The following is a 72,089-nucleotide window of genomic DNA, read 5'->3' on the forward strand; positions in this document are numbered from 1 at the left end:
TTGATTCGACAAAATCTGACCTGTGCTTTTGAATCTCCTTTTTTTATACAAATTAGACCGTTGGTTTTCCTGTTTGAATGGTTTAACACTAGTAATGTGTTTGTTCCTATATAGCGAGGTGTTCGTTGTGAGCCAAGGCTTAACGGATTGTTATTTTGTACCAGGAAATAATAATAAATACATTTTCTGTTTGACTTTCGTTGTATCTGAAGTTGTCCAATTTATAGTCTGAGGCTACCACAGTTGGTATCTTCAAAGTTCGGGACATCAGCATTTGTACATTTTAATTTGTTTGGATTATTTATTTTACCATTTGAATATTCATTGTAATTTGGAGCTATACTGGATTGGATTGTTTGAATGAATATTTCTTTTAAGTAATGATTTTTTTTTGTCTATTTCGATATTACCAAGGTGGATATGCTATAGCAGTGTGACCAGTATATTAGAATTTAATAGGTCGGTAGACTATTTGCAACCGCATTTAAATTCCGCCATTGCATAATCACTTCAAATAGAATTAGTCGATTAAACCATGTGATTGAAAACAATAGACTGAACAGGTTGTTAACACTATCAACTATCAATAGGGTCAAGCAACATTTTCGAAATGATAAGTTCATGTAAGCGTTATAATTTTGTTACAGTTACGAAATTTTAGTGATATTGATCCTAAAGCATTCAAACTGTCAAGATCTAAGTTTTTAAATTATGTTTGCAGTTTTCTTGACATGCATTGTGACGTGTCACCATTATTCATTTTATATTAGAAAACTATAGCAGTTATATTAGAAAAGTATCGCATTCATAAATTTTTGATATTAAAAAAATCAACGCTATGATATAAGACAATATCGCTCGTTGATATAAGAAAAGTTTTTATCGAATCGCTTCTTCCATAGACTGAAGTCTGAGTCATAGTTGAAAGCTCTTGAATACCGAATAAGTTGGGAAATGCATATCACATATACAGGTTGAATTTGTATCTTGCTACTTAAGTGGGGGAGATAGTTGATTTTAAAAATCAAAATCGTCTCGTTTGTCATAGGTTCTATTACTGAGATGACGGCTGACGTCAAGTTCAATGTGAAGTATAAAAGTAAAAGAGAATGAAACCATGTCTGTTTTTGTTGTTGTTTTTTTTTCTAGTTCTGGTGGATATATTAATGGATCTAAAATCTCATCCCTGTCATGCAAATGATTTTTTTTTTATGTGGAATTACATAAGATATAGGAAGGTGAGGTATGACATTGACTTAATATTATATTTATCGATTAACAAAAAAGAACTGGCAATATGTTATTTTCTTGTATAAGTCAGACACGTGGATTTGATTACAAACTATTCATCAAACTATTTTTGGACAGAAAGTAACAAATATATTCTCCACATTTATATTTATTTCGAAGAAAACACTTAATAGATAAAGACAAAATACAATTTGAAGATTTTCAGAACGTAATTCAGTATTTTCAGATGAATTCATACAGGAATCTGATGTTCATGCAGTAGTTGTCGTTTGTTAATGTAGATTAACAGTGTTTCCCGTTTCTTGTTTTTTATTAACAGAACATTATACCGTTGGTTTTCCCGCTTGCATGGTTTTTAGTGAGAGATATTAGCAAGCAAAATCGATGGAATTGTGCAAATGATGATACAAGCATGAAAATTACCACAAAGCATCATTATTATATACTTTTTAAGAATTAACTGCTGGCCATTAAAAAAAATGATTTTTTCAAGACGGCCACGGCCATTTTTTAAAATGGCTGTTTTCTTTAGTTTGAAAATACTGATTTTTTCTGGAAAAATTTTCTTTGAACTTCTTTTTAGTGAAAACCAATTACCCCAATTACCAGGTTTGGTGGATACATTCCTTACATCACATATTTATTAAAAATGAATATTTGACATATCCAGTATTTGCGCATGCGCTGAAATGTAACAAAATTCTTTCAAAAACATTTGAACTATTTACCATATATTTAGTGTTTTTGGATTTCTAATAATATTATGAATTAGTTTAATAACATTTTTCAAGGTTATGATACACATGTGTTTAACACTTTTGCGCATGTGCAAACTATTTATAGACATCAAGAGCGATTTGTGTGCACTACCAGGCAATTCTCAGTTATTCGATGGTTAAGGCGAAAATGTGGTTAATCCCGGAAAAACATCAATTGTAACAGCAGATCAGCCACTTTTTGAAATTCAGTGGGAATGGCCTGCTTTGTACGGAAAAGATAAGTGTATCGTCATGTTTGGTGAATTGCACATTGCAATGACTTGTTCTAAAACTCTGGGTGATATATTTCGTGATAGGGGATGGACATGTTGTCTTACTGAAGCCAATATTGCAACACCAAGAACGGCAGATTCTTTTTATGAATGTTCAAATGTATCTAGAACTAGACAGGCCCATCAGACAACCGCATGTAGTTTGCTTGAATTGGTGATTTCAGATTATGAAAGCTAAACTCAGAATATATAATTATGTCATGACTCTGTGGCGTTCAGTGATTTAAAAGACTGGTGTAAGGAAACAGAGTCATCTCGACCACAGTTTTATTCCTTGCGTTCAATTATAAATTAAGAACTTCTTTTGATTTTGGTATTATGTTCATTATGAGTGAAATTTCGTACTTTCAAACAGTCCATATAAAGCATGATAGCATATTGTTTTAGGTCTTGATCGTGTGAATTATGCTCGAGCGTTACCGACCCGTCTCCGAGATATGACTTCCATTCCCGAACATCACCCACAGGTGGCGATGGAAATTGAAAATGATAATTTCACTGTACGTAAGACCAGCAAATTTCTTTCTTATTATACAATTGATCAGCAACAAAAACAGAATAATGCAATTGTGAAGGGCGATGTTGGTGCCATAGGATTAACCAAAGACCACTTTTAGACAAGTGGATGGTAGCTGGACCAGGAGTCAGTATACTAGAATATGAATTTAAAAGAACTAGTGGTTTGGGTCATTCTACAACAGTCTAACGACATAATGAAGACTCTATGAAAACTCAAAAAGATTATTTTAAACAACTTTAAAGGATTTGTAAAGTGATGAATTCGAACGAGTCTGGAAATTCACTTCTAGAAGAGTCGGCAGATTTGAAAAAAAAATACTCCATTTAGGAAATTGTTGATTCGGAAACAGGTAAGATATGTAAATAAACCCCAAGATATTGGTCCAAACAATACGAAGATCTTTTGAAATAAATGCAAAACGTCTTTGTCAAAAACAAAGCTAAAGAACCTTTAAAGTGATTGCGATATCTTTTCTAGACTTTTCATTTCTTGTCAAAGTAGACAGTTTTACTTGGAATATTTCTTTATCCATAAAAACTAAACTGCTCCTCCGTCTTTATCTCAGGATGTCACTTGAAATAGTGGTAAATCGCTGCAAATGGGTTTACTTGAAACATTCTGCGATTTGCTGATCCAAATTCGGACTCATTTATCGTTAGTGGGGTAGCAATGGTTAATTCCAGGTCACAAAGTTGGGCAAAAATATTTGATGATTATACTAATGATGTCATACTGCCTTATATAAATATTCAAAAGTAGACATTGTATTTGATGTTTACTAAAGGTTCTTGTGGCAAATGGAAAGGTGTTGGTTCTGCTAGAACACCAAGGGTTTTTAGTAGTTTTCTCTGTGAAGATGACAACGAAACGAAATTGTTCAAGTTTCTTGCTGACAAAATTGCTTCTTGAGAGACTAATACAAATGTGTATGTTACTCATGGTGAAAATATTCTTTGCAGTTTCAATAAGGATACTTCCTATTTATCCCCTTGTAATCATGAAGAAGCAGATACACGAATGTTTGTCCATATTCGCATGATTGTGAAAAGTGTTGTAAAATGTAATTTTAAGTAGTACTGACACAGATGTAATAGTATCAATAATTGCAGCAATCGGATAATTGGGTAGAACAAATTGTGGATAGGTTACGGAAGGAATAATGACTTTTGATGGCTTCCTGTACGTGACATATTATATGCGTTTAGTCCTTGTGTAGCTGCTCTTACTTTCGTCCATGCATTCAGTGGATGTTGCACTTTGTCGAATTGTCGTATGAAAGGGAAGAGGTCAGCTTGGCTAACAATGGAAGTTTTTCCAGATGTAAAGGACGTTTTATTTTGCCTTAAGTATGAAGCGAGACACGATGTGAATTGTTTGCCAGGAGGCAGAGGCATTGTGATGCAATTCCGCCTACAAGAGGTTCTTTTCCAGAGCACATCTAAAGAGAAGTATATCAATGAGGAGTTGTTTGGTCTCAGCCTGATTCATGTATTCGACAGGTACATGTACCAAGTCATAAACATTGTGATTGGATGAAAGACAGAATCAATGACATTTGGAAACAAAAATGGACTTCTTTGACTGCCGTTGCATCCTCGTGTCAGGAAATTTTGAAATGCGGAGGCGAAAATCCAGCTGTGTTGGTAACTGTAGATGCTACCGTTCTGGCCTTCCTTGTACGGGTTGTTGTATAGGCAACTATCAGATAATTATAAGATAAGCAACCTGTCTTTCTAACCAAACTAGGCATTTAAAATTAACAAAGAGTGTTATCACTTGTGAAGTTGATGGAAATTATAAAAATATTTCTACGTATTTGTCGCCATTATTTAACCGGAAGTCACTATTTTTTTCATGTGTTGTTTTGACGTACTTAGGAACTGTTTTTAACGTTTTATAATAACTTACATTGGATTATACCTATAAAACATCTATCAAAGATTTACATCCCTTGTGAAGTTGCTTGAAAGTATAAAAATTTATTTTATTACTTTTTGCCGACATTTTGAAACCGGGAGTCACCTTTAGTTTCATTAAAGTGTTTCCAGTCGTAATTTAGAAACTGTCATTTACTTTTTTATCAAATCTAACATTGGATTTTACATATAACACACCTTTCAAAGGATTAACGAATTATTGCCAATTTGTAATGACGCCATTTCCCAAATGTGTGGTGACCATTTTGAAAAAATGATTTTTTTTTCTGGCCAGCAGCGGATTTTTCATTAGTATCATTTAGTCAACCTTTATACCAAATTTCATGCTTGTATCACGATTTGCACAATTATGTCCATAATATCTCCCACTATTTACACTAGTCATTGTTGGGGTCCTTCATAGCTTGCAGGGGCGGATCCAGCCATTTTAAAAGGGGGTTCCTAACCCAGGACAAAGGGGGGTTCCAATTACATGTCCCCATTCAAATGCATTGATCGTCCAAAACAAAGGGGGGTTCCAACCCCCGGAGCCCCCCCCCCCCCCCCCCCCTCTTGATCCGCGCCTGGCTTGCTGTTCGGTGAGAGCAAGGGCACCGTGTTGAAGACCGTACTTTAAACAATGATGGTTTACTTTTAAAAATTGTGACTTGAAAGGTGAGTTGTCTCATTGGCACTCATACCAAACCTTCTTATATACTCATTTATTATAAGTTTATGTTAAAGAAATTTTAATGTTAACATTTGTCTGCAACAATGGGAAATTGGATATGTGTGATAGTATACCTTGATGATTTTTGTGATATGTCATGTATGTGTTTCTTTCTTATTTACAACTAACATATACGCAATTTATGGTACAACATGTGAAAAACACTATAAATTCCCATACTTCGAAAAGTCAACCAAGACAATATATGAAAAGGGGACTTCATTTCCTGTTCTTTGTTTATGCACCAATTGACACATAATTGGCGGCAAAATAACATTTCGTTGGCGCCACAGATCATATTTCATTTGCAACAAAATAAAACATTCCAATTAAACCGATGATGCAGGTAAACACTTATATACAGGTAGAAAGTATAAAAATAGCTTTATTCAAAAGATAAGGGAGCTACCATTTGATTTTTATAAGTCTAGGATGAAAAATGTTGTCCTGCATTTTTTTACATGTAGCTGTATACTCTGTCCTGCTTTTTATTTTTCACTCTGTTCGATCCTGCCTTTTTTTTTTTAGTTTATCCTGACTTTTTTTTACCTAAATTGTCGTCCTGACTTTTTTTTTGTAAGTGTCTCATCCTGCCTTTTTTTTACTCAAACTCCTGTCCTGCCTATTTTTTTCAAATTTCATCCTAGCTGTTACTGTTTGATAAAAGCATTAAATTAACGTAAATTCCATATTTTTCGAATTGGTGCTTAGCGGGCTGATAAGAAAAGTTAATCACATGCTTCGACTATTATCACATGCCTTTCCGTAACGTTATTACATATGGCATTTCGGTGATACTCGACAAATTCCAGAAAATACACCACAATACTACGTTTTCAGTGAAAAAAAATTACAGAGTAGTGTACAAACAAATTGTTTGGATACTAGAAAGTATATTGTGTAAAATAATAATTAAAAAAATATTAAATAAATAGATATAGGAAGATGAGGTGTGCCAATGGGACAACTCTCCATCCAAATAACAATTTATAAAAGTAAACCATTATAGGTCAATGTACGACCTTCAACACGGAGCCATGGGTCACACCGAACAACAAGCTATAAAAGACCCAAAAATAACTATAGTGTAAAACCATTCAACCGGGAAAACCAACGGTCTAATCTATATAAAGAATACATTATTTAAAAGTTTCAAACATAATTTAGAAAGTTACTTTAAAAAAGTTGACTTTTCCAAACAGTGTTTATTATGTGATCTTATGTATATTGTTGAATTATTTTTTGTCGATTCGTCCCTATTAAAATGTTTTCTTCTCTGTTGAGGGATATAATAGAAAGATTTCATATCGAATGTACTAAATTTGGGTCCGACGTTCGTGAACTTTTCACTCTTTGAACTTCTATTTGGGAACCAAGTAAAAGGATCTATATACGAATCTGTTATTTTTCTCCATTGTTGAAGCATATGATAAAAAGATCATAACATGTCTTTTTTCATATCGCATGCAATGTATTATCAGTCCTCGGTCAATATCAGCCCTCGAGCCATGCGGCTCTTGGGCTGATATTGAACTAGGGCTGATAATACATGCGATATGAAAAATGCCATGTAATAATCTGATAATATCTTAAACTTATCTGTTATATCAAAGTAGCCTAAATGTAATGGGTTTTTTCGGGCGATAATATAACCTTGTGGCGCAAATGACATATTGAATTATGTCAAAATTGGAGCAAATGCAATGCGCCCCTTCAATTCATCATTTTGTACATAACTGCAATTAGAACTTCAAAGCTAAGACGATACAAGCCATTTTCAGAAACTTATTTCCGGAATTACCAATATATTACTAAGGAATTCAATTATAAATTAAAGCAGATTATTTTGCTTAGAAGTGAGGCTCCCACAGGGTACCCTCTCAGGTCGCAAGGTCGCTTTCAAATTCGTCGAGAGGTCGTTTTTAAAGGAAATGTATAGGTCACAGGTCGTTTTTTTCCTAAATTTTACAGGTCGCAGGTCGTTTTTAGAAGGCCCTCAGGTCGGAAGTCACCTCTAAAAGTCCCAGAGGTCGCAGGTCGTTTTTTACCCTGCGGGAGCCTCTGAAGTGGCTTTCTGAGTGTACATTAGTTTATGTCTCAGCGACAATGAATCCATACACAGTCGGAAATATTTGTTATATGACGTATAAATGTAATGTTTTTTTACTTCCTAAATTTTTCTTTGAAACAATCTTTTATCCATAGATAACGCTTATTTTTTAGAAAACATCCACAATTCAGAGATATTATTACCCTTTTCGGAGAATGGGAATGTTCTTAATATATGCTTTCGCGCATGCTCAGTCGACGTACTGCTAGCGAAATCCAAGTAAAAGTAAGATGAAAGGATAGAAATTCTGATTCCCTCTATAACTCCATATGATTTTTTTTCTACTGACAGCTCCAATAATGAATATAGATAATTCAGTCTTATACCCCAGTCCCACTAGGCCACGATCGCAATACGATCTGTGAAAAAAATGCAAATTTTGATGAACGTAGTACGATCGTGTAGATCGCAGTAAGGTCATATCATGGTCGTGGTGAACGTACGTGGCAAACTTTTAACATGTTCAAAACAATCGTGGTGCGGTCGTGGCGAAATCAGGTCGTAGTAGAAGCGTAAGTAGAGCGCACTAAGATCGTAGTAAGATCGCAAAGGTCGCTGTACCATCGTAGTGAGAGCGTAGCGAAAGCGGGATTATATTCGGAGAAACTGCGCTACGATCTCATTGCGACATTATTACGACCTCACTACGATCATCACGTTCTGACCGCGACCAAACTACGCTTCCACTACGGCTATACCACGCTGTTCACGACCATAGTACGATTCTAGCACGCCCTTGCCGTCCTCATCACGCTCTTCTTACGACCTGGCTACGTTCATACTACGACCATTATTCTCATTGTCATTTTCCCATAAAATATATTAATTCTCTCCAGGTTTTGTTTGTCTGTATGAAATTGGGACTTCTTGTCCATTTTCTCTAACGGCTCAACCATGCTTCTTGTTTTTATATAGATTAGACCGTTGGTTTCCAGTTTGAATGGTTTTACACTAGTAATTTGTTGGGCCTTTTATATCTTGCTGTTCGGTGTAAGCCAAGGCTCCTCGTTGAAGGCCGTATCTTGGCCTATAATTGTTACTTTTAAAAATTGTTACTTGGATTGAGAGGTGTCTCATTGGCACTCATACTTCATCTTCCTATATCTATTGACACATCTGTTTCATATCTGCTATCGTTCACTAAAATATCGTCATTTCAGCTTAATGGACCAGCAATAGGTTGTAATTTAGGTCGGATTGGTCGGTCCGACATCTCTACTTGATCAAGATTGGTTACTATCAAAGCTCCATCTGACTCTACATCAACCCTAACACCATGCCCACGTGTTCTAGTAGATTTTGGTGGCATGACTGTATTTTTTTCGAGACATCTACGTATTAATCAGAAATAGAACTGAAGGAATGATACTGTATTGATATGGAACACGATGTTGACGTTATTGCTGAGAGCGTAGTAAGATCGCGGTTTGAACGTAGTGTAATCGTGGTAAGAACGTGCTATAATTGCAGTAGAAGCGTTGCAATCGGATAACTCGTGGTATGGTCGTAGTGAGAACGTGATGAGCGTAGAAAGATCTTGATAAGCGTAGTAAGGTCGCAGAATAAGCGCGGTGAGAACGTGTTATAATCGTAGCGGGATCGTTGTAGAAGCGTAATGAGGACGTAGTAGCATCGTGAAAGCAACGAAAGCTCATACCGCGACCTCACCACGATCTGAATTTAATTTAGATCTCGGTGAGCGTGGTGCGATCGTGGTCTAGTGGGACTTAAAACCCCAGTCCCACTAGACCACGATCGCACTACGCTCACCGCGATCTAAAATAAATTTAGATCGTGGTGAGGTCGCGGTATGAGCGGCATGAAAATGTAAATTTTCGTTGCTTTCACGATGCTACTACGTCCTCTCTACGCTTCTACAAAGATCCCGCTACGATTATACCACGTTCTCACCGCGCTTATTCTGCGACCTCACTACGCTTATCAAGATCTTTCTACGCTGTTCACGTTCTCACTACGACCATACCACGAGTTATCCGATTGCAACACGATCTTGCTGCGATTATAACACGTTCTTACCACGATTATACTACGTTCATAGCGTACAGTTCAATTCCTTCTGTCTCTGATTAAATCGTAGATTTCTCGGAAACAATACAGTCATGCCACCAAAATCTACCAGTACACGTGGGCATGGTGGTATGAGTTGATGTAGAGGCAGAGGGAGCAAAGTAACGAATCCTGATCAAGCAGAGATGTCGGACCGACCAATCCAACCTTAATTACAACATATAGGAAGATGCGGTATGAGTTCCAATGAGACAACTCTCCATCCAAGTAACAATTTATGAAAGTAAACCATTATAGGCCAAGGTACGGCCTTCAACACGGAGCCTTGGCTCACATCAATCAGCACGTTATAAAGGACCCAAAATATTACCTGTGTTAAACCATTTAAACGGGAAAACCAACGGTCTAATCTATATAAAAACGAGAAGCATGGTTGAGCCGTTAGAGCAAATGGATAATTACATTCAAACAAACAAAATCTAGGGAGCTTTTTTTATATATTTTATGTGAAAATGACAATGAGAATGATGGTCGTAGTGTGAACGTAGTCAGGTCGTAAGAAGAGCGTGATGAGGACGGCAAGGGCGTGCTAGAATCGTACTATGGTCGTGAACAGCGTGGTATAGTCGTAGTGGAAGCGTAGTTGGGTCGCAGTGAGAACGTAATGGTCGTAGTGAGGTCGTGATAACGTCGCTGTGCGATCGTAGCGCAGTCTCTCCGAATAAAACCACGCTTTCGCTACGCTCTCGCTGCGACTGTACAGCGACCGTTGCGATCTTACTACGATCTTAGTGCGCTCTCACTACGCTTCTACTACGACCTGATTTCGCCACGACCGCACCACGATTGTTTTGAACATGTTCAAAGTTGGCCACGCTCTTCACGATCTTGAAGACCTCACCACGACCGTGATACGACCTTACTGCGATCTACACGATCGCACTACGATCATCAAAATTTGCATTTTTTTCACAGATCGTAGTGCGATCGTGGCCTAGTGGGACTAGGGTATTAGATGCATGATTTTTTATTAGTTGTTAGAGGCTTTGAACTAGCTGTCAGTTAACTGCAAGTACTCTCAGATCTGTACCTAGTGTCTTTTTGTTGTTGGGATGTACAAGAACCCGTCCACGTCCACTTGTATTGTAATCCATCTGATGATTTAAGCCTAGGCCTTTTCCAACTGATTTTTATAGTTCGTTCTTATGTTGTACTGTTATATACCACTGTCCCAGGTTATCGGAGGATTTGGGATCCCGTTAGCCCCGCCACATTCTCACGTTGAGAATAGAAATGGGGTTTGTGTCAAAGAGACAACAACCCGTTCATAGAGCAGACAACAGGCGAGGACTACCAATGGGTCCTCAATGTAGCGAGAAACTTCCGCACTTGGAGGTGTCCTTCAGCTGACCCTAAACAAATGTGTATACTAGTTCAGTGATAATGGACGTCATACTAAACTCCGAATTATACACAAGAAACTAAAATAAAAACTCGTACAAGACTAATAAGGCCAGACGCTCCTGAATTGGGACAGGCACAAAATTGCGGCGGAGTTATATGTGTTTCTCCCACGTCAGATGCCTGAAATTTAAGTGGTTGTCGTCTGTTTATGTGTTATATATTTGTTTTCGTTCATTTTTTATGCATCAATTACGCCGTTAGTTTTCTCGTTTCAATTGTTTTACATTGTTATTTCGGGACCTTTTACAACTGATTATGCGGTATAGGCTTTGTTCATTATTAAAGTCCGTACGGTGACCTATAGTTGTTAATTACAGTGTCATTTTGGTCTATTGTGGAGAGTGGTCTCATTGGCAATCATACCACAGAACGACTCATGAGCTGATCAGTTTTCTAGTTTTGGATTTTGATATGTTGGTTCTGTTTTTCTGGAACATTGATACTCTACAAGTTGACATTCTTATAACACAGACTCTAGAATAAAAGTATGGTTCACTATAAGTGTGTCTGAAAACCGATGTTGTCTTAATCAGATATCAGAAGTCTGGACTTGGAGGATAGATATTTTTACAAGAAACATAATCTATTTATACTTACGCAAATAAGATTTGAAATGCTATAAATCAAGTTTATCATGTATATGGTTCTCCTCTTGCTAAGTGATATTAATGACCGTGAATGTCATAATCGAAACGTATTAATTAATACTGTTAGAGGAAAAGTCGAAATTTCTAGTTTAAAAATGTATATTTATTCAAAATAAATTTTGAGTTTTGCCATGTTTACAATTATCAAAATTTCGATTTAAAAAAAAAAAAGATGTTGGATAGTCAAAATTACAATTATTAAAAGTCAAAATTTCAAGATTAAGAAATGAGGCTTGTTTAGGGGGGTATCAATATCCCATATCCCATTAAGTTTTTATCCCAATATCCCGTATCCCTATAATGTTTACCCCTAATATCCCAAAAAATATTTTTTACAAATATCCCATATCCTTAATACTATTTTGAAATATCCCAAAAAATCATTATAAATTCATTCCCATGCCCATTTTTTTCCTCATCATCACAACGTCAACAATTTTGACTGGGAAAACAAACTGTGTTAAAGGAAATTAACAGTGCATACTTCCATGTTAAATAAGAATATATGTGTCCAAAAGATGAAGTGTTCCATTATAGATCCTTGTATAACAATCTCTTTTTATGTGATCTTATACGATAAATTTAGTGTAAGGGGTCTAATTTCAGACTTGTTTTTTAATTGTTCAAACCGTGATGCATATGACTAAAATTTCAATTTGATAGCATTCTTCTTTCATTGATAAGAAACTTCATCCTACACGTTAACCTATGTTGGAAAGAACAGAAGGACTCAACCCTGTCTCTTGTCCGAGATTGCTCTGACATCCAACGGCTGTTTTGCCAGACAACCTGAGACTGTGGGACGTCAGAGCACGTCCATATCAAAAAGTGGATATTTAGCATGCAAGTTCAATAACTCAAAATTTAACACAAGAAGCTTTCTGCTAATGTACCTACATTACACTTAACTGTTGCAATATTTTTACAGCAGGCAAAATTTGCACAGCCCTTATTTTGCTACGAAATAACACAACATTTGACTCTGTAATCTTGAACTTTATGAATTACATATTTTTGTTACTTTTTTTTAATTGCCTTCCTCACAACACCATGCAATAATAGAAAGAAAATATTTTAATTTCCATTGATCATTTAGTAATTATTCATTATTAAAATAGTTTATACAGCGAAATATCTACTTTTTGATATGGGAGTGCTTTGACATCCCTCGGCCCCAGCATGTCTGGTAAAAAAGCTGTTGCACATCAGAACAATCTGTGAAACGTGGAGACCTCTGAAGATCCTCGCCACGCCACGTAAAAAGTAAGAGGTAAAACACTAGAAAATATCCTGTAATCATGTAAAGCATCAAAACAAATAAAAACATTGACAACAATAAGGCTTAACTCATCAGATGGATACAAAAATCTATGATTATTTCAAGAAAATTATCAATGCATATGAGCATATACTATAAAAAAAAAAAGATGTGGTATATGTATGATTGCCAATGAGACACCTCTTCACAACAGACCACGTGACACAGAAATTAACAACTTTAGGTCACCGTACGACCTTCAACAATGAGCAAAGCTCATACTGCATAGTTAGCTATAAAAGATCCTGAAATGACAAATGTAGAACAATTCAAACGAGAAAACTAACAGCCTAATTTATGTATAAAAAAAATAATAAAAAACAAATATGTAACACAGCAACAAACGACAACCACTGACTTAAAGATTCCTGACTTTAGACAGGCACATACATACAGAATGTGGTGAGGTTAAACATGTTAGCGGGAACCCAACCCTCCCCTTAACCTGGGATAGTGTCTAACAGTACAACATAAGAACGAACTATACAAATCAGTTGAAAAAGGCTTAACTCATCAGATGGATACAAACAGAAATACATCTAACAAAAACAGAGAGTGCACCTGACCGAGTACTTATACATCCCATCAACAAAAAGACACTAATTACAGATCTGAGAGTACTTGCAGTTACTGACAGCTAGTTCAAAGCCAATTACAACTCATAAAAAGTAATGCATCTGAGACTAAATTATCAATCATTACACATCCAGCATCCAATGGCACGGTAAACAACATCTCCGTAAAAATGAGGATATCCTATTTCGTTTGAAATAAGTTTTCTACAGGTAGAACCAAACTTCAAAACCAAATCTAGAATTTAGTAAAGATTTTGAGTGATTTGTTGTAACGAAATCCCTGACTTAATAATTTACCAGTTTTAAATACATAGATTTCGTTCATTAAAATCCAAAACGTTACAACAGACACGGGCATAGCGGAGGTGTTGTGATATACAAACATCGTAAGATAGTGCCAAAGGAACATTACCATCCAAAAAAGGAAAATTAACAATAAGGAACGAAGTATGGAAAGCAAAACAAATACTTTTAAAATTATCAGTACATATGAGCATATAAATATCGAAAATAAGTCAATACTTTTCGCTTGGGTTTGGATGACTTTTTAATAAAACGACCATAAACTCAATTAAAATCAACAAAGCACTAAAATGACCTTTAATATTAAACTTGTTTGGGCAATTTTATCAAGTGAGATGCAAATATTTTTGTACTTAACTTTTAAATTCCACTTATTTTGTTTTTCATGTTAAAAATTCAATATCCTTATAAATGCACCAATATCCCATATCCCCTTTACTTTTAGGACAGATATCCCATATCCCTAAAATTAAAATGGCAAATATCCCGCATCTCAATATACCCTATACAAGCCTCAGAAATGTAAAGTAAAAAAATAAATTTTAAATGTCAAAATTTCTAACATGTCTAATACGAAAGAAAAAATCCACTTTAAATATGCATATTCTATTTTTTGTAATATTTAATTCACCATTATTTCCTAAATAGTTAGTATTAAACATATGAGTAAAGTTCCCATGATCTTTGTTCTATGTTCAAATTCTACTTTCATTTTCAAAACGGCCAATGCTATTCTGAGTGGAATTCAAAACAAAGAACTCTTGATTAACTGTTTGGTGTACCAAGTTTTCTTTTAAAATTTGTATTGTGTTTTAAGCTGTTTTCTGCTCTTCTGACAATACATAATTATACTCTAAATAGTAACAATTTATAAATTGTAAACCTTTTTTTTTTTTAATAAACTTAAGTTTCGGCTGACAACCGCAGTTAAAATCCCCTATCTGTGCCCCTCGTTTTATAGTCGTGATCCATGTCTGGTAAGTCACTTGAAACGCATTGAGAATTTCTGTTTGAACTTTCATTAAGCCGCGTGGTTTGAAACATAACAGACGATCAAAATCAACAAAAATGCCGGGAACTTTATCAGAAATTCCACCTATGGTGCTTGGCGGGATCATCATAAGTGCTGTATCTTTCATTCTTCATATTATTGGATTCTCAACGACATTTTGGTATAAAGTAGGTGATGCTCATATGGGATTATGGAAATCTTGTGGTCAAGTGCAAGGAGCGGAGATATGCTATGACATTAAAGGTAATTAGAATAATTCCGCCTTCCCAACAATGTGGATAATTATAAGGGCATTGCATTGTGTTATTTTTTTCTATTCTGTAAAGTTATTTTTGTAAATTTCATCATTCTTTTCTATATATAATTTAGCACTCCATTATTCACTTTTCGTTATATTTTAACCCTTTATTCTCCATCTTTCTTTATTTTTCTTCTCTGTGAACTATTCCTTTAATTAAGTAGTATTTCAAGATTTTCATTTCATTGTTTGTTTTTTGTGACTACAATTTATCATTATGTAGGCTTAACACATTTAGATCTCACAGGCGTGCCTTTTGATAAATATACAAATCTTGTACATATTTAACAAAGTATCATTCGCAGCTATATATATATCTATGATTCGTCCATTTTATGAGGGGGGCAATACCTTTTTGTGTTAACCAGTTTTGGCTCTTTCAAGGTGTTGTTAACTGTTTATCTGAGATCAATTTAAGCTGTTAACTGTTTTCAACCCACTTTGTTAACTGTTATCAGGTTTTTTGCATTTTTTGGTAACTGTCTTTTTGCCAAAATCGATGTGTTGTTAACATGTTAACGGACCCCCTCTTGTACCCCCTCTTTTATTAGAAACTGTAAGGTGAGAACACAATTTTCGACTATACCAGAGTGTGATTTTATAGAGGTGTGGATTTTTATGAATAAATTTGTTGTACATAGTTGTTGACATTTCGGATCAGATCTATTTATAAATATGGAAATACATGATGTAGTAATATATACGCATGGAAGAATACAAAGTCAGTCATATAAGATAACGACCTATAGCCACAAGTGGGCGGAATTGGGAAACCCCATATGTCATGTATGTCGGTAACATCTTTTTGTTTCAGAAAAATAAAATCGTTTCTCGAATATCAATGATCATTATTTTTTTTTTTAAACATCACAACCGAAGATAGTAAAAAGAATATACACCTTTATTATATTTTTATAATACGATACAATCAGTTCTAGAATAACTCAGTTTATACACTGTTAAAATTATAAATCGCCCATTTACGTGCATATGAACTTAGTTATGATATCAGATTCAAATTTTTGTGGATTTTTCAGTATATGGCTATGGATAGAAAAGTACAAATTGTTAGAAAACGAAGAAATATTGACACCAACGTTAAAAACGTTTAAATAATGTAATACAAATAAATAGAAAATACGAAATAGGATTAGAAAAACATTGATTAACGAAATTTTTATCTGCTAACCGAGTCTCTATGTTTATGTAACAGCCACTATGTTCCGTCAGTTAGGGACGACATCAAAAGATTGATGTAGGATAAGAAACTTAAGTCAAATAGTTTGGGGGTGGGGGTGGGGTCAACATTGCTACAAGTTTTGTTAATCTAAAATCGATTTTACATATATCCCTATTGGTCAATAAATTTTTCCCAAATTAAGTTAAGAAGGGGGGGGGGGGGGGTCAGTGAAAAAACTATATGAATTAAGTTTTTTATCCTTCATTGAACTTTTGATGTCGTCTTTTACTTTGTTCCTGCAGAGCTTTTCAACTAGTTATTCCGTTCTGATGGAACTTTCCAACTAGTTGTTTTATTCAGAGTTCAGTCAAAAAGTTCCGGAAAAAAATAGCCATAGAAAAGTCCCGAAACAATGTAGCTAGTTGAATAGTTCTGGTGGAACAGAACAACTTGTTACATCGTTCCGAATATACCATATTTCGTCCGTTTAGTAGAAAGAGGGGGAAAATGGGTATCAGTATATATATATATATAAGAGCAAATCATTAATTTACAAGAATACCCAACGCATTGAAAAAGGTTTCCTTGGGGACAAATATGAAAAAAGGGGCATGTAACTTTATTTTTGGGGAAATGTATTTAAATTTTGATGTACTGAGGGCGGAAGAACAAACTCCCCCAGAAAAATCTTCTGTGTGCATATCGATCTTTGTATGTTTGAGAAAAGATAATTAGAGGGATCATAATACATGTAATACATAATTACAGATGCACCAGTACATTACAACCAACTGATAGCCGCACAAGTTCTGGAATGTCTCGCTCTGGTAGCCTTTGTCGCAGCTGTGTCGTGTGCGTTTCTGAAGATGTTTGTGCTCAAGGAGCAAGGAATGCTGTTTGTTGTTACAGGCTTGCTTAACTGGCTTGCAGGTAAATATCAATAACTCAACTATTGAAAAAGTTTAACACATACGATTAACGACAACAGATATCTTCGAACGTTTATCACTCAACACTAAGATTTACGATTTTTTTTTTAACTATTTCAAAAGATGAATATAAACCTGATCATGATCAACACTTTTCATTTCTTGACAATTTTTTTTAAGAAAACAATTAGAAGTATTGATGAGTTTGCTTCTCTGTATCATAATAAAAAGCTTTTTAAAAGACTGTTACAAATTGACAGTTTACAATAATAGAACCTAAAAGGAAGAAAAAATACAATGATGAGTCCGTGTGCTTATTATTGGGAGCCATTGAAAATTTAGCGGGAATATTAAATCGGATTTGATTCTCTAGATTTTGGAAAAATAGGGAAAATGGTAGAAAGATACTAATAGCAGGGTCCCTACCACACGATCAAAACTTAACAATGTAATATCATAATATGAGGTGATCCGTAAGGGTTTATAAACATATCTGTTTATATAAATACATGGACAAAAGAGGTATGGAATAGAAAAATAATTAAAGAGCTTTAATAGATCTAAATAATATGCAGTTCAAGCATGTCAAGTATTGCAACATTTAATATTGTAACTTCTGTTTGTTTCGGTTTTCACTAACAAGGTTTAAATTCAAATTCAAATTCAAATATATTTTATTGCTAATCAAAGCGCCCACAAGGAGCAGAACAATCAACATTAATTGCATACAAATGATTACAAGTGATTCAATATGATTAAGACACAATGTTATAAAAAAAAAACAACAAAAAAAAACAAAAAATATTTATTAAGACAAGTACAAGAATACAACAAGCACAGTGTTTAATAATATAAGGGGGGTCACTGGGCATTTCTATATCTATATATCATTTAAGGAAACTTTCCTATATGAGGATAAATTTTCCAATAATTCTCCGAGTTTCTGGAGTATGAAAATATCTTTAGAGGACATTAGCCAAATAAATTGTGATTTAATATCTAAACCACTAAAATTTTTAAACCGTTGTTTTATTTCATTTAAAAAGTTTTATGTGGTGGAAAAGAAACGGTATCCACATGTATGAGATGTTCATTTCTTATAAGACCAACTGATCTACTTTTAAGGTTTCATTTATCAAATTTTTAATTATTGACATGTATGTTTGCCCCAGCCTTAGCGGATGAAGCATCATCAAGTTTAACCCTTGATCGACTGTACGTCTGTTGGTAAGTCCGGAAATTCTTTCCCATTCTAACTTTAGTTTGCCTTAACCAAACGTTATTCAATATATATGCATAAGTTTTTTTGCCAGAAAACACAGATCAAGTTTGAATTTTTGGTGACGTCACTTCTACTGCTCTTTAGTTGCGTTATTTTTTATTTGTAATATTTATCAGTGGCGGATTCAGAGGGGCGTAGAGGGCGTACGCCCCCCTCCCCTTCCCCTTTTGCTCGGACTTTTTTTTCGTAAACTTCGTGAACTTTGACATTTCCTGTGTATTTAATTTTCATGCGACAATTATTTCTTTACTTATAAAGATAATTTTCGCTGGTATTTACTGATTATGTCAAAGTCATGTGATTCGCTATGATGGAGTTGACCAGTGCATATAAAAAAACGTCACTTAGTCATTTTGAAATTCAAATTACAGTATAACATTGCTTAGGTTGAGGCCTGATGACAACCATGATACCTTCAAAGCGAATTAGGATTGAGAAAGAACGTAGTGACTTCTATTTCCCAATTTCAACCAAGCAGAAACCCTCTCATTAAACAAAAAAATCCACAGCAATATTATTTACCTACGTAAACATGTTTAACCCCAAACGCCCCAGCCTATTTTGAAATAACTTGATAGGTGAATAATGATCCCTAGTCAGTATGACCTCTAGATAGATTTAAAGTCCAAGGTACGAACCATTTGATTTGAGGAGGCAGTCTAAGGTATTTCAGAGAAAAAAATACGACTCTAATGTTTGAATTAAATAAAAATTCTGGCTGTATCTGGATTGAAAACAATAATGTTGTCCACTTTTTTGCTATAAGAAACGAAAATTTCCAATATAATTATTTAGCATTAAATGAACATGATGAATAAAAAACGGGCATATATTTTTTTTAAGCCGGGGTTTGCATGTCTGACGCGACGGAATGTCTGTTTCGCCGAACTGATATATTGAATACTTTTTTTCAAGACCAGACTGCAACCTGACTGCTGAGTGTGGCCTTTATGTCTCCATTTGTCGATCGTCATTCATAAATTCGTTGTCATTTCTGACTCATTCGTAGCCTTTGGTTGATTTGGAACCCCTCACCTCCCTTAATTTTGTCGGGTGAAACACATCAACCAAACATTTGAATGAAAATTGCTTGTTTGATTTTTAACTCGTGTCGGTCGTGTTGTACATTTCATCGAATATTATAGCCCGACGTATTTCTTGTTTACAACAAGAAAACTGTGAGGTTATGCTAACTTAACATACATGTAAAACAAACCCTAATTTTCCATGTCTATTTTTTACTGACTAGTCCGACATCAAATATATCAGTACATATAGCTTTGGATCCATACTATCATTTTATGATAGAATATCAATAGGGAGAAAACAGCATACAAATGTCCAACACTTATATACTCTACAGCAACTATAGAATATACATGCCCCACGCCAGGAAACGTTTAAAATGTGCATTTTACACTTATTTTATGTTTTTACATCCTAAAAAGGTCCAAAAAAAATTTCCTTTAAAACCTTCGCCCCCCTTTCCAAATTCCTGGATCCGCCCCTGTTTATTGACAAATTTATTATTTTGTATTGTCTTGTCTTGTCTTGTCTAGTTAAGCCCCTTTACAATTGGAAAAAAAATGCTGATTTTGTTTTCATTTCCTTTTTCTTACTTTATTTTGCCTCATCTAAATGTTATGAAACTTTACTAAATGTTTATGAAAAAAACTCAGTTCAGGTAAAAATTTGGATAACATCGCTTTTACCTTCTTGAGTTATATCCCGATTATCGAGTCTTATGCAATCGAAGATATCATCTATGTCCCATGGACATATCCGCCATTTATTATATATATATACATGTATTGTTTGTTGTTCGATATGCTTTTACATTCACCATGACTGTTTAACATAATTTCATTTCAGGAGGACTTGCCTTGGTTGGTGTAATTGTCTTCGCAACAATGTCATTCAATGGATATAAGTTGGATAACTCGAAATATCACTACTCGTTTGGACTGTGTATTGTTGGTGGGATCGGAGGGGTGTTCTCTGGACTTGTATTCTTCCTATCATGGCGATGGGTGAGAAATTAACGACAACAGCCGCCATTGTACTATTTCTAGCATGGAGATGGATGAGAAGCTGAAGAATGCAGCTGGATAAACGAATTATCTGTATAAACGTTCTTTCTGTGAAATCCTCCAGAGAAATTTTAATTTGAAAACTTTCGTATATTGATTTTTTACAAGCAGTGAAAGAAACTGCTTAATCTTAAATCTTTTTTTAATTTTTTTTTTACAAAAAATACAAGAGCTTTTTGATTGTGTTATTAAATTTTAAATTTCGGGTGAATATGCTTTACCCTGTGATAGTTTTCTGATTTGTCACTCATCAACATCGTGTTTTGCATCCTAAAAGCAGTGTTGAGATAAATGAGCAGTTACTGTACATGTTGTAGCTCACATTTGTTTTCTTTTTATGCCCCACCTACGATAGTAGAGGGGCATTATGTTTTCTGGTCTGTGCCTCCGTTCGTCTGTGCGTCCGTCCGTCCGTTCGCTTCAGGTTAAAGTTTTTGGTCAAGGTAGTTTTTGAAGAAGTTGAAGTCCAATCAACTTGAAACTTAGTACACATGTTCCCCATGATATGATCTTTCTAATTTTAATGTCAAATTATAGTTTTGACCTCAATTTCATGGTCCACTGAACATAGAAAATGATAGTGCGAAGTTCAGGTTTAAGTTTTTGGTCAAGGTAGTTTTTGATGAAGTTAAAGTTACATCAACTTGAAACTTAGTACACATGTTCCCTATGATATGATCTTTCTAATTATAATTCCAAATTATAATTTTGACCCCAATTTCACGGTCCACTGAACATAGAAAATGATAGTGCGAGTGGGGAATCCGTGTACTATGAACACATTCTTGTTTTTTTTTTATTGTGTTTGGATTAAGACATATAAGGTCATAACAATTTTGTTTGTTTAATTCAATGTGGAAGAACCGCATACAAATATTAGTGCTTTTGTACATAATGAAAACAATCATTGACTTTTAAGTATTAAAATAATTGCGTATGATACTACATTTGTACCCTTCAAATCTGCAGGTATGGTGTATATTCTAAAATATCACGTGTAAATACTATTTAGCAATGTTAAGGGCATACGATACAGTTTTGAACCTGTATTTACAAGTTGATGAAAATTTGCATATACGCTATTTTTTACCTGATTAAATCAAATATATAATAGAAAATATACCTTCATGTGCTACTTTTTGAGTAAAATAAGGTCGAAATTTTGTATATTTGCTCAAAATTCAGATTTGTGTCCGTATTTTCTTTTTCGAAAGAAAGACATAACTTTTTTGTTTTAAAAGATAAACACAAAATGGTTTTTGTTAAATAATCGGTATTTTTTGTATTTTATAAGTATCATTAAAAATTATGCAATTTTTATTCCGAAATAACTCTATATTTATCAAATGTTCACGAATAGAGGAAAAAACGTCATTTTTTGCTGCATGTTTATCAAAATTAAAAAAATTGCGCTATTTACAGTTTTATAAAATTTGGGTCACATAATCTCCTTGCAAAATGAAACAAATTGCTGTTTTAAAAAATAGGGGTCCATGCACTCGTTTTCAAATTAAATCAGTTTGAATGATAAAAATCAGTCAAAAAATGCATCGTTTCCCGATATGTCAGAGTTTGACGTCGCAAAAATAACATTTTACGTTAGCAACGTCATTACCTTCACTGTAACTGTATCGTATGCCCTTAAGTTACATTTGATAAACATGATAAATAAGTTTTTTTTTTTAAAAGTTTAATTGAACTTTGAACTTATAAAAATCAATGCAAGATTGAAAACCTTTTTCATTGTATGCTAAGCGTTGTTAATTTTGATAAAGATATGTCCTATTTTTTATACGACCGCAAAAATTGAAAATTTTTGGTCGTATATTGGTATGATGTTGGCGTCGTCGTCGTCGTCCGAATACTTTTAGTTTTCGCACTCTAACTTTAGTAAATGTGAATAGAAATCTATGAAATTTTAACACAAGGTTTATTACCACAAAAGGAAGGTTGGGATTGATTTTGGAAGTTTTGGTCCTAACAGTTTAGGAATTAGGGGCCAAAAAAGGGCCCAAATAAGCATTATTCTTGGTTTTCGCACAATAACTTTAGTATAAATAAATAGAAATCAATGAAATTTGAACACAAGGTTTATGACCACAAAAGGAAGGTTGGGATTGATTTTGGGAGTTGAGGTCCGAACAGTTTAGGAATTAGGGACCAAAAAGGGCCCAAATAAGCATTTTCTTGGTTTTCGCACTATAACTTTTGTTTAAGTAAATAGAAATCTATGAAATTTTGACACAGGGTTTATGACCACAAAAGGAAGGTTGGGATTGATTTTGGGAGTTTTGGTTCCAACAGTTTAGGAATTAGGGGCCAAAAAAGGGCCCAAATAAGCATTATTCTTGGTTTTCGCACAATAACTTTAGTATAAATAAATAGAAATCAATGAAATTTGAACACAAGGTTTATGACCACAAAAGGAAGGTTGGGATTGATTTTGGGAGTTGAGGTCCGAACAGTTTAGGAATTAGGGGCCAAAAAGGGGCCCAAATAAGCATTATTCTTGGTTTTCGCACAATAACTTTAGTATAAGTAAATAGAAATCAATGAAATTTAAACACAAGGTTTATGACCACAAAAGGAAGGTTGGGATTGATTTTGGGAGTTGAGGTCCGAACAGTTTAGGAATTAGGGGCCAAAAAGGGGCCCAAATAAGCATTTTTCTTGGTTTTCGCACCATAACTTTAGTATAAGTAAATAGAAATCTATGAAATTTAAACACAAGGTTTATGACCATAAAAGGAAGGTTCGGATTGATTTTCGAAGTTTTGGTCCCAACAGTTTAGGAATAAGGGGCCCAAAGGGTCCAAAACTAAACTTTGTTTGATTTCATCAAAAATTGAATAATTGGGGTTCCTTGATATGCCGAATCGAACTGTGTATGTAGATTCTTAATTTTTGGTTCCGTTTTAAAATTGGTCTACATTAAGGTCCAAAGGGTCCAAAATTAAACTTAGTTTGATTTTAACAAAAATTGAATCCTTGGGGTTCTTTGATATGCTGTATCTAAAAATGTACTTAGATTTTTGATTATTGGCCCAGTTTTCAAGTTGTCCAAATCGGGGTCCAAAATTAAACTTTGTTTGATTTCATCAAAAATTGAATAATTGGGGTTCTTTGATATGCCAAATCTAACTGTGTTACTGTATGTAGATTCTTAATTTTTGGTCCCGTTTTCAAATTGGTCAATAGTTATCAAAAGTACCAGGATTATAGTTTTATACGCCAGACGCGCGTTTCGTCTACATAAGACTCATCAGTGACGCTCAGATCAAAATAGTTAAAAAGCCAAACAAATACAAAGTTGAAGAGCATCGAGGACCCAAAATTCCAAAAAGTTGTGCCAAATACGGCTAAGGTAATCTACTCCTGGGGTAAGAAAATCCTTAGTTTTTCGAAAAATTCAAAGTTTAGTAAACAGAAAATTTATAAAAATGACCATATAATTGATATTCATGTCAACACCGAAGTGCTGACTACTGGGCACATTAAAGTCCAAAGGGTCCAAAATTAAACTAAGTTTGATTTTAACAAAAAATGAATTCTTGGGCTTTTTTGATATGCTGACTCTAAACATGTACTTAGATTTTTGACCCAGTTTTCAAGTTTGTTCAAATCAGGATCCAAAATTATTATATTAAGTATTGTGCAATAGCAAGAAATTCTCAATTGCTCAGTATTCAGCAATAGCAAGAAATCTTCAATTGCACAGTATTGTGCAATAGCAAGAAATTTTCAATTGCACAGTATTGCGCAATAGCAAGAAATCTTCAATTGCACAGTATTGTGCAATAGCAAATATTTTCAATTGCACAGTATTGCACAATAGCAAGAAATATCTAATTGCACAATATTGTGCAATAGCAAGAAATTTTCAATTGGAGTTATCTTTCTTTGTTCAGAATAGTAGTTGAATCAACTTAAATCATTGTTTTATACAATATACAATGTATATTCACTTTTACTACCAACCAATTTTTACCATTCAGTGATAACAAGCACTTTGTTTTACATTTTAATATTTTATGATGTATTTAAGAGTAATTATTGTTGCAAACTCCATTCGAAATTTGAATTGATATCAGTTTTGGAAAAAGGGAAAGGGGGATGTGAAAAAAAAAATGGGGGGTAAATTTTTCTCATTTCAGATTTCATAAATAAAAAGAAAATTTCTTCAAACATTTTTTTGAGAGGATTAATATTCAACAGCATAGTGAATTGCTCAAAGGCAAAAAAAAAAATTTAAGTTCATTAGACCACATTCATTCTGTGTCAGAAACCTATGCTGTGTCAACTATTTAATTTTAGATTTAAATAAGTTTGAAGAAGAAATCTTTAATTGATTTGTAAAATCTTGACATTTGTTTTGTGTAAAAAAACCCATATAATGTCAAAAATTTGATCACAATCCAAATTCAGAGCTGTATCACGCTTGAATGTTTTGTCCATACTTGCCCCAACTGTTCAGGGTTCGACCTCTGCGGTCGTATAAAGCTGCGCCCTGCGGAGCACCTGGTTTAAATTTATTTGAACATTGAACTAATAAAAATCAATGCAAGATTTGAAATGCATTTTCATTGTATATTTTTATGGATAAGTGCTGTTATATGGAATAATATGAACTGTGACTACACATGTGAGATCATTGTCAGATATCTTTAAATGAAAGGTTCCGTACTGAAAAAAAAGCATCATTACAGATATTTGTTTTATAAATCTGCCTTCAGCTTCACTGATAGTTGATATGATACGTTAGTTTACATTTAACATTTACTGTAAATATCCAAATTGGTAATACCATATCATTGCATGATTGGCGTGATTATATCGTAAAACTGCAGGTTAGTCATAATGGTGCCATATCATTTTTTTTAGGCATTAAAACGCCACATCATTCATTGTATAACATACATTTTTATAATGCCATCAACATTGTGATGTTATTAATTAGAATTAAGACGTCTTTTGTAGTGTAAAACATATCTTGATATGTACTCATTTATTTTAAATGTCCATTAAACAAATTTCGTAATATTTCTAGATTTTTTTTAATTCACTATGCATTATTTGTGACGATGTTTGAAAATAACCAAGCCTCTAGTTGCTTTTTATCAACACAACAGGAAAAACCTTGACAACAGCCCTTTACGGACGTTCAGATCTCCTAAATTTATTTAGAAGAAACTTATCAATGGAACAAACCATCCACAGGCGTTCGCATGAGCTCAAACAGGAACGAGACCGGGTGCGTCAAACGATAAGGGTAGGATTGCTCTCAATCTTTACAATGGTTAAAATTCATTTGATATTCATAAAAACATTATGTTTATTGATGGTCATTTGAAATGTCATGAAGTTATTGGCCTCAGATTGAAACAAAAAGCCCTTGTAGACGGAGTTCACTGATTGGACTAGAAAACTCCTTATAACTTTATATTAGATTCTTGTCACTTCGGCGCCTGGTTAAATCAGCACCTGGTTAAATTGACATTTAGACAAATCGGCACCCAGGGTAGTTATTTCGGCACCTTTGATTAACATTTATTTATGTCTTTAAAGTCAATCATCATCTCTAAAAAGAAATAAAACAACTCGTTATAAATGTCATGCGCGTCAAAAGCGCTATTCTGGATTTACGCTAAAAGCATAGTATCCAAAGGTGGTACCTAACACTACAGGCAGATAACTCTGTAAATTCAACTAAATGTTTTAATAACAGTGTGTTGTTAAAGGAATATTAAGCTCCTCAATGATCAAAACTTGTGTTTGTCAAACTGCTATATCACTGGTATTAAAGAGATAATCGTAACTGCAATTACAACTATCCCAATATGGCGACTGCAGATATAGGTAAAATCTTCACAGTCATTTTTTGTCGAGCCTGCAACTTTTGTTGCAGAAAGCTCGACATAGGGATAGTGATCCGGCGGCGGCGGCGGCGGTGTTAGCTCACTTCTTAAAAGCTATATATTTTAGAAGATGGAAGACCTGGATGCTTCATATTTTGTATATAGATGACTCATGTTACGAAGTTTCCGTCAGTCACATGTCCATTGTCCTTGACCTCATTTTCATGGTTCAGTGACCACTTGAAAAAAAAGTTGATTTTTTGCAATGTTAAATTCTCTATTACTGTAAGTAATAGGATAACTATATTTAGTATGTGCGTACCTTGCAAGGTCCTCATGCCCGTCAGACAGTTTTCACTTGACCTCAACCTCATTTCATGGATCAGTGAACAAGGTTAAGTTTTGGTGGTCAAGTCCATATCTCAGATACTATAAGCAATAGGTCTAGTATATTCGGTGTATGGAAGGACTGTAAGGTGTACATGTCCAACTGGCAGGTGTCATCTGACCTTGACCTCATTTTCATGGTTCAGTGGTTATAGTTAAGTTTTTGTGTTTTGGTCTGTTTTTCTCATACTTTATGCAATAGGTCTACTATATTTGTTGTATGGAATGATTGTAAGGTGTACATGTCTAGCGGGCAGATGTCATCTGACCTTGACCTCATTTTCATGGTTCAGTGGTTATAGTTAAGTTTTTGTGTTTTGGTCTGTTTTTCTCATACTATATGCAATAGGTTTACTATATTTGTTGTATGGAATGATTGTAAGGTGTACATGTCTAGCGGGCAGATGTCATCTGACCTTGACCTAATTTTCATGGTTCAGTGGTCAAAGTTAAGTTTTTGAGTTTTGGTCTTTTTATCTAATACTATATGTCATAGGTCTACTATATTTTGTGTATGGAAATATTTTATGATCTATACGTCAGTCGTGCAGGTTTTATTTGACCTTGACCTGGTTTTCAAGGTTCATTGCTCAGTGTTAAGTTTTTGTGTTTTGGTTTATTTTCTTAAACTATAAGCAATAGGTCAACTATATTTGTTGTATGGAAGCATTGTTAGCTGTACATGTCTGCCTGGCATATGGTTCAACTGACCTTGACCTCATTTTCATGATTCATGTTAAGTCTATGTGACAGTCGTAATAAAGCTTTAGATTTAGGAGTATCAACATAATATCAATGATTAGTAAAGAAGGCGAGACATTTCTGTGTGTGCACTCTTGTCTCAAATGTGCACGGCATGTGTTTGTCAATAGTTACTCAGCTGCAAGGTTTTTCTATACCATTACATCATATTTGAATCGTAACGGTGCACTGGAATTGCCTAAGCGCTTTGAAAATTGCCGTTGAAAAATTCGGAATGATAATCGTAACTCTAAGGCATTTTTCTTCTTTGATAATCGTAATTTCTTTACCGGATAATAGTAACTGAAACATAATAAATGTGTCTTTCAGCATTTCAATGGTATTATGTGTGTTAAAAATACAAATTTCCAGTTTAACGATGAAACTTACGCATATAAAAAAAAGGAAGAAACTTACAGGTTAACATCTAGGAAAAATTTTCTTATATTATCTCTATTTATAACTTACAACAATATGCATAACTTTTTAAAATATATACATGTACCTGTAAAAGATATGGAAAATGAAGCAGCTGTCGAGTCAGTTATTGTGGTTAGTATAGATAATTTTAGTTTGCGCGTTTAACTTTGTTTTTTTTGTTTGTTTTTTTTTTTTTTTGGGGGGGGGGGGGGGGGGTGGAGGTATCCAAATAGTGCAATCCTTTCAATTCATTGCTCAAAATTAAAAGTCACGTACAAAGTATACCACATTTTCATATGTCATATGTTTTGCCTCCAATTTCACGTTTATACTAAAATTCTGCGCGAAATGAACAAAAGATTCCATTAATAACTTTTTAATTGCATCATCGGATTTCACAGTTGATACTTTTATCGGTAGGTATGGGTGTTCATATTTCCCTTTTCCTTATATTTCAATAAATATAGCCGTCCATATTTTTTCCCTTGGATTAACTTTTTTCTATATTATACTGATATAATATATGATTTTAAAAATTAAATTCAAATGTTTTGATCAAATACCCATGCATTTTATGACGTTACTTTAAACAGTGTGGATGGTAAAGGATCTAGAATAGTTACCAGTTTATTGTTACTATTGTTTATAATACTTGTTACTTTTGTTTTTTGTTTTTATTAGCCTTACTCTTAGTCTTACGAAACATTTGACGGACTGTAAAAAAAACACAAATATAAATGATATATATGTATATTGATAAATTACATCAGAAGCAAGGCATAACATGTAGATCATCACAGTCGGAACTGGTTTAATTACAAAGATTTTTATAGATTTTAAAACAAATATTTTGTGCTTCAGAAAAATGCATGACAATTACGTAAGGCTAATTTTTGATTTCATTTAATAGAAAAGTACTAATTATATGGCAAGTATGCAAGTACAAAAATGTTCCTTGTTTAGTACCTTTAATATTTTTCTCTACATTATCTTCCATGCGCAAAGGCTCCATGTTGAAGGCTGTAAATTGACCTATAATGGTTTACGTTAATTTATAAATTGTTATTTGGATAGAGAGTTGTCTCATTGGCACTCGCACCACATCTTCCTATGCAGTTTAGTATGGTGTTCATTATCACTGAACCAGTATAAATTTGTTTAGGGGCCAGCTGAAGGACGCCTCCGGGTGCAAGAATTTCTCGTTGCATTGAAGACCTGTTGGTGACCTTCTGCTGTTGTCTGCTCTATGGTCGGGTTGTTGTCTCTTTGGCACATTCCCCATTTCCATTCTCAATTTTATATATGCAGCATACTTTTCATATATCAAGTATTTGTGAAATTTTTAATTAGTTTGTTTCTTATATGGCGGAATATGCGTTATTTTTTTCTCAACGTTGCAGTCATTCTTTGAATAAGTATTTCTAGTAAGAAAATTTAAACCCACATCAATTTTATTTCTTGATTTTCGGGCTTTGGGCCAAACTATAAAAGAACACAAATCCATGTTTGCCAATGAAATCCACGTTAGAATGTGCTTAAGTTCCCGGGGGCAGAAATAGCACATATAGCCACCTGCAATACATGAATTAAAACAATATTTACTATATTTACTATATTTTTATTCAGGATAAATTACTGTTTGTTTACCGTCTTAATCAAAAATCTAATGGAGGGCGACACATGCGTTTCGTCTGCCAATTATTGCCATATATCATAAGTTCCTTTCAAATTGCCTCTTCGCTCATTCCCATATTTTGCGACATCCCTAGTTCTTGGAAATTTTCGTATGTTAACAAAGTTCGTGTTTTCCCATTTCCAAATTCCTTCAAGCTTGTTTACCCTTCCAATTTTATGATGTACTTGTACATGTATGTAGCTGTTTTCATTAGAACTATTAATAATACTAGAACACACCCGCGAAATCGCGGGCATTCAGAGCGTAGTTTAAAGTATCAGTATGTAAAGTGTTGTTGGAAGAATTTTGTTAAATACAGAATGACTGGAGAATTTCAGCAAAAGTATCATAAGTCATAGGTTATTGGGGACAGGAAAATATTTATTTTTACCCTCCACCTTTATTTCCAAAGTTCCCAATTTTTGGTTTTCTATCAATTTCAATATGAACATACATTTAGTATGTTATGAACATTTATTTAAGTAAGGAGCCTGTAATTCAGTGGTTGTCGTTTGTTTATGTGTTACATATTTGTTTTTCGTTCATTTTTTGTACATAAATAAGGCCGCTAGTTTTCTCGTTTGCATTGTTTTACATTGTCATTTCGGGGCCTTTTGAAGCTGAGTATGCGGTATGGGCTTTGCTCTTTGTTGAAGGCCGTACGGTAACCCATAATTGTTAATTTCTGTGTCATTTTGGTCTCTTGTGGAGAGTTGTCTCAACATGGCAATCATACCACATCTTCTTTTTTTTTTGTAATCAATGAATTTTGTAAAAGATTTAATGACTGGAGAATTTCAGAAAAAGTATCAAAAGTTCACATGAATAATTTTAGCGCTTATCTGTATATTATGAACCGATTCATTACTATATAAATAAAGCGTATTTACTTTCAATTCTAAGTTTACTAATCGATCCATGGTGATCATTGATATAGTATACAGACCCTCTCTCTTTAATAAACTCTGTGACTGCCGTGGATAGTAAACTTGAAAATGATAGCAGATAAAATTCTGAAAATACACTTTATTCATAGTATATGTATGTTCAAAGTATACAGAAACACGCAAACCGGAAGTCTAATCTGACTTAAAATTTCGTACAATGACGGGACAATACCCGGATGCCTTTTTTCTCGTTTTTCTCCTAAAATAACTCAATCTGAATAATCATATGAATGGATGACAAATGCGACTATGCACTGTACCTATAGGACACAGAGGCGTGTCGATTAATTTATTGTGGAAAGAAGAGAAGCGACACCAAAAATGAGGTCTTCTCGTTTAATAGTATAGATATGCATAAAAAGAAATGTCATAAGATGTTGGAACGTTTCGTAATTAATTCATCGCCATAATTTCATCATATGCTATCAGATATACGTTTTTATTGTCAATATCAATAAAAAAAACCTTCCAGTTACGATTATCTTTTCCTTTCCTTAATACCATAATTACGATTATCTTTTTTCCGAGTTACGATTTTCATCACGAATTTTTCAACGGCAATTTTCAAAGCGCGTAAACAATTTCAGTGCACCGTTACGATTAAAAAATGATGTAATGGTATGGAAAAACCTTGCAGCTGAGTAACTATTGACAAAAACATGCTGCATTTGAGAAAAATGACTGTTAAGATTTTAACTATATCTGCCGTTGCCATATTTGGATAGTCGTAATTCCAGTTACGATTATCTCTTTAATACCAGTGTATATAACCAGTGTAATTTTTGAAAAAAAAACGGTTGGTTCAAAATTTTTGAAATTTTTATATTTTTGTTAAAGGGTCAAAGTAAATACAAGGATGTATAAGCACGCTAAAAGGTGAGTACAGCCCAGTAGTCAACACTTCGGTGTTGACATGAATATCAAGAATGTGGTCATTTTTATAAATTTCCCGTTTACAAAAGTTTGAATTTTTCGAAAAACTAAGGATTTTCTATACCAGGCATAGATTACCTTAGCCGTATTTGGCACAACTTTTTGGAATTTTGGATCCTCAATGCTCTTCAACTTTGTACTTGTTTGGCTTTATAAAATATTTTGATATGAGCGTCACTGATGAGACTTATGTTGACGAAACGCGCGTCTGGCGTACTAAATTATAATCCTGGTAACTTTGATAACTATTTACACCACTGGGTCGATGCCACTGCTGGTGGACGTTTCGTCCCCGAGGGTATCACCAGCCCAGTAGTCAACACTTCGGTGTTGACATGAATATCAAGAATGTGGTCATTTTTATAAATTTCCCGTTTACAAAAGTTTGAATTTTTCAAAAAACTAAGGATTTTCTATACCAGGCATAGATTACCTCAGCCGTATTTGGCACAACTTTTTGGAATTTTGGATCCTCAATGCTCTTCAACTTTGTACTTGTTTGGCTTTATAAAATATTTTGATATGAGCGTCACTGATGCGTCTTATGTTGACGAAACGCGCGTCTGGCGTACTAAATTATAATCCTGGTAACTTTGATAACTAATTATATTTCCAAAAAGGACCTAAATATATATATTCACTATCTGTACAACATAAAAACAACACTTTATTAATCGAGTCCGAAGCGCTTTTCTGGATAAACCTTCATCAAAACTGTCAAAAGCTGAATATTTGAAAGCTTAAAACAGTTGAGGAACTATAGATCTAAAAGGACAAATCCATATAAGAATAACATTATTTTATTTGTAATGGTTATTCTACATGAGAGAATTGAGTAAATTGTAAGAACGAAATTCAAATCTATAACGATACCATTAGATCGGACAAAGTGAATAGTGAACGTACTTCAGCCCGGTGACAAAGTGAGCGTGTTTAGGCATCAACCACCGTAAGATGAGGCTAAAGGAACACCGCCGTCATCTGAAGGACAATAAACAACAGGATACAAAAAATTATCCCTTTTGTCGAAATGTTTTATTTACGAGATTGCCGTATATTAGTAGCCGAAATATCTAAATAACATTGGTAGATAGTTGGAAATCATATCAAACCGGTCTCATTATTTTTAATATTGAATGATACTTGTATATCGACAATCATTTGTAATAACTTTTGCATGTCGATATTTTGGTCCTTTTTCAAAGTTCTTTTTTTTATCTCGGTCTTGAATGATTGTGTGGTCCTATATTATAACATGAACATCTGGAATAATTTCAGTTCAATGGTTGTATGACTATCATGTTGAAGGGGGTATTTATGTTGTAGTACGGATATCTAAAGCAACTGGCGAATAATTAAAACAAGAGTGCGCAAGCGGAAATGTCTAGACTTCTTTACAACAATTGATATTATGTTGATAATCCTAAATATAATGATTCGCTGTGAGCCAGTGTCGTACTTTGACATATAATGGTTTATATTTACAAATTATGACTTGGATGGTGAGTTGTCACATTGGCACTCATATCACATCTTCTTATATCTTTTAACTACAACTACAGTATCAAATACACTTTACATGATCCAATAAAATGAGGCCAAGGTCAGATAAACCAAACTTTAATTTGAAATACATATACACCCTACTATCATTCCTTGCACAAAATATGCTTGAAATATTGTTGACCTTTTGCATATTTAAAAAAACAAACTTAACCACGAAAACTTTATATTGATCAATGAAACAAGAAAACGAGGCCAAGGTCAGATTAACCCTGCAAGACCGACATTCACCTTACAATCATTCCATAACCCAAATATAGTTGACCTATATAGCTATTGCTTATAGTATTAGAAAAACAGACCAAAACGCAAAAACTTTTCAACCATAAGAATGAGGTCAAAGTCAGATGAAAACTGTCAGTTGAAAATGTACACCTGACAATTATTCCTTGCACCAAATATAGCAGACCTATTGCCTATTGTATATGAAAACTGACCAACACATACATACGTAACAATAACAATTGAACCATTACAATGAGGTCAAGGTCAGATGATACCTGTACACCTGACAATTCTTCCATACACCAAATATTACTAGTAGACCTATAATAGATTATATTATCTAAGATATGGACTTGAACACCAAAACTTAACCTTCTTTTCTAATCCCTGCAAGGTACGCACATACCAAATATATAGTTATGCTTATAATTACTTATAATAAGAGAGAAATTAAAATTACTAAAAATCCTAACTTATTTTTCATGTAGTCACTACACCATTAAAATGAGGTCAAGTATTGATTTTTGGTTGCTTGACGTCCAAAGTCACACATCAACAAACAACAACCACTGAATTTCAGAATTCTGACTTGGGACAGGCACATCCATAACAGAATATGACGGGTTAAAATATGTTAGCGGGATCTCAACCCTCCCCATAACCTGGGACAGTGGTGACCGTGTAACAGTACAATAGAAGAACGAACTATATAAATAAGTTGGAAAAGGCTTAACACAGCAGATGGATACTAACAGAAATACTACACAAAGTGGACGTGGCCGGGTATTTGTATATCCCAACAACAAAAAGACACCAAGTACAGATCTGAAAATTATGTCTGTTTCACTATATTTGTACTTAAAATTTTATTTTGTTTCCAAAATTAAAGACAAATAAATTTACTATTATTACGAAACATCTCAAATTAATGATTAAACTTTGATAGATTGGTAACCGTCTATAAATGTAATGAACAAATGTATATATAGCTTTATATTATATTTTTTCAACAGACATATATATACGAGTCAGTTTAATTCAACACCTTTTAAACCGAAGCAAATTTTACTTTATTTTAAATACTCTACACTGAATTTTCCTTTTCGAAACAGTAAGAATCGGTATTAACTATTTTGAAAAATCCCGTGATTGTCAAAGACACTTGAGATAACATAGTGGACAGGTGCATATTCTACTTTCCATTTCGAAACTATGAATGGAGTTAGCTAGTGTAAAACTAATGTTGTATGCAATAAGTACTTGGTCACTCTCTTTTTTATATTCTATAACATGTTAATAACATGCACTGCATTAAAGAATTTAAAAATTGTTCACACGTTATAACAAATACCGGACTGTTAAGATCTGTTAAATATCCCTGTATGGGCACCTCTTTTAAAGGTGAAGATTAACATATTTTCGGAAAATCACTGGATCATTTCAAAGACCTTGTCAGTGTACTTGTGAGTTTGAGACACAACTAGAAATAATATCGACGTTAAAAATTGAAAGAAAAAAAAATAATGCCAGAATCTTTAGCAGGAATTCCACCTATGGTGATCGGAGGTAGCATTATAAGTGCTGTTTCGTTGATTTTTCATATTATTGGATTTTCAACCACTTATTGGTATAAAGAACAGACTCCATTCGGCGTCGAACATTTGGGACTATGGAAATCGTGTGGTCCAATAGATGGAGTGGAAAGATGCTTTAACATTGCAGGTACATGTATTATCAATTTCATTTTTACATTTAAAAAATAAATCTTTTCTGTACAGTAGTTGCGTGAATCAAATTTTGACCAGATGAAGTTTACGTTATGTTCTAGGACAAGATCAAGCCATTTTAAAAAGGGGGAGGGGATCCCAACCAAGGAAAAAAAAAGAACACATGTTCCCATTCAAATGCATTGATCGTAAAAAACAAAAGGGGGGTCCAACCCCCATGACCCCACCCCTGGATCTGCCACTGGTAATATTCAAATAAGTATTAAAATTCAACACATTTTAAACAGAGGCAAATTCAACTTTCCTTTTTCAGCTTTCAACAAGTGACATTGTAAATTGTCTCTCTTTTCTTGTCGAGTTTGTTAACAATAATAAATACTTTATTCAGAAGCAATACAGCTTATAGAATATACAATTTTACAATATTTTGTATCAGTGAAATATAAATACAATAATTATACACAATACATGTATGGCGGAGAATGAAAATAAATTCATATGATAAATAATTAATACAACTACATATTACGAATTTTTTCAATATTAAACAAAAATTTACCTAAATTATTAAGTTCTTTCACATTGTGAACTGATAACAACTGTATAAGTTTAAAAGTGGATGGATATTGCCAATAATATTTCTTAATGTATAGTTTTCTTACATCACTATATCTATTACATTCTAGAACAACATGGTATTCATCTTCTACAATATTGTTATTGCACATAGTACATAATCTATTTTCTCTATCTACATTGTAATATCTGCCTGTTTCTATGTTGAGGCTATGGGCGGATATACGATATTTACATATAAAAGGTTTATATATTTGATTAACAGGTCTATCTAAATAAAATTGCAGTATATCTGCGTCATATATATATCTGTAAAGTATACATTTTGATGAATTATTAAAAAAAAGCATTAGCATCAGCAATAAAGGTATCTTTCACTCTTTGTTTTAACTCATGTATGAATATATCAACATTATTTACGCTTTGTTTTAGCCATACATCATGAAAACCATATCTACATAAAATATCTTTGACTGAACATGCCCAATTCGATTTGTCATTGGGTTTTTTAAATGAACTCTCCAACATATCTTCATAACATGCTTTAAGTATACAGTTATCAGTATTTAATAATTTAAACCAAAACTGAATCAGTCTTCTTTGTCTTTCATAATACATTGGATAACGTCCCAATTCACAGTACACCATGTTATTTACAGCAGTTTTTCTAACCTTTAGAATTCGTTTTAAAAAATATAAATGTACTTTCTCTATATCATCAGCTTTATGATTACCCCACACTACACAGCTATAATTAAGTATACTAGATACATAAGTATCAAATAAGGACAGTAACGTTTCACAGTTATAATATTCATCTACAATTTTACTACATAAAGCAAAAACAGCTTTTCTTCCTTGATTGGCTAACATTTTTTGTGTATGTAAAAAACTGCCATTATAATTAAAAAGAATACCCAAATATACAAAACTATCACATATATCTATTTGGTTGTTATTCAAAAACCATTTTTCTTGACTTTTTACACTACCTCTATTTCTAAACACGACCACTTTAGTTTTAGACATATTAATATATAAACCATATTCCTCTGCAGAAGAGTTTACAGTATTTATCATATTTTGCAGATCATCTATGTTCTCACTAAATAAAACAGTGTCGTCTGCATACATAAGTAAAAATAAATTTAAGGATTTCAATTCATATGACTGACAGCCATTACTGATTAGCTCTACTTCCATATCATTGACATACAACGAGTATAATAAAGGGGATAAAGATTCCCCTTGCATCAAGCCAGTATTACAATTAAAAAAATCTGAAATTTTTCCATTACACTTTATACTAGTTTTCAATTTAGAATACATAGATTTAATTACAGTAAGAAGTTTACCAGTAACGCCACATCTAACTAATCTCAACCACAATTTTACATGAAAAACACTGTCAAACGCTTTAATATAATCGATAAAACAGCAATATAAGCGTTTACCTTTTCTTAATGACTTAGAAATCAGGGAATGAAGACAGAAGATGGCATTAGAAGTGCCGTATCCAGGACGGAATCCAAATTGTGCATCTGTCAGAGTGTTGTTAATCTTGCACCATGTTATAAGTCTTGAATTAATCAACGACGTAAATAGTTTTCCTAAATGTGACACCAACGAAATACCTCTGTAGTTTCCAGGATCGTCAGGATTTCCTTTCTTAAAAATTGGAATTAAAATACATTTCACCCATATTTCAGGAAAATTTCCAGAACATAAAATATTGTTGAACAGTTTGCAAAGTACAGGTTTCAATAAAGTTTTACCAAACAGTATATACTCATTCATTATATCATCATAACCAGTCGACTTGTCTCTTTTTAGTTTTTTGATGCACGAATCCAGTTCTTTTTCTGTAAACGGAAGATCAAGTTCCTCAAAAACTGTTTCCGGAGTATCACTCGTTCCAACATTCACTTCGGGCGGTTTAGACATAAGTTTTTTAAAATGTTCCTCGAATTGGTCCAATGAAATGTTATTTTTAACGCGCTTTTTACGTTTTTTAAAATTCTTATAGAAACGTTTCGGATTTTTCTTCCTTAGTGACGACAGCATATTTACTCGTTGGTTCTTATAATGTCTTTTAAGTCTTGTTTCGCAGCACTTATACTTTTGCTTTGAAAGGTTAAAGTTAATTCTGTTTTCATCCGAGCGGTATTTGTTAAAACTGTCTAATGCATTTTGATATTGTATGTATAATGTTTTGCATTCATCGGTAAACCAAGGCTTGTCCGCATTAGATTTGTGAACTTTATCGCCATTTTCACAAAATTCACACTGTTCTTTGTATGTTACTTCAGATTTCGTATACTGTTCATATATATCAGTTAAAAGATTATTAAGTCTTTCTACACACGTATCTATATCGCTGTTTTCGTCAAAATTTACCAGTAGATCATCAAACTTTTGTGTGTTGAGTATCAATTTACTTCTGATATCATCTTCTGACCCTTCATTCCAGTTAAATATATTGAACTTAGTTTTATTACAATGACATTGACCGTAAGACTGATTATTACCCTTAAGGTACAATTCAACTACTATTGGAGCATGACATGAATACATATTAAATGGTTCAACATAAAAAGATTTAAAACATTTAAACATTTCACTTTGTGTAAACAATAAATAATCAATAACGCTACTACCGTTTTTATTATTAAATGTTATTTTCCCACTATCTGTTCCAAATCTGCCGTTACATATACGTAGACCGGACGACTGGCATAACTGCAATATACGCTGACCAAAACTATTTGGAGGTTTAATGTCTTCAGATTTTCTATTACAAATATAACTATCATTTACATAGTCAATAAAAGAAATACTGTTAATCAGTTCTTTATCCAATGTATCATTAACTATATTGTCCGCTTTTAGACCTACTCGTCCATTCAAGTCGCCTATCACAGCCACAGTTCCTAATGTACTATAATGTTCAATATTTTCTTGCAGTATATCGAAAACATCTATATCATATTTACGGTAAAATACATTTTTATCAGGCGGCATATAAATAGCACAAATATACAAATCTAAACCATTTAAACATACATTTTTGTCAATTTTTAACCAGATCATACTATCTGCACAACAATTCAATAAAGTAGTATAGGGAGTTAACCATTTCTTATAAAAAATGACTACACCTCCTCCTTTACATTTTTCTCTATACACAAATTCTTTTTCGTAGCCTTTCATTTCAAATTCATCGGGACATTTAAGCCAGCATTCATTTAGACACAATATATCATATTTATTTACTAAATTCAAGAAATTTCTATCTGACAATTTCCGGATCAACCCTTTTGATATGTTCCAAGAGCAAATTTTCAAGGAACCACTATTTTTAGCACAATCATTCTCCGCTACCTCCTATTCCTTCCATAGCTCACCATTAACATACAATTTGTCTCCAGCAATATAAGCTTTTTTGTTTTTTTTCCTTTCTTTGAGCATGATGGGTACCAGTTTTTTCCGTCTTTCTAGAACCTCTTTGGGATACTGTGGGCTTATACCATAATTGGTGTTTTTTAAACGGTTTGAGACACTGCGGATCATTTCACGATCCTCGAATTTTCTAAATTTCACCACAATTGGTCTTGGTTTGGCTGCTCCATCTTTCCTTTTTCCTAAGCGATACGCTTTTTCCAAGGTTAAATACAATACTAAGTAAATTTGCAAATGCGGTACATTCACATTTAGAAAAAGTTTCCACAAGTCTCAGATGAGACAGATGTGAGAGGTTTTATTGAACTTCTTTTGAAATAGTTACACAATTTGCAATCTTTTAAGAACACGTAATTACAGATTGACGAGCTATAATTGTTAAAAAAGGTAATTTGATACCGTAACTTTAACATATTTAAATACTTTGTATTTCATGGTCATTGAAGAATGTGACTTGTGGCCGACTTCAAAACGTATAATGGACTGTGCACTTAAACTAAAAATAAGATTTGTTTTTATCCTTGTCAACTGGAATATGTTTAAAGGCGGACAAGGGGGATTTTTTCTCCTTTATATGATAAAAAATAAATTAAAAAAACTCTTGTATCTATAAAAGTTGGTCTAGCTACATAATTTTATGTATAGTGGTCAAAGCACTGTGTTCACACGTTTAGTTATTAATTGAACGTTTTTAAATTCTAGCCTTAAACCCCGAGGAGATTAAAGGGATGGTAGGGTGTTACGTTCCAGACCATATGAGTATTTGGACCGTACACGTACGGTCTATACTGTATGCGTACTTTTTCAAAATATACTCATACGGTCGGACTGTACGCGTACGAGCTGCTTAACTTTAAGACGCTGGACAAGTTTATTTACAACCGCTGGGTCGATGCCACTGCTAGTGGATTGTTTTTTATTCCCCGAGGGTATCAACAGCCCAGTAGTCAGCACTTCTGTGTTGACATGAATAATCATCGAATACGTATGGACATAATTATAAATTAACTGTTTATAAAACTGTGATTTTTTTTTATATATTTTAGGCTTTTTTACCTCAGGAATAGACTACATTAGCAGTATTTGGCAAAACGTTTAGGAATTTTTGGTCCACAATGCTCTTCAATTTCATACTTAATTTGGCCTTTTTAACTCTTTTAATTCGAGCGTCACTGACGAGTCTTTGGTAAACGAAACGCGTCTGGGGCAACTACGAAATTTCAACCCTGGTATCTATAATAAGTTTGATATACACACCATTAAAAGGGTAAGGGTCCATGCATCATTTTCGTTTTGGTTTATGGATAACACCTTATCTTTACTATAATTGGAATTAACAAAGCGGTTTTATACAGAAGAGAGCTACTTTTGTTGTTTTCATTGTTTTTGTATTTCATTGCTGTATCAAGACACCAGCAATTTCTCTTCTTGTTTTGCGCTTGGATTTTTTCATGAGAGAAATTTAATAAAGGTTTTGGATTTTTCTATAAAAATACAAGAACTATAATCGTATTTGAAACTATAAATAAAAAGTGAATAAAGTGTTCTGTAAGTTTCAATGGAAATGAACACGGTATTTTCATATAGACACTTACTTTTTTTTATTAAGAACAGTAGCACAGAAAAGTTCATACGCCTTCCCTTTTCAAAACATGCACACAAAAATAAAAGATGAATCGCCGTCTTTTTTTAAAACTGGTGTCCGGAGACAAGGTTGCTTTAAGAGACTAAAGGGAAAAAAATCGGAACTACCATTACAGCTATTATTCAACCCTGAAACTGAAGAAATAACAAATATTTTGCTGTTAGATCTTTTTAAAAAGACACGATCTATAAACAGATGGTTGTCAAAAATTATATTGTTTTTGGTAAGGCCTCGACTCATTATTATATTTTCTCTCTCGCAACTATGTATAAAATTGAGAATGAAAATGGAAAGAGTCAAAAGATACATACATACTTACGTCAACTTTATTCAAAGTCAAAATGCAGAACATTTAAAATTCAGTTCAAGAGAAGTCCGAGTCTGATGTCAGAAAATGTAACCAAAGAAAATAAACAAAATGACAATAATACATAAATAACAACAGACTACTAGCAGTTAACTGACATGCCAGCTCCAGACTTCAATTAAACTGAAAGTAACCTCCAGACTTCAATGAAACTGAAAGTTACCAATCACAAACACGGTTTTCACGTTTACAAAAAAAAAACACCTGTTTGGAGTACATTCCTACAAATCTCTTGAATTTATTACACAAACTCCCTTGTTTACATTGTACATTTCAACAACTCTCGTGAATGCATTTAACCAACTTTCTTAAAATGCTGAACAACTCTCTTTATAACAGTTACAAGTTTGAGCTTTCTAAAAAGCTGGGGACTCCTTCTCTCTAGCCTAGTTTAAGGTAATGTGTGTGCATGTGTTTGTTGATATTGTATTGGAAATGTTATAGATATTGATTGATATAAATTGGATTGACTTTAAGATTGCGTTATACACCCATGCTTTTAAAAAAGGTTCACTTTACTTGTTATTCTTTATCGTATTTAAGCCAATAGCTGTTGCTGTAACTCATAAAACAACCAATCAGAATTTATTTGTGATCAGTATTTATTGTGACAAATCGCAACTGTGTCCTGAATACAAGTCTCTTAAAAAAGGGCGGCAACTATCTTGAATCCATCGTGCGTTGTACGACTCTTTTCAATACATTGCAATAGTTCTCGTGAACACACTGTAAGATCTGAACTGAAATCATAAGTGAAATATTGTAATGCCGGCATTCCCCCCTTTTTATATATAAACCTATGTTTCTATGATACGACAGATTTGTGTATGTTAGTTTGTTAAGAAGTTTTATTTCACATACAGATTCCGTATTTTCGCGGTAGTTACCTTATTATACTATAAACTGAAATAAAACTCTTCTAATGATCTATTAATAAATTTAAAGTCAAAACCCATCTTTATTGATGAAGATCAATCCATGTTTACAAACAATATCAACAATACGGGAATTTCACTTGTGTGATCCATGGTTGCCGATTGGTAAACAATATGTAACAAGCTCTGCCATTGGTCAGTCGAAAGTATAAATACAAAAACAACAACAGAATCGACGGAGGGTTGGGTTAACCATGAATGGATAGTAACAAACTTAAATAGAAGCTTGAAAATGTCTGAGAAATACAGACAAGCGTTGGAAATTAACTTTGTTTTAATTTAAGATTGTCGGTGCCGGTGACGGTGCTATATACGGGTGCCGGTTACGGTGCTAAATACGGGTGACGGTGACAGTGACAAATACAGTCACCGGTCCCGGTGACGGTGCTAAGGTTGTCGGTGACGGTGTTAAGGTTGCCGGTGACGGTGCTAAGGTTGTGGCTCATGGTGCTAAAGTTGTTGGTATCGGTACTTAATATTTTTATTATACCAAGTTGGTGTGGTATAAGGTGGAATATGGTAGTAAAATCTTTATATAGGGAGATTATAGAAATAGTCTAAATAAGTGACAACTTTGCGACTTGACTGTTGAGAAATATACTAGTGTTGTATGTCTACGCAAGACCAATCATTACCGGGAACTCGACCAGACCAGTGACAGAGCCTGCAAGACCCATTCTCTCCAACGGAGATTATTTCTTTTCGTACTAATAAAATATGAAACTTTATTTATTTAGATATTTTATTTCATAACTGAGAATTATAGATAAACACAAGTATACGATCTCCCTTTCTGTAACGTGGTTTGGTCCGACGGTAAACAGCGAACGTCGAACCTTACACTTTATAGATTCTTTTACTCTCTTTTTCTTTGTGACCCTGTGTTCTCTGGTGGCCGACTCTAGCACCAGAGAGGCGGCGTTACAATATAATAGACTGTCACTACATTGCAATCCGGCATATAGTAAAACTCTTGCTAAAACATTACCAATTAAGAAAACTGCGTATGTTGTGATTTGAATGTCTCTTAAGGCCACACCAATTTAATTTCTTGTTCTACGGATTTTTGAACTCCAAAATTTGGGGCGAGCGAGCGATTTGAAAATTTTAATAAAAACATATTTAATTTGCAAATTTTTGAGGCGAAGCTTGAAAAGTAAAGGCGAGCGATTATAATTTTTTTTGTAAACATAAAATAGTAGGTTTTGACAATATTAAAGCTTGATTTATCACTTGTACTTTGACATTTCTTTAATTTCTGAAGTATTTTTTCCCTGTTCACCAAGAAATAATTAAATCTGGGTTATGTATGTGTGACTGACAATGAGACAATTCTCCTTCCAATTCATAATCAGTTTGGGGACAACCCCTTAATGTTATAAATATCCCTTTTACATGTTTTATGAGGGGTCAATATAAGTTATAATATATTTGTTAGTACAAAAGGCTCATATTTTCTCAAAGAACTATATATCTATCTGGTATTAAATGGTCAAAACATGTCCAAGAATTTTGTAATATTCCTGGACTTTAACCATGTTAACACATTTACTTGAACAGTTTAATATTATTCAAAATAAGTGGACCTCTTTTAGAAAAGTTGTTTAAAATATGATGTAACTCTCCTCTTTTTGAGTACAAAATTCTAAGTTTAAAAGGTTTTGTATAGAAGAACTATACAAATCCTTGGTATTTCTATTTTCTTTTCTACATCAGTAAAATGTCCCCTGGTCTGAGGGAGGGTTGTTCTCAACCTGATAATAACAAACACAGGTCAAAGTACGGCCTTTTACACAGGGCTTTGATACAGACCAAACAGCAGGCTATAAAGGACCCCAAAATTATTAGCGTACACAATTCGAAGAGGAAAACCAACGATCTAATTTATATATCATGTATATCCAAACGGGAAAATACCAATGAACAACATCAACAAACGATAACTGCTGAACGACAGGCCCCTGAATCGCCAGCATACAATATAATTGCAGTTGAAGGCAAATCCTTCAGAAGTTCTTTGTACTTTATTCTAAAAACGAACATTTTTTAATAGGGAATATAAGTAAGGGGGAAAGTAACCAATTTTTTGTTCTTTTTATAATATTTACAAAAAAACGGTGCAGGAAATGGACATGATTACATTTCCGGATGCGGGAAGCGGGAATATAAAAAAAAAATAAAAAAATTCTGTTTTGAAAAAAATAGGTGCGGGCGGGTCCGTCGAACAAGGAATCAAATTGGTGTGGCCTAAGAGAAATGATCAGGCTTCGCGCGAAAAGAAAATCCGAAAAAAAACTTAAGGTAAATGGCTTCTCTCATATACTCTGTGAGTATAAAGATGACAAGACGGATCAAATGTCTAGAATTTATCATTATAATGTATAATTGCAGATCAAACAGTACATAACTCTCACATCATAGCCACAGAAGTTCTTGAATGTCTTGCCCTTGGAGCCTTCCTCGCAGCTGTGGCTTGTGCTTTCCTCAAGATGTTCATATTGACGGAACAAGGCATGTTATTTGTTCTTACAGGATTGCTCAACTTGATGGCAGGTAAATAACTATATATGAAATTGTATTTAATTATTTTTTGGTGTTTGAAATTTCGGAAATATAAACGACAACAAATATGCAAATAATTCAGTGGTTTTTGTTTATTTATGTGTTACATATTTGTTTTTCGTTCATTTTATGTACGTAAATTAGGCCGTTAGTTTTCTCGTTTGAATTGTTTTACATTGTCGTTTCGGGGCATTTTTTAGCCGACTATGCGGTATGGGTTTTGCTCATTGTTGTAGGCCGTACGGTGACCTATAGTTGTTTATTTCTGTGTCATAATAATCTCTTGTTGAGACTTGTCTCATCGACAATCATACCACATCTTCTTGTGCATACATACAGTCACTCTCTAAATTTAAAAAAAGCTGAAAACCTTATGTTTGTTCTATTAAAAGTGAGATACGGTATGATTTATAATGAGACAACTATCCACGAGAGTTAAAATGAACGGGCAGTAAGGGGACGACCAATTGATATTCTGGGGGGGGGGGGGGGGGGGCAGGAGGATTTGTTTTTGATCGGTTATTTATTTTTGTAAACTATTAGGACAGATTATTCATTTTCTGCACAATTGAAGCAAGATTTTTCATTTTCATGAAAGCAGGGGACTGATTATTCATTTTCACAACTATATTTATGATTTTCGAAAACATACAATTTTTAAATGATTTGTTTATTATAAATAATACATGTATAGTCAAGTCATTATGTATCATTTAATCAGAATTAATCCTCCTCCTCTGCAGAAATGTATCTTTTATATTACCAACTGCATATACATGTATTGCATACATACATAACGTCTTTTTGTGTCGGGAAAAAGTAAAAACACAAAATACTGAACTCCGAGGAAAATTCAAAAAGGAAAGTCCAAAATCAAAAGGCAAAATCAAAAGTCCAAACACATCAAACGAATGGATAACAACTGTCATATTCCTGACTAGGTACAGGCATTTTCTAATGTAGAGAATGGTGGATTGAACCTGGTTTTAAGTTAAGCCTTTTTCAACTGATTTTTATAGTTCGTTCTTATGTTGTACTGTTATATCACTGTCCCATGTTAGGGGAGGGTTGGGCTCCCGCTAACATATTTAACCCCGCCACATTATTTATGTATGTGCCTGTCCCAAGTCGGAGCCTGTAAATCAGTGGTTGTCGTATGTTTATGTGTTACATATTTGTTTTTCGTTCATTTTTTTACATAAATAAGGCCGTTAGTTTTATCGTTTGAATTGTTTTACATTGTCTTATCGGGGCCTATTATAGCTGACCGTGTGGTATTGGCTTTGCTCATTGTTGAAGGCCGTACGGTGACCTATAGTTGTTAATGTCTGTGTCATTTTGGTCTTTTGTGCATAGTTGTCTCATTGGCAATCATACCACATCTTCTTTTTTATATAGTATTAAAGTTTGGTTTTAACCAGCCTCTTCTAAAAGTGTTGGCATAAATATTTCGCCGAGCGGAGTGAGGTAAAATTTTGTTTTAAAGGGTTTTGGAGCCACTGAAAGCCCAAGAAGCTATCGAACAAATAATGCAAAATCATGCTTTCTGTGTATTCCAAAGACCCTTTCTTAATCTGAAAATGCAAGTTTTGTTTTGATAATTTTTTGACAATATTTTGGTCTGAAAGCAAAATGTATAGATTCAGTGTAAGACTTAAGTTTCTAGGGACAACATCAAAAGACCAATATGCATGATAAAGCAAAAATGGAATTCACATAGTTAAGTCTGTGGCTGCTGTTTTTTTTTAAACTCATGATCAAGTTCATAACAACATAACTAGATTACAAAAGGAATGCAACACTTACAGAATACAGAAGGGCAATCAATGAACAAAAGACAAATGAATAAGAAACATTGATCCCGAAAAATCAGGGCTACGTCTGAGGGAAAACAGAACTCGCCGTGAACACAATTTGATATGGAGACAAGCGTTTGGTTTTGAAATTTCCTGCATTTGTCTCAAAGTAGTTACGGCCCTGATAAAATAAAAGTGAGGTAAGGTTTCCTGACACATCATACCTCAAGTTAAATGAAACCAATTTGCAGACATTTCAAGTACATGTATATTTAAATAATATTTATACTTTTATTATTAAAAAAATTGGGAAGTGTTTCCAGATTTTTTGTTGGGAAAAAAGATGAATTTATGAAGAATCTGGTGCCATCTCATACTTTCAATTAGACCTGCTGAGTTATTTATTTTCAATACATTGCAAGTCAGGTAATTTATTTTTCACCTTTAAGGTGGTACCTAACTCTACAGGGAGATAACTCTGTAAAATCAGCTAAACGTTTTAATTACGTTATGATGTTAATATTAAACCTCTCAATGATCAAAATAAGTGTTTTTCAAACTGCTATATAATCAGTGTAATTTTCCTGATAAAACCGTTGGTTCAAATTTTTTGAATTTTTTATATTTTTGTCAAAGTGTCAGAGTAAATACTTTGTCAAAATTTTATGAAAATTAAACGAGCCAAATTAATTTAAAAAACACATTTGTTTTCTTACAGGAGTATTTGCCTTGATCGGAGTCATTGTCTTCGCCACAACGTCAAATGGTTTTTTTACGATAGATTCGTCTAACTTGCACTACTCCTTCGGGTTATGTATCGTAGGTGGAATAGGAGGAGTGTTCTCTGGTATGGTATTCCTACTAGCATGGAGATGGGTGAGAAACTGAGGAAGACAACAAGATTGAAGAACTTTATGTTAACATGCCATCTTTATGATAATCACCGAAAGAATCTTTTAACTTTAACCATTTTGTTGTTTTGTTTTGTAGTTTTTATAATACAGTTAACTCTCGTTATCTCGAACTCGGTTGACTCGAAATTTCGGATGAGTCGAAGTTTTCACGTGGTCCCGAACTTTATTCCATACAAAGGTATGTAATTCGACTCCTGATGAGTCGAAATTGGATGAGTCGAAAATGTATATTATTATTTTCAATCTTATCAGTCTTAAGTGTGTACGCCTGTCATTGTGACAAAGTAGATCAGATATTTTAAGAATTTACATGTATGATTAAAAGAATGGAAAACTTGGAAAAAAGAAATCCGAAAGATATCAAATTTATTCGTTCATTGTTTAATCATACGTTTTTTGATTGAGTTAAGTCTGCCAATTGATATTTTATCGTATGTTTTTCTTTGTTGTGATGTTATGCTATTGTTTCAGAAAAAGGGAGAAGGTTTGGATCCATTAAAACGTTTAATCTCGCTGCAAATGTTTGCACCTGTCCTAAGTCAGGAATCTGATGTACAGTAGTTGTCGTTTGTTTATGTAATATATACGTGTTTCTCGTTTCTCGTTTTGTTTATATAGATTAGACCGTTGGTTTTCCCGTTTGAATGGTTTTACACTAGTAATTTTGGGGCCCTTTATAGCTTGTTGTTCGGTGTGAGCTAAGGCTCCGTGTTGAAGGCCGTACTTTAACCTATAATGGTTTACTTTTTAAATTGTTATTTGTATGGAGAGTTGTCTCATTGGCACTCACACCACATCTTCCTATATCTATGAACAATTTGACAGTAGTAGACTCTAAAGTTCTCAGTAGCATTCCGTTGTTCTCAAATACATCAGTATCTGTTCTCAATATATATTTTAACTGAACTCTTATAGATAGCATCATACTGCCAATACTTGACTCTTTCTTTTGTTAACCTTTATATTCATGTAAGGTTTACTCAACTGTTTGCACGGCATTTTTATTAAAACCATTAACCCTTTATAAACCTTTATAATGGTTGTGTTTAATCTTGATACCAATGTATCCAGCTGTTTTTGGCAGCACTGGGTTCAGTTTTTCCTGACTAAATCAATGATAAACAAATCTGTTCTTCTTTCTCTCCTCTTGTAAATAAAATCAAAGTACTGAAGTACTGAACATCAGAGGACCTTAAGTTATGTTGAATTATTGATAAATGACAGGTGTTTATATTATACCTGCTTGACAGATATGTTCACCTTACAATATAGTACAAATAATATAATTTATATATATATATATATATATATATATATATATATATATATATATATATATATATATATATATATATATATATATATATCATATCTGAGATACTGACTTGAACTAGGAAACTTAACTTTGTGAATTATCAATGATTATGTGGCCAAATTAGAACTGTTAGATTGGCATAATGACCATATAGTTGCACACAAACAAAAATAGTTAGCATATAACTTATAATAGAGAATCAACATAGAAAACAATTCTTCGAGTAGCTATATAGTCACTCACTGAACTATGATAAAGAGGTTCAAGACAATCATATCAAAACAAATAAATTGTAATATTGGAGCTAAAGATACCAGATGAACAGCAAACTCATAAATCGAAAATAAACTTACAATTCCATGACTAAAACTAAAAAAGACATACAGACAAATAAACGTACACTAGAAACAACATAGAAAACGTAAGACTGAGCAACACGAACCCCACCAAAACATGGGGGTGATCTCAGGTGCTCTGGATGGGTAAGCAGATCCTGCTCTACAAATGACATTTATTAACAATGTTTGTTCATGTAGTATCCAGGTCTTCTACTTTCTGAAACATTTAGCTTTTGGGTCAATCGCTAATCAAGCGAATGTTAACACAGCAATATTACTATCCCTTATTCTAGACTTTTGTTGCAGTCAACAAAAACTTTTTAAATGTTCATAAATAGCTTCACTGAGTTATCTTGGTTTTATTGCAACACAGTCAATCATTTATCCATTATATCTAAAAAAAAAATTAAAAAAAAATCAGCAGCTATACATGTACATTGTAGGTTCTGTTTTCTAATTATTAAATGGTTCATTGTAAATATCACAATGTATTATATGTAGATAGCCTTTCGCTAATGATGGTATTTTTGTTAATTGAATTTCACAACATCTGGATAGTTTTTCAACTGTTAGTCTTTTTTTACTTTGTTCTGAATTTAATACTTTGGATACCACTGGTAAAAGCAATGAGAAAATTTTGCACCATACATATAGAACACAACTACCATATGAATGTGTCGGTCCTTAGTAAGAAGCATGTACAACAGGGCTTTTAATTTTTTGGTTTATATCTTGATTTTCCGTTTGTACATTGATGTGGCCATTAGTTTTCTTGTATATATTGTTTAACATTTGTCATTTCATGGCTATTTCTTACTGATGTATCTTTATTTTTTTCTGATTGTAAAAGTGTTGTATGGTAAGCTTTATTTCTTTTTCATCATTTTGTATAGAGCTGGTGTCTGATTACCAATCATACCTGCCTTTTCGTTTCTTTTTTTTTTAATGAATAATGACAACAGTTTGGTGTTAATTTTTCATTTATGTATGTACTGTACATGTAACAATATAAAACAGTATATATACATGTATAATCTCATTTCATCATTAATATTGGTCATTGTTGGTATATATTTATCTTTAAGTTTAACAATGTACTGAAAAAGAGCTATCTTCTAACAGATAATTAGTATTTAGTATGGTTATTGTGAAACCACTGATTCAAAGGACAAGTTTCACTTATTGCCCATAATGACCTAAAATATAAACTTTAACATAAAGCTCCAAAAAGTTCACAATTTGGTTTTGTAAATGGGTCTTTTTCAAAAGTCTTAACGCTCAATAAATCAGTTCTTTTCATAAAAGTACATGTTATGTTCCAAATTTTGCCAAAATATGATAATTTTGGTCAATTTTCAGACCCGAAATTAAGCCTTTAGGAATAAAGATTTGGCCGCTACCTACCATCCAAAATGTTTTGTGACCAAAAGAATCCAAATCTGATATATATATAATTCATCAAAATAAAAACTTTTTGGATCTTGGATGGCAGCCAAGGTTAATTATACCAAAAAACAATTAAAGTTTTACCATAGTTATCTGTGGTATAATTTTCACAATTATTCAATTGTTTTGTTGTGTATGATTTACAAAAAGAAAAATAAAGATGGCAAGACATGAAGGAGGCCGTCTGATTTTTTAAGTGACATATGAATAACAGAGTCAGTGTGGGACCACTAAGCTAAACTGCCCGCTTTGCACCAGCCAATATAAATGAATGCCTAGGGTGGGAATTGAACCCACATACACCAACTCTGTTGTCCCTATTTTTTTAAATGAACAAAAAATTGTCAAGAACAAATTTAAAAAAATGTATAAATGTGTTAAAATTTAATTATCAAATTATACATGAAAATGTAGGTTGATTTTCGGTGATTCAGATGTCTCCTTAGATTGTAGTCTCATAGGCTCCACTGTACAGCTACATGAATATACAGCGTAAGAGGGTTTGAAATTGCTGAGGCAGATTTTTTTGGGGAGGAGGGAGCTGAAGGCACGCCTTTTTCAAGGGGCTTCATGTATGGTAAATGTGTAGTCCTTTTTTTATATAGTTTTACCCAAAATGTTGACTTGCCAGACCCCTCCCCCTTTAAAACTCCTGGATTCTCATCCGATTTGATAGAAATCTAAACTGTTAACAAGGTTTCATAAGTAATAACAATTATGTTTGGGAATTAAACATAGATAGGTTCCTTTAAATGTTGCTGAACATTTTGTTTGAATTATCTAGAATATACATGTACATGCACATGTGGTTTTAATCGTGTACATTTTAAATCCCTGTTAACTTATGCGTGACTTGGGCTTCTGGTACAAATTAAAACATGGAATTATTCATGCAAACTCCCAGAAAGATTCTTTAGATTTAAATTTCCACAGAATAATAAATAAACAAAAAACATTAAACATTTTAAACATTTAACATTTTGATAAAATAAAATAATACACTAACCCTTTGCAATGTTGCAGTTCAACTTTTAATCTGGGGTTCCGGAAAACTTTTAAAATATCTCTTGCAGTCATATGCACGGCATAGCACTCATAGGTTTGTCTCAATAAAGATTTGCTAAGTTTGCTTATGCAGAATCCCAATATCGCTCTCATTAGTATAAATAGCCTCATGTGTGCTCAAATAACCATTTAGATTAGTCTCAATATTGATATATCTAACTCAATTGAGTAGATCTAGCTCAAATTTTACTCATACATGTAAGTGATCATATTTGCTCAATTTAAGATCTCATGGGTGCTCGTAGTGAAAGTTAACTGATTGTATTTGCTCAATTCAAGTACTCATGTATGCGTGAACAAATGTCTAATTCAAATGACTAAAATTTTACATGGATATGGTTACACAATTTAAATAATGCTGAAGTATGAATAGCACATGTCATCAAATTATCATATAATTTTGGCAATACATGTCATGTACAGTATGGTCAAAATTATACAATACTACAAGGAAGACTTAAAAAACAGGACAGTTACTCTATATTTATATCTCCAAAACTGTAAGGATTCTCCTAATATATCTATAGGCTAGTAAATACGGGGCGCCGAATGGGACTCTTGTGGTTTTGTACTCAAAATTCAATTTTGTACGGACAAAAGTGACTTTTGTTCAACAAAAATAAGTTCAGTTTAACAAAATTTGTATCATACTACAAATTTAAAATTTTGTCATACAAAATTATGTATCAGCGGACAAAAGTCACTTTTGTCATGACAAAATTCATTTTTGTTACACAGACTTGAATTTTGTTACCTAATTTGAAAATTGGGCGACAAAAGTCAATTTTGTATTCAAATTAGTTTAGTTTGGTTTCTGTGAACTAATTTGCATACAAAATCGACTTTTGTTACACAAAATTGACAAAAATGAATTTTGTCTCAACAAAATTGACAAAATTGACTTTTGTCTCAACAAAATTGACAAAATTGAATTTTGTCTCAACAAAATTGACAAAATTGACAAATAAAGGCAACAGTAGTATACCGCTGTTCAAAACTCATAAATCCATGGACAAAAAACAAAATCGGGATAACAAACTAAAACCGAGGGAAACGCATTAAATATAAGAGGAGACTTTTGTTTAGTTTGGTTTCTGTGAACTAATTTGCATACAAAATCGACTTTTGTCTCAACAAAATTGACAAAATTGACTTTTGTGAGACAAAATTGACTTTTGTCTCAACAAAATTGACAAAATTGAATTTTGTCTCAACAAAATTGATTTTTGTCTCACGAAAGTCAATTTTGTCTAACGAAAGTCAATTTTGTCTCATAAAAGTCAATTTTGTTGTTACAAAATTGAATTTTGTCGTTACAAAATTGAATTTTGTCGTCACAAAAATGAATTTTGTCGTCACAAAATTGACTTTTGTCTCAACAAAATTGACAAAATTGACTTTTGTCTCAACAAAATTAACAAAATTGACTTTTGTCTCAACAAAATTAACAAAATTGACTTTTGTCTCAACAAAATTAACAAAATTGACTTTTGTCTCAACAAAATTAACAAAATTGACTTTTGTCTCAACAAAATTGATTTTTGTCTCAACAAAATTGACAGAATTGACTTTTGTCTCAACAAAATTAACAAAATTGACTTTTGTCTCAACAAAATTGACAAAATTGAATTTTGTCTCTCTCACAAAATTGAATTTTGTCTCACAAAAAACAATTTTGTCTCACAAAAGTCAATTTTGACTCACAAAAGTTAATTTTGTCTCACAAAAGTCAATTTTGTCTCACAAAATTGAATCTTACCTCACACAATTGACTTTTGTGATTTAATTTCCATATCAGGTAACAAAAGTCAATTGTGTATGCAAATATGTTTATATTTGCATACCTTTTAGACAAAATTGACTTTTGTCATGACAAATATGAATTTTGTCTACAAAAATGAATTTTGTCATGATAAAAATTAATTTTGTCTACACAAATGAATTTTGTCATCACAAAATTGAAGTTCTCACAAAACAAGTCTGTAGCACATAGTTTTGTAAGACAAAAATGATTTTGTTATGACAGAATTGAATTTTGTACAAAACCACAAGAGTCCCATTCGGCGCCCCGTAAGTAAATGGTACGGACAACGCCACTAATTGTGATTTACCCAAATTCGGACATTTCAGTGTAAAATAAGACTCTTGATTTTAAGAGCAAGAGTCATTATACACACGTATTTTATGTAGGAATATTCAGGGAAAATATTCCTACATAAAATACAATAATTTCAACCAATAATTATATATTAGAATTACTTACAATTCATTAACAAAATCCGCGTTTTTTCCAGTCAAGGGACATAATTAATCAAATATACTAACATGACTAATGCAACAAACAGTCGGAGAAGGAGCGAAAATCCGAAACAGTACCTTAAAAAAACAGAAAATAGTTCCACGTGTGTGTGTCCAAGTGATCAATCTACTGGTTATTTACGAAGAAAAGAAATTTAACTCCAAAAATTGTTGAGATCTTTAAAAAAAACAAATTGTTGCAATAAAGAATGCACAAAAAGTAACCTTGTCTTTAAGGGCCTTGCAGGTTCTTGTTACTCCTACCCAATCTGCTGGTATTTTCAAAATGGCTGCGGGGGACGCGGCCTGATAAATTATTTTAATATTGACAATGTGTCAGATTAAATATTCCTGATTTTGCTACGTTAATATTATAGACATATATGCTACAAACGGTTTAAAGAGGTTACTCAAAATCAAATAATTGAAATATAATTACCTTTCTGTATATAATTGCGTGAATTGATTTTCTCTCGTTTTTCTTCAAGCTCGCTCTTGCCCACTTGATGAATATGCATTCGTGGTATTCATCCGCAACAACAATTTTTCGGTATGTCATTGATATTGAAGATCGTTTGATTAATATACGAATATTTCTAACGACAAAACATTTTCATATTATTAATTTGCATTTAAAAAAATCAAAAAAATCTGAGTATCCATTGAAAACATGAATTTAAAAGAAGCGATAAGGAATTTTATTCTGCACTATAATGTCCGCGAGTCTATAATTTTTAAATGTCGGTTATCAAACCAAAACTAATTATATATGCATATCTATAAATAGAAAATTAGACAATGGCAATACACCCGAGGCCCTCAAGGGCCTCTGATGCAAAAACCCAAACACATCACTGATTTATTTATAGGTGATGAAATAATCCGACCATTGTTGGACATGTGTTCAGAAATAAAACAAATACATAATTTTTACATCAAAGCTTAGAAATATGTAACAGTTTGTCATTTTTGAAAATAAAAAGTGAAACTATTAATTGCATTCTGAACATCATGTTTTCTACTTACCAGACCTGTTAAAAGGTCTGCTCCTGACCAGACCTGTGGACAGGTCTTCTACTGACCAGACCTGCAGCCAAGTCTGCGATTGACAGATTACCGTGTTTTAGACTTTTCATATCAGACTTGAGCTTTAAATATGTAACAATATTCGCATTGTTCTTTTTTCTCAGAAGGCCTATATAGCAAATTACTTTACTCGTTAAACTATTATACATATTAGCAAAATACAAAATATTTTTTTTCCATTTCATATTTTCTTATATACCTTATTCAATGGCTATACAATCACATAGAGCTATCATACTAGAATTGAAAGTTTTTTTTTTTTAACTAGAAGGTGGATAGGAATGTTATCCAACGTATCGGAACAAAATTCTTATACCATGGGATATCAACATAAAACTTCTTTTATGGGAAAGGGTATAATTATCTGAAATTACAGCTGCATCATGTATTGTCCCAACAGTTTTGTCGTCTAAATGTGTTTTTAAGTCTAAATGAACACATTGTTTGAACTCTTCTAATAACATCAATTGTCTTAGGTTATCAAAATTGTTATCTGTTTTCTTTGAAGTAAGCCATTTATCAAATAGATCTTCTTTTTCCCGAGCAAATTCCACATAAGTTTGCGAATCAAACTTTTTATAAGATCTAAATTTCTGTCTATATGCTTCTGGTACTAGCTCATAAGCTTTCAAAACTTCCTGTTTCACCGTGTCATAATCAGAACTTTTTTCTGATGGAAGTGCGGAGTATATTTCAGCGGCCTTGCCCTCCAAAAACACTTTGTAGCATTGTAGTCCAATATGGGTTTGGCCAATTCAAATTATGAGCAATTTTCTCAAACTGTGGAAAATAGTTATCGACTATTTTTTCACAAAATCTGGGAACCAAACGTATATTTTTTGCTGCATCAAAATATTCTGATTTTGACTGGACTTTAGTGTTGCTTTCTTCTTTGACCATTTCAAGTTTTAGTTTCTCCATCTCTAGTCTTTCCCTCATTTCAAGTTCTGCCTGTTTTAACTTTAATTCATCTTGTTTTAATTTAAGTTCATCTTCTTTTAATTTAAGTTCATCTTCTTTTCTTATCTCCAGTTCTTTTAATTTGAGTTCATGTTTTAATTCAAGCTGTTTAAATTTAAAGGCGTCAATATTTTCGACCTTAAGTTCAAGAGCCTCTTCACCTAAAATTTCTGCGTCAACTAATTTGTCTATAACCAAATTTTTTATAATTTGTTTTCTCATAGATACTTTAAAATCTAATTTTAGTTGTTTAGCCAGCAACACTAATTCCTCTTTCTTTAAATTATCAAACCCCTCCAGGTCAGGCGTTTTTAAAAATTTACCGGCATCAAATGCCATTTTGTAGAATTTTGTTGGCTAGTTATAATAAAAATTACTCAACAAATTTTGAATAATATAATTCAGTCTCCCGGACGAGCCCCCAATTTCTGTTACGGCCAGAAATCGCCTTTAAATTGTAGCCAACAAAAGACACAAATCAATAATAAAATTTAACAATATTTATTATACAAAAGTTTACAAGAAGTATTACACAAATATTACTGTCAACTTAACTGTCATAATATGAGTCCAATCTTTTATCTTTGTCTGTATCCGGATATCTTTCGGAATCCAATCTGAATATTACGTTCACTACTACGGTCACAATCCAGTATGATGTTGTTTGTAGAATTAAAGTGACAATCCAAATGCGGTGAATACAAATGTCTATCGATGTCTAAGTCCAAGTGCAAGAGTGAGCGTTTAACTTTAGTGTCTGTATATGTATAATTGTCAAGGAAAATTCTAGAACAATCTATACCGGAACATCCTAGAAATTTACAATGGAAGTTTCTAGTAAAATGTAGAAGTTTATATAACGCATCTTTTATTAGGATCATTCTGGAAAATTCCAAACATTCTGTAATTGTTCCAGTAATTTCTAAACTACACAGTTCTAAGATTATTCTGTAAACAACTATCAGGCCATACAACACAAATTAGGCCAACATAAATAAATACAATAATTACAATATCATAACAATGGATATTTATATCTATGGATATTTCACCGCAATTCACCTTGTTTGTATGGGATTTACGATTCTGTTTTCCAAAAATATTCTAACGAAAGTTGTACAGTGTCCGGATATATAAGATGTTGTATAACTATCAACAATCTCGTTAATTTCGTCAGATTTGTAGAGAGATTTGTCTTTACCGATTATAATTGATAAATGGGACGTCGTAAAATATAATCGTTGTGTTCATGAATGAATAGTTCCACTTGCGTTAAGTTACAAAAAAAATCAATCAACCGACATATATACTGTTCCAAGAAGACAACCTCATATATTTTTTATTATAAAGTAGAAATGAATTGAGACATTTCAGTGTTAATCTCGTCATGCCTTATTAAATTTAAAATTATTTTTTTTTTATAAAGTGTTTACAATATCCATAGTCCTTTGTTTGTTTTAGTATCTTTAAACTGATTAAATGGAAGTGTTAAATCAAATGCAATTCGATTGGAACGATTATTTTCATTGGATGTTGACAAGTTTTTTGAAAGGTCAGATTCCATGTTCTACTTGTCCGTAACCCAAATTGCAAATTAATGGAAGGTGATTTTTTTTTATTATTCTATGGTTCACATGTTGTAATGTACTTTTATATTACATATACATGTAGTTCTGTGTTGTGCGTGTTATTGCGTGTATTTGTGCTGTATTCCTATCACATATTGTTGTCGTTTTAACGGTATAGGCGGGATTTTGGATAGCCATAAAACCAAGTTCGACCCACCAATATGAGAAGAATCTTAAAGTTTATTCTTGTAGCTAGCTTGTACGGTTGAGCAATAAAATCAGTACAATTAAGAGACAATGCTAAGAATGTTTTCAAATCGTCACTTGAAAACAATTTTGTCTGATCATACATGGTAGCATAATCATACATTAGTTTAGTTTGCTGGTTTAATCTTTAATGTTTTGGTTGGACTTGAGTACAATCTGACCTTCCCTTTCCTCCTACATTTGCTTAAAGTTATAGCTCTCTATTAATATATTAATCTGATGATTTATTAATATTCGTTCGATACCAATGTTTTGTGGATTTAGTGGGTACAGGGGGACGTTACGACCTACATTCTGCTTGAATCATCTTCATATGAGTTGTGTATACATTTTCACGATAAGTTGAAAACATTATTTGTTTGATGAAGTTAAAAAAATTAAAATTCACATATTTAAATACAAACACTGCATGTCTAAAACATTATATCCGTATCTATTATATATTGTTCACCATACCAGACGGGAAATTATGATTTCAAACAATCTATTTATAACACATTACATTTTGAAATGCGTGATTACGCATATGCCAATGTATTTTGTAATCATCTATGTTCATTCGTCAACAAATGTGTTTTACTTATCAACTGCATAAAAGGAATTTCCATTGACGATTGATCTATTAAAGTACATTCAAAATCTAAAAATAGAACAATCTTTAAGATTGCAAAATAAGTATATTCCAGGTGATATTATCTTTTACTATGCAAATAAAACATCCGGTTTCAATCAAATTAAATTCACTTTTGTAATGGTTTATAGACTTTGTTACAAAATTTTGGTTCTACGGAATTCTTTTTTTTTAATTCAGGCTACGGCTGAATCAGTGTCAAGGTAGTTGGTCAGTTAAAAATAGGAAAACAACACATTTTTTTTTAAATTGATTATTAAAGCATATTTAGTCCTGGTATCTATGATGAGTTTATTTACAACCACTGGGTCGATGCCACTGTTGGTGGAGATTTATTTCCCCGAGGGTATCACAAGCCCAGTAGTCAGCACTTTTTGTGCTGACATGAATTGTCATTGATATGGTTATATTTATAAATTTACTGTTTACAAATTTTTGATTTTTTTTGAAAAACTAAGGCTTTTCTACCTCAGGCATGAATTACGTTAGCTGTATTTGGCAAAACTTTTAGGCATTTTGGTCCTCAATGCTCTTCAACTTCGTACTTTATTTGGCCTTTTTTACTTTTTTGGATTCGAGCGTCACTGATGAGTCTTTTGTAGACGAAACGCGCGTCTGGCGTAAATACTAAATTAAGTCCTGGTATCTATGATGAGTTTATTTACAACCACTGGGTCGATGCAACTGCTGGTGGAGATTTATTTCCCCCAGGGTATCACAAGCCCAGTAGTCAGCACTTTTTGTGCTGACATGAATTGTCATTGATATGGTTATATTTATAAATTTACTGTTTACAAATTTTTGAATTTTTTGAAAAACTAAGGCTTTTCTACCTCAGGCATAGATTATCTTTGCTGTATTTGGCAAAACTTTTAGGAATTTTGGTCCTCAATGCTCTTCAACTTCGTACTTTATTTGGCCTTTTTAACTTTTATGGATTCGAGCGTCACTGATGAGTCTTTTGTAGACGAAACGCGCGTCTTGCGTGTATACTAAATTTAGTCCTGGTATATATGATGAGTTTATCATGATACTAAATTATTTAATGAGAATATCATACCAAAATGACATATAGGCAAACAATTTTCTTTTGCCCTATATCGCTTACAGAATTTATTATATTACTTTAGTGTTCCTGTTGTTCCATTTTTATCCTCTTATAGTTGATGTGTTTTCCTCGGTTTTAGTTTGTAACCCAGATTTGTTTTCTTTCAATCGATTTATGACTTTTGAACACCGGTATACTACTGTTGCCTTTATTTACATATTTGCACAAGAAATATAGTGCATTTATAGAATGTATTATTTCATATTGTAAACTATTTATTATACAATAGTTTACATATATAAAAAAGAAGATGTGGTATGATTGCCAATGAGACAACTGTCCACAAGAGACCAAAATGACACAGACATTAACAACTATAGGTCACCGTACGGCCTTCAACAATGAGCAAAGCCCATACCGCATAGTCAGCTATAAAAGGCCTCGATAAGACAATGTAAAACAATTCAAACGAGAAAACTTACGGCCTTTTTTATATAAAAAAAATGAACGAAAAACAAATATGTAACACATAAGCAAACGACAACCACTGAATTACAGGCTCCTGACTTGGGACAGGCACATACTTAAATAATGTTTACATGTTTTTTTTGTTTATTCAATACATGTAATTGTAATGTCAGACAGTTACGTGTAATTATTAGCATAAAAAAACAAAAACACGTTATAAAGGGCATTCGTCCGAAGCACTTTTCTGGATTTGCTTTCATCAAAATATTTAGAAAAAAAAGTAAAATAACAAAAATACCGAACTCCAAGGAAAATTCAAAACGGAGAGTCCCTTATCAAATGGCAAAATCAAAAACTGAAACAGATAAAACGAATGGAAAACAGCTGTCATATTCTTAACTTGGTAGAGGCAATTTTGTATGTGGACAATTGTGGATTTAACCTAATTTTATAGCTAGCTAAACATTTCACTTGAATGACAGTCATACGTAAACAATCAGTCTGATTCTAACAAAAAATTCTCTGAAACTGACATCATCAAGATGCTTGATATCTTGATTGACATATTTGTTCCGTTTGGAGGATGTGTTTTTCAACAAACAATCTACATTCCCATGGGAACCAACTGTGCTCCTCTTCTTGTTGCCTTTTTCCTTTATCCATACGAGGCTGCTTCATACAGGAACTTCATAAGAACGAGGAAATGAAGTTAGCAGTATTCTATAACCTCACTTACCGCTATATAAATGATGTTCTCTCTATAAATAATTCAACATTTGGTGACTATGTTGAATGCATCTATCCCATCGAACTTAAGATAAGGGATAAAACAGTTTGCCTCATATCTGGACTTACAACTAGAAACTTACAAAGAGGGTCGGTTGAAAACAAAACTTTACGACAAAAGAGATGATTCCAGCTTCCCAAGTGTGAAGTTTCCATTTCTATGGAGCAACATCCCAGCAGCGCATGCATACGATGAATATATCTCCCAGTTGATACTATATTACAGGGCTTGTACTTCCCATCATTATTTCCTTGATAGAGGGTTGCTGCTCATACGGGAGATATTAAACCAAGAGTTCCAAGTGATGAGGGTGAAATCATCCATTCGTACATTTATGGACGTTATCATGAGTTTGTTGACCGTTATGGAATATCTGTTTCACAGATGACAACGGATATGTTTCAATTGTCGTAGTTTTCCTTTCCCCTTTTACCAAAATGTTATCTAACGAATTAGACTTATCATCGACAAGTGTGTACTTATATGAGCAATACGACTGGTGCCACATGTGGAGCAGGGTCTGCTTACCCTTCCGGAGCACCTGAGATCACCCCCAGTAGGGTTCGTGTTGATCAGTCTTTAGTTTTCTATGTTGTGTTTTGTGTACTGTTGTTTATCTGTTGGTCATTTTTTTATCATTATATCATTTTGTGTATTTATTTAACTTATATGTAAATTGCAATATTGATAATATAGCACTATGTATGTACTGTACAAGAAAACAAAACATATATTTTCGGTTATAGTGTTATCATCAATCTTTCAGACTATACCTGACCTACCTGAATAATATACAATTCATTCAAAATTGATTAATACAACCGTTAACTGGAAACATGTAAATTAATAATAGTTTATAGACAACGAACCTAATCTCGGATGAGCTATGCTATGCAGATACTCTTTTGCTTTTTAACGCTATATGCTATGAATACATTAAACTAATGACATTATCTATTCATTGATGTTATAATAATATCCCTGTAAACGACTAACAGCATGCAGTTTATCTATCTGTAGATTATCTAGCTTCTGGTGCTAATGAACAAAGATCTTTACTGAGATAGCCGTGTCAGTGGAGTATGTGCAATACTAGTACTGTTGTTGAATAAAAAAAAATTATTTAAAATTTCTTGATTTAGAATGAATATTTTGCCAACATTTTGCTGCTGCAAATCCGGAGATAGTGACTCCTAACCAGTCCATGCACCAATACTGCAATGGGATGTTGGAGGATTTTCAATACGAAGACGATGGGCTTTCATATATACAAAGGCTTATACGTACAATCTGGGTACTGAACCGTCGATAATATGTCCTTGCAGTACTTGTGGTTGTCTCATAAGAAGTATGTATCCGATTGCACAGGTGTATAAGTCGCAATTGGCCGTGGTGACTTGTTGACACTGGTCACATGCTCTGTCATTGGTGATGACAGATTAAACAAGACATAATTGTTGGAAATAGAAAGTGGTCTGATGTACACAAAACAGTTTCTTCTAGCTGGTGAGTATCTCAATTAACAGGATAGCACTTTTGGCTTACCCAAGTTAAACTATATAAATATCGAATCGACGTTTTGAAGACATCAATAATGCAAAACATGCATTTAAACGAAATGTCAGTCCACAGTAACACATATCGAATTGGATTCAAGACGTTAGACCTAATTAAAGTAAGAAATGTCTTCAAACCAAGTAGGAGTGCGTAATTTCAGGTTGATTAATACTTGTTAAACAAAATAAAAGTTATTTTGCGTATAAACGTAGAACATATTCAAACACAAACGAGTTGCATAACATAATAGATATTCATGATAGTATTGTCCTTAACCTATGCAAATATCCTTGATTTGTTTACATTTAATGCTTACAAATATGATATGGTGTTGTGACAACAAAAAACTGCTAGTATATATTAAATTCAGCAGAGTTTCAATTTTTTTCAATTAGCTCTTTTTGTGAAATACATACATTGAAACACAATAAAAAAACGGACCCTGTCTAATTAAATTCCAGCTCATAATCGTAACTAAAATAAAATAAATAAAGTGGCTCATGAAGAGAGTTATGTTTTTGTTTCTCATATCTCTATACATTAAAGTAAGAAGTTAATACATATAATAAGCAATTGTTGGGTATTGTTTTCTCTTTTTATATTGACTATTAAACCTTCCAATTGCATACATTGCAACATTCTACAATCATTGTAACTATATGTTATTTTGTTGAATAGTGAAAATGATACTCTCTGGATAGTTCAGTTCAGAAATCACATTAAAATATTGTTATGCCTAAGGGTAGGAGTTAAGTTTGGTAGGTGTATATGTATCATGTTTCATTCTTTTCTTGTGTTGCTCAGAGCGTTCATTTCTACTTTCACTTTTAATTTCGCGTTCCGCTACTCTGATCTGCACTGTTGCTTATATATTATGAAGAAAGTACTGTGGATATAAACACTAACTATTTCAGGTATCGCGGTCGTATTATATTGTATTGTATATATCATATGATTATTTTTTATGGGAAATATAGTTAGGACAGGGTTCGTTCTCACTGTTTGACCAGGGGGGTACCTTGACATGTTCCCAGCTTTAGTTTGACATGTATATCGCTTGTCCCGTTTTCTCACCTGCTTGTTCGATTAACGTTAAGTGTGTTTATTGTAACCAGGTTATGTACCCTAAGGGTTATCCTGATTAGCCCATATCTCCCTTTTTCCGTCGAAAGTTGTTCATTTCTATTTGTATTTGTGCAATGTTCCATATTATTGCCTTGGGAACTTCCAGTTATGAAGACCAATCAAAATTGACAAAAATGGCCAAGTTTTAAGAACTATATAATTATAAATACGGCTGTTGCAGACGATTGTGGGAGTTCAGCGCTCACGGAACCCAGGTTAATAATAACCCAAAAATATATACATTTATGACCTGACCAAGTGACCTATATCATTTACTACGAATACTACCACTTTCTCCATGTTTACATACGATGAATAATGTCCAAAATGGTTTCTGTACTGTTTTCTCGCTCTGTGGTATTTGTTTATGATTGTTTACAATTACCAGGGAAAGCTCGATAGGTTTGCTACCAAGGTTACTCTTCTATCTTGTGTTAATAATCAAATATACACACACAAAAATATTTGCTTCGTTATGCTCGACCAGGGGCGTTACAATATCTACATCAACTCATTAACGCATGCACCTCTCAAATATCTATTTTGTGCATGTTTTTTTAGAATTGAAAAGAGTTGAGGACTTATGCGATTGAATTTTCCATTGTAATTCATATATTCATATTTTGCCAAATGCGACATATTCTCAACAGTGCCATCTTTATTGATACCATAGTATTTGAATTACCTCTTTCATCTCGCAGACAAATACATGCTTAAGACGTTGTTGCGTTTTTTTATACTCATAAAATTGAGAATGGAAATGGGGAATGTGCCAAAGAGACAACAACCCGACCATAGAAAAATACAACAGCAGAAGGTCACCAACAGGTCTTCAATGTAGCGAGAAATTCCCGCACCCGAGGCGTCCTTCAGCTGGCCCCTAAACAAATATATACTAGTTCAGTGATAATGAACGCCATACTAATTTCCAAATTGTACACAAGAAACTAAAATTAAAATAATACAAGACTAACAAAGGCCAGAGGCTCCTGACTTGGGACAGGCGCAAAAATGCAGCGGGGTTAAACATGTTTGTGAGATTTCAACCCTCCCCCTATACCTCTAGCCAAAGTAGAAAAGTAAACGCATAACAATACGCACATTAAAACTTAGTTCAAGAGAAGTCCGAGTCTGATGTCAGAAGATGTAACCAAAGAAAATAAACAAAATGACAATACTACATACATAACAACAGACTACTAGCAGTTAACTGACATGCCAGCTCCAGACTTCAATTAAACTGACTGAAAGATTATGATCTCTTTTTATGAACATAAATCATAAATTGTTTTATTAGATGTAAAAATAAACAACAACTTTTTGTGTCATAACGAGAACATTAAGTCCATCAAATCGTGTTAAGGAAGAATCATGCGTACGCTCTCCGCAGGCCCTATGTTGTGATATAGCTCTTTAATGTTTTCGGTTCCTATACATCCTTGATTTCAAATATTTGGCTTAGAGCAAATCCAGAAAAGCGCTTCGGAGGAATAAAATGTTGTTTTCAATTTTGTTAAGGAATCTATGCAAAACTCAATTAAGGACTTTTTACCATTAATTTTAATTCCCTTTCTATCAAGATACATTTGTTTTGTTTAAGTGTTCGAAATATCTATTTTGAATACCTTTTGGGTTTTAGCATTTTGCAGATAAAAGGTGAAGAACAATCTAACGACCAGACTTTATCATTATAATACATCCTTGCAGACCAGTAAGAAGATTACAAGTACGTCACAGTTACAACTTTGAGGGGATTCCTTTTAATGGCTGTTTGAAAAAATATAATATAACGTGTTGTTACAGGAATTCTGAACTTGTTCAGGTAAATAGAAACGAAAGAGATTTCGTTCCTAAACACGTTCGTATTTGCTTTTGGGGTTTAAATTGAATAATTTATTTCAGATTGCAACCTTATTTGGATATATGGTCACATTTATCCAAAGGAAGATCCCTAATGATTGTGAGTCTACCATATCACAAATCAAGGTAAACTATACAAAAAATGTACAGAAATCTGTGGAAGAAAAAGTTTTCTTGATGATAAAAAAAACTTATTTTTATATTTTGTCAACATATATAGGAATATATCTATATATGTTGAGCCTATCGGTTGTGAATTTGAAGACGTCATATGTGGCGTCATATCCAGTTGAGAAAAAAAGTAACGCTACTAATCCACTCATTTGATGGGTTAATATCATGTGGAAGATTTGCTAGAGTCTCACTTTGAAATCTCAATATTTTGTATACTCAACAATGAAAAGTGATATCGTGCCTACATTAGTCATAGCGTCAACATAGGCAATATCAAGAACTATTTTAAATGTCAATGTGGTCTGAATTATTTTTATGTAAATATGCTTAATTTGGTTAATTTCAATAATATAAAAATACTTATATATCCAAGAATGGCATTTGGTTTTGTATTAGAGAATTGATAAGAAGTAGTGGATTCGTAAACGATAATCAACGAGCGACTTTAGTCGCGAGTTGATTATCGTTTTCGAATCCAATACTTCTTATCAATTTTCTAGCTTAACCCATTCCTAGTAAAACGACTATCTGTTTCATGATCTGACAATGAATCAACTGAATTTCATGAAAATATTTCCGTATTTTGTCTTTTTTATTGTCTAATAGCTGGAACTGACTAGATCCACACGGTTCACATTTATATTTAACTTAATATAAGTTCAATTTAACTTAAATGTGTAGTTATCTTCCCTTTTTGTTACCAAATATTGTATTTGTAAATGATTGATTCATTCAATGCTGAATGTTTACAAATAATATATATTGATTAGATTTTAGTATTTATAATTCATTCAAAAAGACATATATAACTAATATATGGATTTAATAAAAATAAAATTGGAAAGTTAAAACTTTTTAATTACCAACATTAGAAACCTTTAATATTTACATATATAGTATTAAGCAACCCAATGATAATACCACTGTATTTGTTTTATTGAATTTAGAACACACATTCAATAATAAAGATATAAAAAAAAAACCACACATTCTATAAACATTTTAAAACTAAATGAAGTGTAACATTCACATTAACACCACTTCACCAGTTGTTGATACAATAGATACTATGATTGGTCATAATTGAAATATTATATATACGTTTTGTTTAAACTGGGTCCCTTTCATTTTGTTTTGATTTTTTTTAACGTTATTGCATTTGTCATCCATCGTCAATAAGTTAATGAACTAGTATTATTTGTGGTACGCATCCTAAAAGGACCTAAAACCCAAGCAGAATTGCTTTTGCTTCAAATGTACAATATATAATTATGTCAATTTTGCATTGTTTGAAGTAAGCTGTGCATAGCCGTGATCGTCTAGTCGCTGGCACCGAAAGAAAAAAACTGTGATATTAACAGTGGCAAGTTCAAGCCCAGTACCCGGAATTTTTTTGTAATGTTTTTTCTCTACCAAAATATTGTTTTTAATCTTAGAGGTATCTATATTTCATTTTTACTCTAAATTTGACGATTTTGCGTCTGGTTTCACAGTCAAAGAAATAGTTTTACAGTCATATTTAATCACACTTTATTCACATAAGAGTCAGTTAAATGATGATGTATATTTGGACCATTTATAATCAAACAAATATTAAGTGATCATAGTATGATAATGTATCATTATAATCATAAAAACAAAAGATGATGAAAAGGGAAAGGCCTTGTACCTTAAAAGGGATAAGTGTAATGTGTACATGGATGTTTATTTTACCAAGGAATTGTACTAGTAAGTAATATCTACAGTTCCTTGATTTTATAGTGTTTATGTATTTCATTAGATAACAAAAAGACAGAAATACTGTTTATTGACATGCATTGACAGATATAAGCTATAAGTGTGATATTTAAATAACTATTTATATCAGTACTCGTGGTCTAGTGGTATCATGCATAGACTACAGACCTAACTGTCGAAAATACGCGCGAGTTCGAACCTATAAGAGTCACTCGTTTTTGAGAGGACAAAATATCGTAAGTTAAAAGTCATGATATAAGTTATCTTAAGTTAAGATGGTGGTCAGTGGATTCTTGAAAAATAATCCACCGTTAGAACAATAGACTGACGTCAGAGAAATGGGTTAACATTAGTGATCTTGATTTTGATGGACATAATTCATGTAATTTCATCAGTTGAACATTTTGTAAGGAGGAGTTGCATTTAAGAGTCATAGACCTCGAAGTACAGTCTTCTAAAACTTACAAATTATTTTTGCTTTGTATTGTTGATGAAATTTGAATACTTTTCTCTGGAATCGAACCAATCATGGCTTAGCAGTGGATGAGAAACTAGTGACAACCACCGGATGAAAGAACTGTGCGTTTAAACTTCTCTATTTGCGATTAGCTCTCACTATATGTCATCCTCTATGTTAGCTCTCACTATAAGTCATGATCTATGTAAGCTCTTAATTTGTGTCGTGTTCCATGTAAGCTCTTATTGTGTTTCACATGACTTATAATTTTGATTCTGAACCAAAATACGAAGATTCGAATCAAAAATACGATGATCGATGGGTTAAAAAAATCAGACTTATACTGAGGATTCATGTATTTCTTTTTTTTAAAACATGGAAAGCTTTAATTGCAAAACAGCTGAATATAACTTACCTTGATAAACCCAGGGATGTATGCATAAAGGGTCCTTTGTTTACAATGCACTATCGTCCAGGGATACACGATGGACACTAGTATATTAAAAAATCTAGTTTCTATGGAAAGCTTTCACGTTACATGCTTTTTTATTACACAGACAAAAAACTCGATCAAATGGGATATCAGTCTCCATTAGATAACATACATAAATACTCACTTCAATCTTGTTCACTTTACCTTTACTTGTGCTTTCAACACCTGGATTACATTGTTATATGTCGGTCAGAATTTTTATTAGGCTCGACGTTGTTTATCAATTGATACTATATTTCTTTTGGTGGATGTATAATGATCCAAACTTGAAAACCACGTAGGTAAAAAGGATACATAAATTTAAGACCTTCAATAAGCTTTATTTCAATTGCATATATTTCTTTTTGTGAAAATAATTATATTTCCATAAATTCTATTAAAATATCGAGTTTCAGTTTTGTATATTATATCAATTGGCTTGAAGTTACACATTTAGACTGATATTTAATCATATTTTTACAATTTCTTACTGTATTTTTAAATGGTATTGTAATTTTAATATTATATTTTTTATTGTTACTGTACATTCTTAGTATAAGTGTTTCCCTTATTGGGATATATGCTGTACTTTTTAGCCCTTTACACATTTTAAAATTAAAACGTCAACAATATGTTTTAAAAAAAACCGTTATAATGTTACTGCTGTGAAAAAAGATCTTTGAGGGTATCGCTTTATGTTTCACAAAATTGCATTTACAATTTTGCGATTTGACCATTCTAAAATCAGCTTTTGCTCCGTGTTAATAATGTTATGTTCAACTTTCCAGCTAATTTGATTTGCACCCCTACAGGATATATTTCTATTTAAATTTGTCCATATCTTTTTCCAACGTAATATAATTTTCGTTTTTTCGTCCCAAATATCTTCAAGTTGTATTGTATGAATTTCAATTTTTCCAAATTTGGAGCAGAACATCGGTTTTCTGTTTGATTGATTTTTTATGTTTCCAAATAACTATTGGTTTATGATATCGTTTCTTTTCATTGGACTTTGTATACTTCAGAAGTTAGACCATGATTTTGGTAAATCAAGATCAAATTTTGGAAAATGTTCCATTTGCAATCCTAAGAAATCAGAACATTTTGCTAAATAATTTTTCAGAATTATATTTGATATCATATTTCTGTAACCAGCAGTTGGCTATCATATTCTTGTTGTCGTTTTTTGATCTTGATATCTGTTGCATGTTTTTAATTTGTTCAAATTTTTATGAACGAGTCTATGTTGATCATACCCATTTCCCTTCCTCTGCTGATAAGCAACACACGTCCCTTTCAACATGGTTAATCAAATTTACTTTTCCATCCCATTTTAATTACACATAATGTTGTTTATTTCTTGTTAAAATTTTCATGCACTTCTTGCATTTCATTTTCTAACACTAATTTAGATATAATCAATGATTTTGCTTTAATAACATGTCCTTGACTGTTAGGTCACGAGACTTTAAAACCGCAAGACGTGGTTTAAATTTCTTGTTTTTCTAACCATGTAGCTCCTACATTGATTTTATACTGTAGCTATGCATTAGTTCCAATGTTTTGATTGGTTCACTTGATCACCTTTTTTTTCTATATTTGGAGTTGCATGTTTACAACGACCTAAATATACCCTTCAGTCTTTTCATAATTTATCTACGAAGACGACTTGTATTCAATTAAATGGAGTAGAAGTGTGTAACTATTTTACAAGTATTTCTTTATTTTCCTGACAAAATTCATCTTTCCCTTCATCACAAATACCGGAACTTCTAAATTCCAATTTGCATTCTTTGCTGAGAAAAAGCAAGTAAAAGTGAGAGTGAGATAAACATTATTATTTAATATTTGATTTCAATATTGTAGTCAAATATTCTTTTTAATAGACTTAACCTATACAAATATGCACGTATGAACCTAAAAAGCAGGGTTCAATAAACCGTAAAGTATATTGTTGTTTTTCAATGTTATTAGTTACCAGTTCTTAATATCCTGCCTCTCCCCATTTTATAGGGTCATCATTCTAAGTATCTGCGATTCTGAAAGCGTGTTATAATAAAATGTGTCTTCTAATATGTGCGTAAGCTCATTCTGTATTAAAAGCCATAACTCTTGTTGTGAACTTAGATATAGGAAAATGTGGTGTGAGTGCCAATGAGACAACTCTCCATCCAAATAACAATTTAAAATAAAGTAAACTTATAATAGAACAAACGGGTCCGAGCGGGATAAATCTTACATGGGGTTCACAACAAGTATTTGTCTCATTAAACAATTACCCCAACTTTATACGGCAGTTACGTTTTTTATGCAAACAACATGTAAAAATACAATACTTTATTATCAATATACAATAAATATACAACACAGTTTATTCACACAGGAATACGCGAATAAATAATGACAAATGAACCACCAACGTTAATGTAATTGAATTGCCGATCGCGCTATGGGAAACTACGATCTATAAATAGGGCAAAGTATATATTTATAACCTGAAGCGAAGATCAGTAAAATACTATAGTGTATAAATTGTATGCTGTTTACTTTTTATAAAATCTAAAACAAGTTAACTATCAATACGCAGTTCGTGGTTTTCTAAGGTTAGCATACAAAGATCTAGAAAATTTAGACTTCGTTGAATATTTCTCAATTCGGAGTTCATCTTTACCTATGAAATTTACGAAAATAGGTTTTCAACCCACAGTAAATACTATTGAATATTAAAAAAAACTTAAGTTTTAACTAAAAATCATAAAAACACAAAAACAAAATCTGACGTAATTTATAATTTTACAAAGCACTCAGTGCCTTTTAAGGAATGTTTGACTTGTATCCGTGTGCGTGGTCCATTACACGTCATCCTTCAAATACTTACTATAAAACAGTGGATTGAAAATTAGAAAATTCATTTATATAACTGCAATCATAATTTTATAAAACCACATACTACGTGTTAACTTTAAACATAAGTGACATTAAACATTAAACTAGTATTTTATGATGGCGGATACCTTAGCTACTATACCACCGATGGTTATTGGGGGAAGTATTATTACCACTGTATCATTCATTTTGCATATAATAGGATTTTCAACAACATATTGGTAAAAATTGGAGATGTTGTTCATATGGGACTATGGAAATCTTGTATTCAATTAAATGGAGTAGAAGTGTGTAAAAATTTTGCAGGTATTTCTTTGTTTTTACTTACAGAATTCATCGTTCCATTCATCACAGATACAAGAACTTCTAAATTTCAATTGTGCATTCTCTGCTGAGAAAAAGAAAGTAAAAGTAAAAATAAATGTTTGTGATGAACATTATTATTTAATATTTAATTTCAATATTGTAGTCAAATATTCTTTTAAATAGACTTAACCTATACACATATGCACATATGAACCTAAAAAGCAGGGTTCAATAAACCGTAAAGTATGTTGTTGTTTTTCAAAAAAAATGTAATGTGCGGTTATGCGTGATATCACAACAAGTAAATATGTCATTTATTATATGCATCTTATTGCACAATAATATTGTCAGTAATTTAAATCATCAATCATACTTTTGATGACAAAGGGCACTCTCAAGTAATGTATCGAATTAATTGTTCTCATTTTGCTTATCTTAATCATTTATAACTTAGTGTTATCTTCATAAAAATTGCAAGCAAACCAGGTGGAGATTATTCAAGGCATATAAGTGGTATGTTTTTACCGAATTATTGATTATTTCATAGATACAAATTGTTTATTTGAAAGTTTGCCTGTTCCCGTATAAATCTACCAACACAGACAATATCACATCCGTTTTTTTTTTCAGTGATATTGTTTACAAATCCAGTAGATTTATACAGGATCCATGTGAACTCATTGTTTATTCGAGGCATTTAATTCTGAAGGTTATACATTGAACGAGTTAGTAGGATATTTAAATATTGTTTTCATTTGTACCAATGTCTTCATTTTATTCATTTAAGGAATGACATTTTATATTGAA

General features: G+C 32.8%; 1 protein-coding gene and 2 long non-coding RNA genes across 3 annotated transcripts in view; all 3 read left to right on the top strand.

Moving 5' to 3' along the window:
- The first annotated feature begins 14,854 nt into the window (after positions 1-14,854).
- On the top strand, positions 14,855-21,505 carry LOC143055537 (uncharacterized). Its single transcript, XR_012972075.1, has 3 exons — positions 14,855-15,168; positions 17,172-17,333; positions 20,487-21,505. It is a non-coding gene; the product is annotated as an uncharacterized LOC143055537 (long non-coding RNA).
- Positions 21,506-34,904: 13,399 nt separating this feature from the next.
- On the top strand, positions 34,905-47,483 carry LOC143054139 (uncharacterized). Its single transcript, XR_012971571.1, has 3 exons — positions 34,905-35,172; positions 44,551-44,712; positions 47,236-47,483. It is a non-coding gene; the product is annotated as an uncharacterized LOC143054139 (long non-coding RNA).
- A 23,498-nt stretch (positions 47,484-70,981) lies between these two features.
- The window catches only part of LOC143054662 (uncharacterized), a 5,751-nt gene continuing 4,643 nt past the window's right edge, over positions 70,982-72,089 (top strand). The window contains exon 1 of the mRNA XM_076227684.1: positions 70,982-71,282. Coding sequence (XP_076083799.1) covers positions 71,222-71,282 — 61 coding nt within the window. The 5' untranslated portion in view covers positions 70,982-71,221. The remainder of the gene's footprint in view (positions 71,283-72,089) is intronic.

This window comes from Mytilus galloprovincialis, chromosome 12, assembly GCF_965363235.1.
Source record: "Mytilus galloprovincialis chromosome 12, xbMytGall1.hap1.1, whole genome shotgun sequence".
NCBI classification, from domain to species: domain Eukaryota; kingdom Metazoa; phylum Mollusca; class Bivalvia; order Mytilida; family Mytilidae; genus Mytilus; species Mytilus galloprovincialis.